This window comes from Triticum aestivum, chromosome 1D (genome assembly GCF_018294505.1).
Source record: "Triticum aestivum cultivar Chinese Spring chromosome 1D, IWGSC CS RefSeq v2.1, whole genome shotgun sequence".
In the NCBI taxonomy this organism is placed as follows: domain Eukaryota; kingdom Viridiplantae; phylum Streptophyta; class Magnoliopsida; order Poales; family Poaceae; genus Triticum; species Triticum aestivum.
This window is the reverse complement of record NC_057796.1, coordinates 231,901,945-231,974,033: the sequence shown is the minus strand read 5'-3', so window position 1 is coordinate 231,974,033 and position 72,089 is coordinate 231,901,945. Positions and strand designations below refer to the sequence as shown.

Sequence of the window (72,089 nt, the reverse complement as noted above, 5' to 3'; positions counted from 1 at the left end):
TCAAACATTTACTCATAGGATATACGTGAAGCACGTGAGTAAATGACAAGCTACTCCAAAAAGATATAAGTGAAGAACACTGAGTAGGCAAATAATTAACTAGCCATGGGAGGATTCTATTTAATTCAAGATTTCAGATCCAATAATTTTATTCAAACAGAAAGTAAAATTGAAAATACGCTCCAAGCAAAACACATATCATGTGACGAATAAAAATATAGCTCTGAGTAAGGTATACCGATAGTTTTGAAGACGAAAGAGGGGATGCATTCCGGGGCATCCCCAAGCTTAGGCGCTTGAGTCTTCTTTGAATATTACCTTGGGGTGCCTTGGGTATCTCCAAGCTTAGAGTCTTTTCACTCCTTATTCTCCTCATATCGATACCTCACTCAAAACTTGAAAACTTCAATCACACAAAACTTAACGGAACTTCGTGAGATAGGTTACTACGATAAAGAGTAAACCATTCACTTCGGTACTGTCAAAGACAAGGTTCATAATTGTTCTCACACAATGCCTACTGTACCATATCATTTCTACAATTTATATTGAGAAATATAAGCCATAGAAACTAGAAAACAAGCAAACTATGAAATGAAAATAGAATCTGTCAGAAACAGAATAGTCTGTAATGATCTGAACAACAACCATAATTCTGCTACTCCAAAAATTATGAAATAAATTGGTGGACGTGAGGAATTTGTCTATTAATCTTCTTCAAAAATAATCAACTCAAAAGCACTCTTATGCAAAAAATGGCAGCTAATCCCGTGAGCGCAAAGTTTCTGTTTTTTACAGCAAGATCACATTAACTTTCACCCAATTCTTTCCAAATGTCTTACTTGGCACTTTATTGAGACAAAAGCTATAAAACATGATTACTACAGTAGCTTAATCATGTAAACACACAAAAACAGTAAGGTTAAATATTGGGTTGTCTCCCAACAAGCGCTTTTTTTAGTGCCTTTTAGCTAGGCATGACGATTTCAATGATGCTCACATAAAATAAAAGAATTGAAACATAAAGAGAGCATCATGAAGAATATGACTAGCACATTTGAATCTAGACCACTTCCTATGCTTAGGGATTTTGTGAACACATAATTTATAGGAACAAGAATCAACTAGCATAGGAAGGCAAAACAAGTATAACTTTAAAACCTTAAGCACATAGAGAGGAAACTTGATATTTTTGCAACTTCTACAAGCATATATTCCTCCCTCATAATAATTTTCAGTAGCATCATGAATGAATTCAACAATATAACCATCACATAAAGCATTCTTTTCATGATCTATAAGCATATAAATTTTACTACTCTCCACATAAGCAAAGCTCTTCTCATTCGGAATAGTGGGAGCAAACTCGAAATAGTGGAATCATTACTAACTAAAGTTGACACTCTTCCAAATCCACTTTAGATGATATTATTATTAATAATCCAAAAGATATAAGTTAAGTTCATGGAGTATTCTAGGATTAATATCGACTAGCAAATATCCAAGCTCAAAATATATAAGTGAAGCACACGAAGCATTCTATAAAACCGTACTCAAAAGATTTAAGTGAAGCACAAGGATAATTCTATAAGATCATACTGAAAAGATATAAGTGAAGCACATGAAGTATTATATAAATAAAGGAAGGGCTGTCTCATACTAGCATGATTCTTAAAGAAAAAGAAAAACATAAAGGACACAAATCATGTGAACAAAACAAAAACCGAGGTATACTGATAATTGTTGAAGAAGAAAGATGGGATGCCAACCGGGGCATCCCCAAGCTTAGATGATTGAGTATCCTTGGAATATTTACTTGGGGTGCCTTGGGCATCCTCAAGCTTTAACTCTTTCCTCTCTTTATTCTTCTCATATTGATAGCTCCTCGATCTTCGAACACTTCATCCACACAAAACTTTAAAAAAAACTTTGTGAGATCCGTTAGCGTAATAAAGCAAACTACCACTTTAAGGTACTGTAATGAACTTATTCTTTATTTATATTGGTGTTAAACCTACTGTATTCCAACTTCTCTATGGTTCATACCCCCCGATACTAGCCATAGATCCATCAAAATAAGCAAACAACACGCGAAAAACAGAATCTGTCAAAAACAGGACAGTCTGTAGTAATCTGGAAGTTTAGTAAACTTATATAACTCCAAAAATTATGAAATAAATTTTAAAATTTGAAAACTTTGTACATAAGTAAAGTGCAAAAAGTTTCAGACCCATTTGAACTTCCAGTAAAAAATGTAAAATCACGCGCTACAGCCAAAGTTTCTGTTTTTGTTCTGCACATAGTAAACAAGCAATCTAATCATCCTAAAACCAAAGCTTGGCACATTATTTTTATAATAAAATGGATATATACAAGGGGATAATTATTTACAGAGAAACCTCCATGAAAAATTCTACATTGTTTCCGTGAGCATGAACACAAGTGCTCAAGGTCGACCCTCACTTCTTCAATGCATAACTTTCCAATCACTTCTCTTTTTGAAAAACCTTTTAGGCATGATAAGCAAGTAATTTTTTTTTGTATTTTCATTCTTTAAATTTTTTTTGTATGTTTCACCCACAACTAGACAGAACAAAAAGGAAAAACAAAATCTACTTAGTTAAGAAAGCAAACAAGCACACACGAGAATATCAACCCCACGCTATTGCTCCCCGGCAACGGCGCCAGAAAAGAGCTTGATAATCCCCAAGTGCAGGGAATCATCGTAGCAATTTTCAAAGGTGGAAGTGATAAGTATGGAATGTCGAACCCACAAGGAGCTAAAGGTAAGATCAATATTCTCTCAAGTCCTATCTGCCACTGATACGACTCTACGTACACCGAACATTTGCTTCCAACTAGAAACGAGAAATAAAACTACGTTGTGGGTGTGAAGATGATAATTTTGCATGGTATCAGAGAGCTAAAATATAAAAGTAGGTGCTGTTATCACAAAGTTAGAATATATTACTAAATATTATAAATAGCGAGTGTGGAATAATGATGGGTCGGTGTGCGGAATTATCCTAGGCAATTGTTAACAAGACCGGTAATCACTATTGCAATTTCGTATGAGGGAGAGGCATAAGCTAACATACTTTCTCATATTGGATCATATGCACTTATGATTGGAACTCTAGCAAGCATCCGCAACTACTAAAGATCATTAAGGTAAAACCCAACCATAGCATTAAAGCATCAAGTCCCCTTTATCCCATACGCCGTGACCCACTTATCCGTGTTTATGCTTCTGTCACTCAAGCAACACAGACAATAAGTAAACCATGGACATATTGCAACACCCTACAGCGGGAATCCCTCACGCTTGCGCGACACGGAGGGCACCATAGGACAGCACCAAAATATAACATACAACTCATTCCAATCTAGATCATCAATCAACCCAAAGACAAAGGATATCTACTCAAAACATCATAGGATGGCAACACATCATTGGATCATAATATGTGGCATAAAGCACCATGTACAAGTAGAGATTACAGCGGGGTGCGGGAGAGTGGACCGCGTAAAAGATATGAGGGTGGTGATCATGATGGTGATGTTGATGAAGACGATCACCGCGGCGATGATTCCCCTCCTGATGGCACTCCGGTGCCACCGAGAGAGAGGAGGAGAGGTTCTCCCCCTTGTGCTTCCTCCTCCATGGCCTGCCCCCTAGATGGGGTGAGCTTCTCCCTCTGGTCCTTGGCCTACAAGCATATATTCCTCCCTCATAATAATTTTCAGTAGAATCATGAATGAATTCAACAATATAACCATCACATAAAGCATTCTTTTCATGATCTACAAGCATAGAATTTTTATTACTCTCCACATAAGCAAATTTCTTCTCATGAATAGTAGTGGGAGCAAACTTAACAAAATAACTATCATGTGAGGCATAATCCAATTGAAAACTAAAATTATGATGATAAGTTTCATGGTTATCATTATTCTTAATAGCATACAAGTCATCACAATAATCATCATAGATAGCAACTTTGCTCTCATATCAATTGGAACCTCTTCCGAAATAGTGGATTCATCACTAAATAAAGTCATGACCTCTCCAAATCTACTTTCATAATTATCACAATAATATTCAACATCCTCCAAAATAGTGGGATCATTACTTCCTAAAGTTGACACTCTTCCAAACCCACTTTCATCAATATAATCATGATAAATAGGAGGCATGCTATCATCATAATAAACTCGCTCATCAAAACTTGGGAGGCTAAAGATATCATCTTCATTAAACATAGCATCCCCAAGCTTGGGACAAACATTAATTGCAGCAAATATATTCTCAAACATGTCATTCTCATCAAACATAGCATCCCCAAGCTTGTGGCTTTGCATATCATTAGCATCATGGATATTCAAGGAATTCATACTAACAACATTGCAATCATGCTCATCATTCACATATTTTATGCCAAGCATTCTATGTAATTCTTCTTCTAGTACTTGAGCACAATTTTCCTTCCCATCATTTTCACGAAAGATATTAAAAATATTAAGCATATGAGGCACCCTTAATTCCATTTTTTGCTAGTTTTCTTTTATAAACTAAACTAGTGATAAAACAAGAAACAAAAAGATTCGATTGCAAGATCTAAAGATATACCTTCAAGCACTCACCTCCCCGGCAACGGCGCCAGAAACTGCTTGATGTCTACTACACAACCTTCTTCTCGTAGACGTTGTTGGGCCTCCAAGTGCAGAGGTTTGTAAGACAGTAGCAAATTTCCCTCAAGTAGATGACCTAAGGTTTATCAATCCGTGGGAGGCGTAGGATGAAGATGGTCTCTCTCAAGCAATCCTGCAACCAAATAACAAAGAGTCTCTTGTATCCCCAACACACCCAATACAATGGTAAGTTGTATAGGTGCACTAGTTCCGTGAAGAGATGGTGATACAAGTGCAATATGGATGGTAGATATAGGTTTTTGTAATTTGAAAATATAAAAACAGCACAGTAACTAATGATAAAAGTGAGCACAAACGGTATTGCAATGCTAGGAAACAAGGCCTAGGGTTCATACTTTCACTAGTGCAAGTTCTCTCAACAATAATAACATAATTGGATCATATAACTATCTCTCAACATGCAACAAAGAGTCACTCCAAAGTCACTAATAGCGGAGAACAAACGAAGAGATTATGGTAGGGTATGAAACCACCTCAAAGTTATCCTTTCTGATCGATCTATTCAAGAGTCCGTAGTAAAATAACACGAATCTATTCTTTCCGTTCAATCTATCCTAGAGTTCGTACTAGAATAAAACCTTAAGACACAAATCAATCAAAACCCTAATGTCACCTAGATACTCCAATGTCACCTCAAGTATCCGTGGGTATGATTATACGATATGCATCACACAATCTCAGATTCATCTATTCAAACCAACACAAAGTACTTCAAAGAGTGCCCCAAAGTTTCTACCGGAGACTCAAGACGAAAACGTGTGCCAACCCCTATGCATAAGTTCACGAGGTCACCGAACCCGCAAGTTGATCACCAAAACATACATCAAGTAGATCACGTGATATCCCATTGTCACCACAGATAAGCACATGCAAGACATACATCAAGTGTTCTCAAATCCTTAAAGACTCAATCTGATAAGATAACTTCAAAGGAAAAACTCAATCCATTACAAGAGAGTAGAGGGGGAGAAACATCATAAGATCCAACTATAATAGCAAAGCTCGCGATACATCAAGATCGTACCACCTCAAGAACACGAGAGAGAGAGAGAGATCAACACATAGCTACTAGTACATACCCTCAGCCCCGAGGGTGAACTACCCCCTCCTCGTCATGGAGAGCGCCGGGATGATGAAGATGGCCACCGGTGAGGGATCCACCCTCCGGCAGGGTGCCGGAATAGGGTCCCGGTTGGTTTTTGGTGGCTACAGAGGCTTGCGGCAGCGGAACTCCCGATCTAGGTTTCTTTCTGGAAGTTTGGGGTTATATAAGAGGTGTTGGAGTCGGGAACAAGTCAGGAGGGCCCCCGAGGCGGCCACGAGATAGGGGGGCGCGCCCAGGGGGTAGGGCGCGCCCCCACCCTCGTGGTGGCCTCGGGACTCTTTTGGCCCATCTCCGGTACTCTGTGGGCTTCTTCTGGTCCAAAAACAACCTCCGTTGAATTTCAGGTCAATTGGACTCCGTTTGGTTTTCCTTTTCTGCGATACTCAAAAACAAGGAAAAAACAAAAACTGGCACTGGGCTCTAGGTTAATAGGTTAGTCCCAAAAATATATAAAATAGCATATAAAATAGCATATAAAACATCCTAGATGGATAATATAATAGCATGGAACAATCAAAAATTATAGATACATTGGAGACGTATAATTCTCCCTCTGGTCCTTGGCCTTCATGGCGATGATGGCCCCACCGGTGATGATGACCCCCTCCGGCAGGGTGCCAGAGAGGGCCTAGATTGATTTCTCATGGCTATAGAGGCTTGCGGTGGCGGAACTTCCGATCTAGTTTCTGGAGGTTTGGGTATTTATAGGAGAGGTTGGCGTCGAGAACAAGTCAGGGGGCCCCTGCTACCTCTTGAGCACTGCGTTGGTTTTCCCTTGAAGAGGAAAGGGTGATGCAGTAAAGTAGCGTAAGTATTTCCCTCGGTTTTTGAGAACCAAGGTATCAATCCAGTAGGAGGCCACGCTCAAGTCCCTCGCACCTACACAAACAAATAAAAACCTTGCAACCAACGGAATAAAGGGGTTGTCAATCCCTTCACGATCACTTACGAAAGTGAGATCTGATAGATATGATAAGATAATATTTTTGGTATTTTTATAATAAAGATGCAAAGTAAGATAAAAGGCAATAAAAATAGCTAAGTGTTGGAAGATTAATATGATAGAAAATAGACCCGGGGGCCATAGGTTTCACTAGTGGCTTCTCTCAAGAGCATAAGTATTACAGTGGGTGAACAAATTACTGTTGAACAATTGATAGAATTGAGCATAGTTATGAGAATATCTAGGTATGATCATGTATATAGGCATCACGTCCGTGACAAGTAGACCGACTCCTGCCTGCATCTACTACTATTACTCCACACATCGACCGCTATCCAGCATGCATCTAGAGTATTAAGTTCATAAGAACAGAGTAACACTTTAAGCAAGATGACATGATGTAGAGGGATAAACTCATGCAATATGATATAAACCCCATCTTGTTATCCTCGATGGCAACAATACAATACGTGCCTTGCTGCCCCTGCTGTCACTGGGAAAGGACACCGCAAGATTGAACCCAAACCTAAGCACTTCTCCCATTGCAAGAAAGATCAATATAGTAGGCCAAACCAAACTGATAATTCGAAGAGACTTGCAAAGATAACCAGTCATACATAAAAGAATTCAGAGAAGATTCAAATATTGTTCATAGATAAACTTGATCATAAACCCACAATTCATCGGTCTCAACAAACACACCGCAAAAGAAGATTACATCGAACAGATCTCCACGAGAATCGTGGAGAACTTTGTATTGAGATCCAAAGAGAGAGAAGAAGCCATCTAGCTAATAACTATGGACCCGAAGGTCTGAGGTAAACTACTCACACATCATCGGAGAGGTTATGGTGTTGATGTAGAAGCCCTCCATGATCAATGCCCCGTCCGGCAGGACGCCGGAAAAGGCCCCAAGATGGGATCTCACGGGTACAGAAGGTTGCGGCGGTGGAATTAGGTTTTCGTGGATGCTTCTGTTGGTTTGGGGGTACGTAGGTATATATAGGAGGAAGAAGTACGTCAGTGGAGCAACGTGGGCCCCACAAGGGTGGAGGGCGCGCCCAGGGGGGTAGGCGCGCCCCCCTGCCTTGTGCTCTCCTGGTTGATTTCTTGACGTAGACTCCAAGTCCTCCGGACCACGTTTGTTCCGAAAATCACGTTCCCGAAGGTTTCATTCCGTTTGGACTCCGTTTGATATTATTTTTCTGCGAAACTCTGAAATAGGCAAAAACAACAATTTGGGCTGGGCCTCCGGTTAATAGGTTAGTCCCAAAAATAATATAAAAGTGTATAACAAAGCCCATTAATCATCCAAAACAGAATATAATATAGCATGAAGCAATAAAAAATTATAGATACGTTGGAGACGTATCAAGCATCCCCAAGCTTAATTCCTGCTCGTCCTCGAGTAGGTAAATGATAAAAACAGAATTTTGATGCGGAATGCTACTTGGCATAATTTTTTAATGTAACCCTCTTAATTGTGGTATGAATATTCAGATCCGAAAGATTCAAGATAAAAGTTTAATGTTGACATAAAAGCAATAATACTGCAAGCATACTAACTAAGCAATTATGTCTTCTCAAAATAACATGGCCAAAGAAAGTTCATCCCTACAAAATCATATAGCTTAGTTATGCTCCATTTTCGTCACACAAGAATGCTCTCATCATGCACAACCCCGATGACAAGCCAAGCAATTGTTTCATACTTTAGTAATCTCAAACTTTTTCAACCTTCACGCAATACATGAGTGTGAGCCATGGATATAGCACTATGGGTGGAATAGAATATAATGATGGGGGTTATGTGGAGAATACAAAAAAGGAGAAAGTCTCACATCAACGCGGCTAAGCAACGGGCTATGGAGATGCCCATCGATTGATGTTAATGCAAGGAGTAGGGATTGCCATGCAACGGATGCACTAGAGCTATAAATGCATGAAAGCTCAACAAAAGAAACTAAGTGGGTGTGCATCCAACTTGCTTGCTCACGAAGACCTAGGGCATTTGAGGAAGCCCATTGTTGGAATATACAAGCCAAGTTCTATAATGAAAAATTCCCACTAGTATATGAAAGTGACAAAACAAGAGACTCTCTATCATGAAAATCATGGTGCTACTTTGAAGCACAAGTGTGGAAAAAAAAGGATAGTAGCATTGTCCCTTTTTTTGGGCCTCCTTTTTTATTTGGCCTTTCTCTTTTTTTATTGGGACAATGCTTTATGAATGATGATCATCACACTTCTATTTATTTACAACTCAATGATTACAACTCGATACTAGAACAAGGTATGAATCTATATGAATGCCTCCGGCGGTATACCGGGATAGGCAATGAATCAAGAGTGACATGTATGAAAAATTATGAACGGTGGCTTTGCCACAAATACGATGCCAACTACATGATCATGCAAAGCAATATGACAATGATGAACATGTCAAGATAAACGGAACAGTGGAAAGTTGCATGGCAATATATCTCGGAATGGCTATGGAAATGCCATAATAGGTAGGTATGGTGGCTGTTTTGAGGAAGATATAAGGAGGTTTATGTGTGATAGAGCGTATCATATCACGGGGTTTGGATGCACCAGCGAAGTTTGCACCAACTCTCAATGTGAGAAAGGGCAATGCACGGTACCGAAGAGGCTAGCAATGATGGAAGGGTAAGAGTGCGTATAATCCATGGATTAGTCATAAAGAACTCACATACTTATTGCAAAAATCTACAAGTCATCAAAAACCAAGCACTACGCGCATGCTCCTAGGGGGATAGATTGGTAGGAAAAGACCATCGCTCGTCCCCGACCGCCACTCATAAGGAAGACAATCAAAGAACACCTCATGTTTCAAATTTGTTACATAACGTTTACCATACGTGCATGCTACGGGACTTGCAAACTTCAACACAAGTATTTCTCAATTTCACAACTACTCAACTAGCACAACTTTAATATCACTACATCCATATCTCAAAACAATCATCAAGCATCAAACTTCTCTTAGTATTCAACACACTCATAAGAAAGTTTTTACTAGTCTTGAATACTTAGCATATTAGGATTAATTTTCCTATTTAAGCAAATTACCATGCTGTTTAAGACTCTCAAAATAATATAAGTGAAGCATGAGAGAATAATAGTTTCTATAAAACAAAACCACCGCCGTGCTCTAAAAGATATAAGTGAAGCACTAGAGCAAAAACTATATAGCTCAAAAGATATAAGCGAAGCGCATAGAGTATTCTAATAAATTCCGAATCATGCGTGTCTCTCACAAAAGGTGTGTACAGCAAAGATGATTGTGGTAAACTAAAAATCAAAGACTCAAATCATACAAGACGCTCCAAGCAAAACACATATCATGTGGTGAATAAAAATATAGCTCCAAGTAAAGTTACCGATGAAGTAGACGAAAGAGGGGATGCCTTCCGGGGCATCCCCAAGCTTTGGCTTTTTGGTGTCCTTAGATTATCTTGGGGTGCCATGGGCATCCCCAAACTTAGGCTCTTGCCACTCCTTGTTCCATAATCCATCAAATCTTTTACCCAAAACTTGAAAACATCACAACACAAAACTTAACAGAAAATCTCGTGAGCTCCGTTAGCGAAAGAAAACAAAACACCACTTCAAGGTACTGTAATGCACTCATTATTTATTTATATTGGTGTTAAACCTACTTTATTCCAACTTCTCTATGGTTTATAAACTATTTTACTAGCCATAGATTCCTCAAAATAAACAAACAACACACGAAAAACAGAATCTTTCAAAAACATAATAGTCTGTAGTAATCTGTAACTAACGCAAACTTCTGGAACTCCAAAAAATCTACCAAAATAGGAAGACCTAGACAATTTTTTTATTGATCTTCTGCAATTGGAATCAATATTTTATCACATTCTGGTGATTTTTAATAAAAAAATTCATGAACAAAAGTTTCTGGAATTTTCAGCAAGATCAAATAACTATCATCCAAGAAGATCCTATAGGTTTAACTTGGCACAAACACTAATTAAAACATAAAAACAAATCTAACCAGAGGCTAGATCAAAGATTTATTCCTAAACAGAAGCAAAAAGCAAAAAACTAAAAATAAAATTGGGTTGCCTCCCAACAAGCGCTATCGTTTAACGCCCCTAGCTAGGCATAAAAGCACGGATAGATCTAGGTATTGTCATCTTTGGCCTTCAATTTTTTAGCGGAATCATGCTCGAATCCAGGGGGTTCTTTACGTTTCCCTTCATATTCGGAAATTTTAGACCTAAAGAATCCAACTGCTTATTGCAAAGGGTAATCAACATATTCATGCGGTGAATATTTCCGCTAACACTCTTGAGGGGTTCAAGAGACTTTTGTAAGATCTTAGTTACTTCACAAATCTTTTCAAAAACTTGTGTCTCTTCCTGGGTATGTTGTGGCCTCTTTTATTGAGGTAGTGTTCCCACTACCCCCTCTATGATTTCATGCGCAACACTGGGATCAATTTCGATAAAATTTCCTTTGGCAACACAATCCAAGAGTTGTCTATGGGACATATTTAGTCCAACGTAAAAACTGCGAAGCAAAATTCTAAAACTCACCTCTAAGGTGCAACTACGATAAGATTCCATCATCCTATACCAAGCATCTTTTAAATTTTCTCCTTGTCTTTGTTTAAAGTGAAGAACTTCAAACTCAGGGGACAAAGGAGCAGATAAAGGACTAGCCATTACAACAAAGCAAGCGAAAAAGAGGCGAACGGAAAGGCGAGGGCGAATAAAACGGCAAGGGTGAAGTGCGGGAGGGGAAAACAAGAGGCAAATGGCAAATAATGTAATGCAAGGGATAAGAGTTTGTGATGGGTACTTGGTATGTCTTGACTTGACTTGACTTGGCGCGAATCTCCCCGGCAACGGCGCCAGAAACCCTTCTTGCTACCTCTTGAGCACTGCGTTGGTTTTCCCTTGAAGAGGAAAGGGTGATGCAGTAAAGTAGCGTAAGTATTTCCCTCAGTTTTTGAGAACCAAGGTATCAATCCAGTAGGAGGCCACGCTCAAGTCCCTCGCACCTACACAAACAAATAAAAACCTCGCAACCAACGCAATAAAGGGATTGTCAATCCCTTCACGGTCACTTACGAAAGTGAGATCTGATAGATATGATAAGATAATATTTTTGGTATTTTTATAATAAATATGCAAAGTAAAATAAAAGGCAACAAAAATAGCTAAGTATTGGAAGATTAATATGATAGAAAATAGACCCGGGGGCCATAGGTTTCACTAGTGGCTTCTCTCAAGAGCATAAGTATTACGGTGGGTGAACAAATTACAGTTGAGCAATTGATAGAATTGAGCATAGTTATGAGAATATCTAGGTATGATCATGTATATAGGCATCACGTCCGTGACAAGTAGACCGACTCCTGCCTGCATCTACTACTATTACTCCACACATCGACCGCTATCCAGCATGCATCTAGAGTACTAAGTTCATAAGAACAGAGTAACGCTTTAAGCAAGATGACATGATGTAGAGGGATAAACTCATGCAATATGATATAAACCCCATCTTTTTATCCTCGATGGCAACAATACAATACGTGCCTTGCTGCCCCTGCTGTCACTGGGAAAGGACACCGCAAGATTGAACCCAAAGCTAAGCACTTCTCCCATTGCAAGAAAGATCAATCTAGTACGCCAAACCAAACTGATAATTTGAAGAGACTTGCAAAGATAACCAATCATACATAAAAGAATTCAGAGAAGATTCAAATATTGTTCATAGATAAACTTGATCATAAACCCACAATTCATCGGTCTCAACAAACACACCGCCAAAGAAGATTACATCGAATAGATCTCCACGAGAATCATGGAGAACTTTGTATTGAGATCCAAAGAGAGAAGAAGCCATCTAGCTAATAACTATGGACCCAAAGGTCTGAGGTAAACTACTCACACATCATCGGATAGGCTATGGTGTTGATGTAGAAGCCCTCCGTGATCGATGCCCCCTCCGGCAGGATGCCGGAAAAGGCCCCAAGATGGGATCTCATGGGTACAGAAGGTTGCGGCGGTGAAATTAGGCTTTCGTGGATGCTTCTGTTGGTTTGGGGGTACGTAGGTATATATAGGAGGAAGAAGTACGTCAGTGGAGCAACGTGGGCCCCACGAGGGTGGAGGGCGCGCCCAGGGGGGTAGGCGCGCCCCATGCCTCGTGCTCTCCTGGTTGATTTCTTGATGTAGACTCCAAGTCCTCTGGATCACGTTTGTTCCGAAAATCATGTTCCCGAAGGTTTCATTCCGTTTGGACTCCGTTTGATATTCTTTTTCTGCGAAACTCTGAAATAGGCAAAAAAAACAGCAATTTGGGCTGGGCCTCCGGTTAATAGGTTAGTCCCAAAAATAATATAAAAGTGTATAACAAAGCCCATTAATCATCCAAAACAGAATATAATATAGCATGAAGCTATCAAAAATTATAGATACGTTGAAGACGTATCAGCCCCATGGGTAGTCCACGAGGCACAGGGGCGCGCCCAGGGGGTGGGCGCGCCCCCACCCTCGTGGGGCCCACGGGACTCCCCTCTGGTAGATTTTTGTTCCAGTATTTTTCATATTTTCCAGAAAAAATCTCCCTTGATTTTCAGCGCATTCCAAGAACTTTTATTTCTGCACAAAAACAACACCACGGTAGTTCTGCTGAAAACAGCGTCAGTCCGGGTTAGTTCTAATCAAATCATACCAAAATCATATAAAACTGTTGTAAACATGGCATGAATACTTCATAAATTATAGATACGTTGGAGACGTATCAGAAACCAAGCTCACCAGCGTTGGACTGTGTGAAGCGGACGATTGGGATTGGGGTGTTGAGAAGAAGAAGGAAGGGAAAGAAGACTAATTAGTCTCTTCTCTGATCCAAAACAGAAAAGACAGTTGGGGGGATTGGTGTGTTTGCAAGTTAGGCCCAGAATATATCTAGTAAGGGGTAGAAATGAGAGGGGTTTTTTGGAATGTCAGAGGTATAGGACAAGATCACAAAAAAAGATATATTAGAGAAATGATCATTGATCGGAGACTAGATTTCATAGGGATCTCTGAAACAATTAAACAAGATTTTACTAAGAATGAGCTGCACAATATGTGTGGAGGGAAAAACTACCAATGGTGTTGGAACCCTCCTAGGGGAATGTCTGGAGGGATTTTAGTGGGGATTAACAAAGATTTATTTGATGTGGAGTGTATTGAGAAGGGACATTATTTTCTGAGGGTTCTAGTGTTTGATAAAAATACCAAGCTACACTGGAATTTGGTTACTGTATATGGGGATGCCCAAAAGGAAGGAAAAGCCAGCTTCTTAGCTGAGCTAGCTAGATTATATCATGATAACCCTCTACCATGTTTGGTTGGGGGTGACTTCAATATTATTAGAAATGAAAAATAAAAGAATAAACCCATGCAGAAGGATCAGTGGTCCTTTATGTTTAATGCTATAATTGAACAAGCAAGGCTTAGGGAACTGCCTTTGAATGGGATATTATACACCTGGGCTAACAACCAGGAGAATCCCACCTATGAAAAATTAGATAGGGTCCTGATGTGTCCTGCTTGGGAGGAAAAATATTCTCTAACTATCTTGCAAGCTTTTGCTAGAGAAATATCTAACCACACTCCCCTGTTCCTAGATACACGGGAAACACAAACACATAAATACATTTTTAGATATGAGAATGCCTGGACATTAAGAGAGGGATTTAAAGAATTGGTATATAAAACATGGAATGAGAGGTATAGAGGGGATATTCTGGAAAGATGGCAACTTAGATTGAGAAACCTGAGGAGGAAAACTAAGGGATGGAATAAGAACATGGATGCATGGTATAAAAAAATTAAAATGGATATCATTAGGGTGTTGGATGAGATGGACAAAAAAGCTGAGAAAATGGGATTAACTGCTGCAGACAGATCTGAGCAGAAAGAACTAAGAGCACAACTCAAAAGAGTAATGTTACAAGAAGAGATGAAGTGGTTGCAGAGATATAAAGATAGGGAGATCACAGATGGTGATGGAAACACTAGGTACTATCATGCAAAAGTGAATGGTAGTAGAAGAAAAAACAGAATTATCTCTTTGGAACTAGATGAAGGGATTATAGAGGGGGAAGGGACATGGATGGAATACATAACCAATTTCTACAAAAATCTGTATTGGACACCCTGAAGAGACACAAATCTCTTTGAGAGGGGTGGAAATGAAAAAGATCAGTACCCAGGATAGGGAGGAACTCTTGGCTCCTTTCTCTCTGGATGAAATTCATCAAGTGGTTTTTGGGATGAAAAGGAATAAAAGTCCTGGACCTGATGGATTTCCTATTGATTTCTATCAAGATTTTTGGGATTTGGTTAAATGGGATATAAAAGCTTTGGTGGAAGGTTTTGCTAAGGGGGAAATCAACATTGCCAGACTTAATTATGGCATCATAACTCTTGTCCCAAAGACAAGTGATGCCAAACAAATACAAAAATTCAGGCCCATCTGTCTGTTGAATGTGAGTTTTAAGATCATTACTAAAGTACTAATGAATAGATTTGCTAGATGTGTGTCCCCTGTGATAACCAAAACACAAACTGCTTTTACCAAGGGAAGATACATTATGGAGGGGGTAGTCATCCTTCATGAGGCTTTGAATACTTTCCACAAAGAAAAGGAAGATGCTTTGATATTCAAAGTATACTTTGAAAAACATATGATAAAATTAAATGGCCTTTTGTAATACAAATGCTAAATCTAAAAGGTTTCCCAGATAAATGGTGTGACTGGGTGATGGAGACTATGAGAGGAGGACATGGAGGGGTTAGGGTGAATGATGACATTGGGCCATATTTCAAAACTTTCAAAGGTCTGAGACAAGGTGATGCTATGTCACCACTGCTTTTTGACCTGGCTGCTGATGCCTTGGCCATTTTAATGAATAATGCATTAGAACACGATGTGGTAAAGGGAGTTTTGAGAGGTAGGGAAAATAAAGGTATTAACATGCTACAATATGCTGATGACACTATCTTCCTGATTAAGGATGAGATAGAAAGTGTTAGAAACCTTAAATTCATATTAGGAGCCTTTGAGCAAATGTCAGGTCTCAAAATTAATTTCCATAAGAGTGAATTGATGCTCTTTGGAAAAGCTAAAGAGAAATAGTTGCTGTATCAGGAAATTTTGACATGTAAAATGGGTGAGTTACCCATCAAATATTTGGGAATGCCTGTAGATGAGATTAGAATTAGAAACAGGCACTAGAATTGTGTGACTAACAAAATTGAAAAAAGATGTAGTTGTTGGAAGGGAAACTACTAGGGTCCATTGCTGGTAGAATTACCTTGGTGCAAGCTTGTCTAACTAACATTCCTTTGTTTATGATGTCCTTTTATGCTATACCTAAAGGGATCATTAAAAAAGCAGATTTTTTCAGGGCCAGACTGGTATGGCAAGAGGATGAGAATATAAAAAAAATACCATTTAGTGAAATGGGAAACATGTTGCTTGCCAAAAGATGTAGGAGGTTTGGGGATCCTCAATTTGGAGGTAATGAATATTGCACTTCTTGCTAAATGGTTCTGGAAAATGGAAACAGAGGAGGGGCTGTGGCAAGATATCTTGGGGGAAAATATATAAAAGGGTAGTGCTTAGCCCTAGCAGTTAAAAAACCTGGAGATTCGCAATTCTGGTCTAGTCTTATGACAATCAAAGAGATTTTTTACAAATTTGTTAGGAAAAAATTGGGTGACAGAAAAAATACCAGGTTTTGGGAAGATGCTTGGGTAGATGATAAACCTCTGGAAGAAGCTTATCCTAGACTATATGATATCTGTTTTGATCATAATATAACAGTAGATGAAGCCATACAGAATGGATGGCATGGTTTCACATTTAGAAGAACTTTACATGGTGAAGTTTTGGAATTGTGGAATAGCTTAAGAAGTAGATGTGAAGAAATAACTATGCAGGGAGGGAGAGATGAAATTATCTGGACCCTGACTGCAGATCATAAATTCTCTATGGGGTCTCTATACAGGAAAATAGTTACACTTGGTCTAAAATTTCCACAAAAATACTTGTGGAAGACCAAAGTGCCTGTGAAAATTAAGGTTTTTTTGTGGCTGGTAAATAAAAAAGCATCTTACTAGGGATGTTTTGCTAAAAAAGGGATGGAAAGGGGGAAAACGATGTTTTCTGTGGTAAAGAGGAATCAATAGACCATTTGTTTTTTACTTGTTCGGTAGCTTCATTACTGTGGGGTTTGGTCAGATGCGTATGTGGGCTCAAAACCACTCCGCTGACTGTTAGGGATTGTTTTGGGGAATGGATAGGCAAATTTAACAGGGATGATAAGAAAATGATGATATTGGAGGTATCTGGCCTACTTTGGGCTATCTGGAAAAGTAGAAATGGAATAATTTTTGAACATAAAAGGATAAATGATCCTTTCTACATAATCAAACTGATGAGCCGATGGTTAATTGATTGGTCAATATTGCAGATAAAGGAGCCACCAAGAAAAATGTTGGAGCTGGGAGCAAGACTGCTAGAACGAGTAGCAAATAAGGTGTACATAACAAAACAAGGGTGGAGAATCAATGTAGCGAGGCTGGGCGGAACAGAAGACTCCACTTCCTGATGATGTTGTGGCCGTTTCTTAGTTGCTGTTCTAGTAGTTGTTTTGCTGTTATTACCTAGGTTATCTTTGAACTTTGTAATGCCCTGGTATGCCGGGCTTGGGAGACTGTTGGCCTCTGTTGGCTTTCGCGGTGCTGTTCGAGACTTATGGTAGCGTCAGGTTGGAACTGATGTGATGCTATCTTGGTTTTCTCTAATGAAAATCGGAAGGGGAAAGCCCTTCTTTCATCAAAAAAAAAATCTTGTGAAATGTCAAAATTTTGCCGTGGCACTTGTGGGCCGACCCAACCTGCTGCTTGAAATACAGCCCCAAAACCGAGCTGATCGACTGAAACCCACCCACACGCGTTCCTAAAAAAAGAAAGAAAAAACCCCACCCACTCGCCGAGCGAGCTCAGCTGAGCTCGACACGCCGCGCGAGGGGAAGCACACCCTCGCCGCTCCTCTCTCCTCCCGTCGTGCCGGCCGCTGCCGGGGCCGCCTTTCGACCCGCCGGATCACCGCAGCACCCCGCTCGAGCGCCGGCCGGCAGGCCGTGATGTCCACCGCCGCGCCCTTCCGCCTCCTCCTCCCGCTCCACCCACCACTAACTCCCAGACGCCATTCCGCTCCCGTTCTCCCCTCTGTCCCACGCCGCGGCACCGTCCCCAGCCCCCGCCTCCGCCTCCGTCTCCGTCTCGCAGCCGGGGGCGGCGATGCGCCTCCGCCCGCAGCCGACGAACTCGACTGCGTGGGCACGGGCAGCGACGTCGAGTGCGTCGTCGACGGCGACCCTGGGGCGGAGGAGGGGGTCGCCCCGGCGCTCGCGGGGAGGGAGTGGTGGGAGTGGGTGTCGCTGGTGTCGCCCTTCTTCTTCTGGGGCACGGCCATGGTGGCCATGAAGGGGGTCATACCCAAGACGGGGCCCTTCTTCGTCGCCGCGCTCCGCCTGCTCCCCGCGGGCGCGCTCGTCGTCGCCTTCGCGGCCGCGCGGGGCAGGAAGCAGCCCTCCGGGTGGGCCGCCTGGGGCGCCATCGCCGCCTTCGGTCTCATCGACGCCGCCTGCTTCCAGGTGGATATAGATAGGTGAAAGGCGTGATCCTTAGCGTGTGGTTGTGCGGTTCCTGAAGCCAGCATGGGTTTGGTTTCCTCCTTTTGCAGGGCTTTCTCACCGAGGGCTTGCAGAAGACATCGGCTGGCCTCGGAAGCGTAAGGCTAACTCTCCGTGCTGTTCTCTACCTCCGATGGCAAACAATTGGCTTGCCATTTTGGTCCATCGAGCTGACGATCACTTACGGAACTGTGATCCTCGTTGCAGGTCATAATTGACTCCCAACCATTGACGGTTGCTATCCTTGCAGCGCTATTCTTCGGAGAGTCTATCGGGGCGATAGGAGCTGGGGGGCTCGTACTGGGTGTTGTTGGGCTTTTGCTCCTCGAGGTTTGCCTTTTTGCAATGCATTTCTAATGTTTCCAAGCAATCTCGTATCTCGTCGTCCAGATATTGATTACGATTACAGTAGTTAATAACATGTTAGTAGGACATTTTATGATGATAAAATGTTACATTCATGTGTTATTTTGATGAGGATACACCCACCCACCCCTACATATCAATGGCATAATCACATCATGTGTTATTTTGATGAGGATACACACAAAACTCTGTTGCACAAGGGTGCGTGTGGCATAGTCGGATAGCAGTAAAGTACCAAAGATGCCTTTAAAACACACATGTAATAGACATTGGTATAGTACTACCCGTAAGGCCGTAACAGTTTCGATGACTCAAGTTACTTAAGTTTAAATGGTTAAGCTGAACCTCATGGTAGTAGTAAATGCAATAATTTCCTTCTGCCAATGTTCTGAAGTCGATATTTTTCCACTATTGCTATGTGGGACACTAGAACTAAAGAAATGGCATATCAATCTGTACAATGGTGACTCTTGGTTTATATGAATTATTATTATTATTATTGTGCACGTTATAAGATTTTGATTGTCTTTGGATGTACTTTAGGTTCCAGCACTGTCAGTTGAAGGAAGCAACACATCAGTCTGGGGGAGTGGAGAATGGTGGATGTTCCTCTCGGCCCAAAGCATGGCGGTCGGAACTATCATGGTTCGCTGGGTATCAAAGTATTCTGATCCAATCATGGCAACAGGATGGGTATGCTAGCTGCAGATGAATACACCATCGTTCTATTATAAGATGGTCTCTGTGGCATGCGTTAAAGCACCGTCCATATGCTTTTGTTTTTGTGTCTCAAAATCAGCCCCTATTCTTTTCATGGTTTGCTTTGGCCAGTTGATTCTGTATATTTCCTGGGAGTGCTGATTTGGTAGGCTATCTGAGTAACTCAAGTATTATCTACTGTTCTTATTATTGTGGGGCTTACTGCGTAGAGCAAATGCTTATGAGTTGCAATGCCAAATGAAACTTGAACCGCCTTTGCTGGAAGCATCAAGTCAACCTAGCTTTTCAACGTGTGTACTGTATAATAGTCCCCATTAGAATGTACCTTAGGGCCGGGGCTATCCCCTTTTCGGGAGAAAGAGAATGTATGTTATTTTTATTGCAGATTATGGTTATTTTTTCACAGTATTAGATATGTTCCTGCTTCTAATTATGCAAGCCTGACATCACACCACATAAAATGCTAATGTTATCTCTATTGCTCTGCAGCACATGGTATTAGGTGGGGTTCCTTTGTTGGTTATATCTGTTCTTAATCACGATCCTGCTCTTAATGGACACATTCAAGAGCTTACATGGAGTGACATAGTAGCTCTGGGTTATACATCTATATTCGGCAGTGCTGTCAGCTATGGTGTCTACTTCTACAATGCTACAAGAGGTAAGATCAATGTTCGCTTCCAACCAGTTCAATGCAGTTAGCTCTCCACAATTTATTCTCATCAGCATTTCATATCTTCTTCTCTCTTATTCCTGTAGGTAGTTTGACCACGCTTAGTTCTCTTACTTTCTTGACTCCTATGTTCGCCTCCATTTTTGGGTAAGACTCCTTGCAATATGTTGGACAATAAAATTTAGACAAACATAAAATGCGATGTTTGTTTTCAACTTTTGGTCTGGGCATTCCTTGCCTTTTCAGGTTCCTCTATCTGGGAGAGACCTTCGCACCTGAGCAGATCGGTGGTGCACTTCTGACATTGGTTGCCATCTATATGGTTAACTACAAGAGCATTATAGGCGAGAAGTAAGAGACTGTCAAAAAATTGATAGATTCTGTGCCAGACGGGTACTGCGCTTCACTGGAGCACATGTAACGGCGCTGTGCAGGGGTTTGAAGAGTAAGTACATGTTAGTAATAAACATCCCACCAATTTGCACAGCTTGAAGAGGCATGTCACATGTGCGTCCCCGTATTTCGACTAAAAAGATGGCATAAGCTGGTGCAAACAAGTTCTGTCATCTGTCAAACATAATCAGATGACTCACCCACAACTCCTGTGTTGCACACTGATGAAGTTGTCGAGGACAAAGTCAGCATTTCTCCATTTCAGCACAACTTTCTCACGTGGAGCTGAAAAGTGCAAAGAAAACCAATTGTATGGCTACATAGTCAGATGGTTTGCATAATAGCTGATGTGTTGTACAAATATGGGAGAAGTAGCCCCTATGTACAAGTAGTTGCAAGCATGGAAATATCTAATGAGCGAAAAGCAATTGTTTCTGGTGAGATCTAATCCTTAGGGCCTCTTTGATTCGCAGGATGGTAAAAACATGGGAATAGGAAAAACATAGGATTGAAATGTCATGCTCATCTCAATCCTATAGGAGTTTAGGTTGTTTGATTGCATCATAGGAAAAATGAAGGATTCTTTGAAAGAGGTTTGACTGGATACTAGAAATCCTATGGGAAGTAGTGCAAAAAATTCCTTAGGAAAAAATCCTATAGGATTCAATCCTATGAATCAAACAACCAATATAGGAAAAATTCCTAAGGATTCCAATCCTCCAAAATTCCTATGCAAATCCTTTGAATCAAAGGAACCCTTAGTCTGTATTCCGGAAGTCTTTGTTTTCCTCACAGATAGTTGTGTTCATCAAGAGAACAAAATGCACATAAATTGGTGTCACTTTTGGGATAGTTGTGTTCATCAAGAGAACAAAATGCACATAGACTGGTGTCACTTTTGGGCGACAGCTGCTGCTACAGGGGCCTACGGCGGTGGGCCTAGTCCATAGGGCTGACTGGGTGGCAGCCTGGCATGCGGAGACACTGCCACGATGCAGTTAGGTGAAGACGCGGGTGAGTCACCACCCTTTTTTACCGCGCACTCAACACCTCGCGGTCAAAGCAAATACACCACAAGCGGTGTGACAAGACAGGCATCTTGCTCCCCGGCAAGAGCTCCAGGCATAAAAGGAGGCCCATGGCTACATAGTAGGGGGTTAAGAAGGCCCATGGCTACATAGTAGGGGGTTAAGACATGCACCTTGCTTCCCGGCAAGAGCTCCGGGCAACACATACCACCGCATTTAATGACCTTTTATAATAGCCACATGTGGTGGCCCCTTAGGTATATAAAAAGAGGCCCATGGCTACATAGTAGGGGTTTCAACCCTTGGCATTTGAAGACACTACATAGCTAGGCTAGATCCTGGCAAGGAGTGCTCAACGCTTTATAACACCAAGCTTCACCACCCAGTGAATTCAACCAGCAGGACGTAGGGTTTTACGCTTCCGAGCATCCTAAATTTGGGTAAAAATCACCGTGTCAATTCATCTTCATCATCATGGAGTAGAAGTCGATCTTGAGCGTGTTAGCCCCTCGCCGAACCACAAAGGGGACGATCGTCGTACCACAAAGAGGACACCCCTAGTCCCTAAACACGACAATCCTCCTTCTTAGAGTTGACATCACAATCAGCTGTCATCACCACATCCTCTCTTCCTATATACACATAGGAAAGAATAGGAATTTTTAGTGATAAAATGACCAAGGGATTAATCGACACTGCTTCTGCCATGCATTCGACAGAAAACAACACAAAGGAACGACAAGGCAATGATGACTAGGGTTTCGTCAACCTTAAGGTTATGCTTTTCCATAAAGTTTTTCCGTCCACCACTGAGTCCATCCCTAGTGACAAGATACTTCACAGGGATGGACTCAGTGGTGGGTGGAAAGACTTTGCAGTGGGTGGAAAGACTTTGCAGAACAACATAGCCTTAAGGTCGATGACGCCCTAGTCATCAATTGCCTTGTGATTTCTTTGCGTTGTTTTTCTGTCAAATGCATGCAAGGCAATTGATGACTAGGGTGCCGTCGACCTTAAGGTTATGCTCTTCCACAAAGTTTTTCCGGCCATCACTGAGTCCATCCATGCTGACAAAATACTCTGTGAAGTATCTTGTCACCCGAGATGGACTCAGTGGTGGGTGGAAAGACTTTGCAGAACAACATAGCCTTAAGGTCGAGGACGCCCTAGTCATCAGCCTTGTGATTTATTTTGCGTAATTCTTCTATCAAATGCATGCAAGGAGCAATGCCCATTTATTCCTTTAGTCATTTTGATATTTGTTACTAAAAAAATCTTTTTTTTCTATGTGTACGAGGTGACGACAACTGATTGTGATGTCAATTCTAAGGAGGATCCAAAAGTTACCATTAGAGTTAGCAACAAAACAACGAATAATGATGGCAACAACAACCTAGCAACCAAGGATGATGTTCACTTAACGCTAGTGGAGAAGACGAGAGCCCTCCGTTCAAGGATGACGACTCTCAAGATACTATCCGTGCAATGAATGAGGAGTTGGAGTTGAGCACAACAACATGTATAGTCTTCTTTCGCTCGACTCGAGTTCCTCCACCATCTCATTCATCGCCTTGAGAGCATCCTCCTCCTTATAGTTGACATCACAATCAGTTGTCATCACCTCATCCTCTCTTCCTATATACACATAGGAACGAATAGGAATTTTCAGTGATAAATTGACCAAGGGATTAATCGACACTGCTTCTGCCATGCATTCGATAGAAAATAGCACAAAGGAATGACAAGGCAATGATGACCAGGGTTTCGTCGACCTTAAGGTTATGCTTTTCCACAAAGTTTTTCCACCCACCACTGAGTCCATCCCTGATGAGAATATACTTCACAGGGATGGACTCGGTGGTGGGTGGAAAGACAACAACATAGCCTTAAGGTCGATGACGCCCTAGTCATCAATTGCCTTGTGATTTCTTTGCGTTATTTTTCTATCAAATGCATGCAAGGCAATTGATGACTAGGGTGCCGCCGACCTTAAGGTTATGCTCTTCCACAAAGTTTTTCCGGCCATCACTGAGTCCATCCATGCTGACAAAATACTCTATGAAGTATCTTGTCACCCGGGATGGACTCAGTGGTGGGTGAAAAGACTTTGCAGAACAACATAGCCTTAAGGTCGAGGACGCCCTAGTCATCAGCCTTGTGATTTTCTTGCGTAATTTTTCTGTCAAATGCATGCAAGGAGCAGTGCCCATTTATTCCTTTAGTCATTTTGTTATTTGTTACTAAAAAATCTTATTTTTCTATGTGTACGAGGTGACGACACTGACTGTGATGTCAATTCTAAGGAGGATCCAAAAGTTACCATTAGAGTTAGCAACAAAACAATGAATAATGATGGCAACAACAACCTAGCAACCGAGGATGATGTTCACTTAACGCTAGTGGAGAAGACGAGAGTCCTCCGTTCAAGGATGACGACTCTCAAGATACTATCCGTGCAATGAATGAGGAGCTGGAGTTGAGCACAACATGTATAGTCTTCTTTCACTCGACTCGAGTTCCTCCACCATCTCATTCACCGTCTTGAGAGCATCCTTAAGAATCACCATCCTCGGCTTGAGGGCTCTCACCATATCCACTAATGGTGGCCGACCATTATCATTGGCTGCTAGGTCGTTGTTGCTATCATCGTTAGTTGATGTGATGCTAACTCTGGTGATAATCTTTGGACCCTCCTCCTTAGACTAGACATCCTCGTCGGTTGTCATAAACTCTTCCTCTATTACTGTATAGACCTAGAAAAAATATGGAAATTTTCAATAATAAAATCAATGAAGGGGTCGATGGGCACTAATTCCGCTGAGCATTTGACAAAACAATAACACGAAAGAATGACATGTCAATTGATTAAACAACTCACATGAATTTTCCGGTTTCAGAGACAAAAGACCATGGCGTCGTCGACCTTAATAGCTATGTTTTGTTGCTCCTCTCCAAGGGTCTCCCGAGTAATTTAAGAGAGAACAACTTCCAGCGAAAGATACTATAATGAGACAAAAAGACGAGGAAGGGCGGAGCGACCATGCGAAGTATCTTGTCACCAGGGATGGACTTAGCGGTGGGTGGAAAAACTTTCTGTAAAAGCATAGCAATAGTCATTCATGCCTTGCGAAGTATCTTGTCGATGATGCCCTAGTCATCAGTTCTCTTTCATGCCTTCGTGTTATTTTTTTGACAAATGCATGGCAATAGTATTGCCCATTAAACCCTTTAGTCATTTTATTATTGAAAATTCCTAACCATGCCTTGTTTGTCTATGTTTTTGTTGTCTCGCAAATACATTTAAAGTACCCACCTAGCTTTTTATGTGCCAGATTCTTCCATTACATCTTCACCTTGAAGGCAAGATGCTACATTCAAGGGCTAGTTGGTAACCAAGTCAGTACCTTGTGGGAACGGTATCACTACGTTTTTGTACTGTTGTCGCCGGTTAGATCTTGTTTCAGATGCCGTGAGGCCGGAATCACTACGTTTTTGTACTGTCTTTTGATGTTGCTTCAGTTGTTGCCGGTTAGATCTGGTTTCAGATGTCGTGAGGCGTGTATAAGGAGCTAGCATGGTTCACGTAATAGTTCTAGCACATGTGGTCCTATAAACTGTTGGTACTCTTTATGCTTGCTCTTGATAACATTCTTGTAACACACACTAGTGTCTGATCCTAGCATTGATGTGGGCTTCTATTACGGTCCTCTGGATCGGGGTGCCACATGTATGACTTGTGTACAGTATACATAATACACAGATATAATAGTACAACTACCCATCGTCATAAGTTACAAGGTCACACATTAATAACACCTTAATCGTGTTGGTTGGGTAGACTAAGTGGAATATAAAAGAATAACCAAATACTGAGACTGCCTAGATAGGAAGTTGATGTGAGTGAGGACGAGGACGCTGATATCAACCCTCCTCTTGGGCTACTCGAACCTTTCCACAAGTGCCGCAACAACAACGCTCCACACACTAGTAAGGGCCAGTTCTTTTGGCAGCTTAAAAAATAAGCCGCCTCCTTCCCAGCTTATCCAATAAGCCGCCTCTTTTATTTACTGAGGCTTCTAAGTTAGTTATGGGATAACTGATTTAGAAGTCTCAACAAATTTCTGGACCGGCTTATTTTTAAGCTGGGGAGAGACAACTTATTTTTTAAGCCGCCCAAAAGAACTTGCCCTAAGTTAGCTCCAAGACATGCTTTACCATTGGGATGGCTGATTAAATAGAACATGCCTAGTGCTCTTTCTCTTCGAAATGAGCACCCTTAAGCAAGCAGAGATGTCAATCCTTGACGGGGATACATATCTAGTGCCGCTAACATATGTGGACAAAAGACTGAAGGATCCCACCAAATATGGTTTCGTCACTGGGGATGTTCAAGTTTTTTTTCCAGAACGGGGATGTTCAGGTTAGGAACATGGTGCATCACATTCTAGACCTAACAACAAGACTATTTGGGGTATATAGGCCTAACGAGGGTTGGAAGTGATAGCTACCTAGAAGTTGGACCTCGATAATAGGCCCACTGACGTAGGTGGGCTCCTTAGAGGTGAAACCCTATTTGGCTCTTATAGTGTTGGTTATATCCATAACAATATATAGAAAGTGCTCACACTTGCTCTAAGGATGGGCCCATCTAGTATCGCTCCTACACATGAGCACCAAACTAGTTTTGTTAAGCTTCTAGAAGCTTTCGACATTGAGATTGGTTTTTCTTCTCTCTTTGTTTTGCTGGTTTTCTGTTCATGTTTTTTCTTTTTTCTTTTTATTATTATCAGCAAATAAAAACTTCATGTTTTTTATAAAATTCATCAACATTATTGGAAACCAAGAACAATTTTCAAATTCAATAACATTCTAAAAATTCATGAAATTTTTTCAAATCCCCAATTTTTTTTTCCAAATTCGTGATCCTTTTTTCAACAATGTGAACATTTTTTCCAAATTCATGAACTTTTCCAATTCGTCAATATTTTTCAAATCCACAAACTTATTTCAAGTTCAAGAACATTTATTTGAAAATCATGGACATTTTTATTTAACCATTTTTTCAGATTTTAGAAAATGATTTTTTATAGTAATGTTTTTTGTAAACAAGGAGAGCAACAACATCTAGTGTGTGAGCATGCCCTTTTTTTTTGAAGAAAGCGTGCAAGCCTTCCTAAGCGATCCTGACGAAGCGAGGCAAGCGAGCTATTTTTGGGTTGTGGCCCGCTACATCCGTGTGTGAGTCCCAGAACTCTAGCAAACTCCTGTCCTGATAGCCCCGTCCTACAGACCAAGCTGCTCCACATGACCTTGGATCTGCCCCACAACACAAATGGGCTTTGAAAAGGCCCTCTCGGGTGGGTGAGAGATTCATAGATGCAACAAAAAATTGCACCAAACTATGGACACTCAGAGTCAACCCACTCTAAGGCCAGAATTCATGAGTGGGTCACTCCAAAAAGGATACATGCACAAATTGGCTGGGAGGACGATATGGCATAGGAAGTAGGCAGTGGCTGACAGACAAGGCCCCAACAACGTACGTAGGAGATGACACAAGTGGTACTGGTGGACCCATCGGCTGAGAGAGCGAGTTGAGTAGGAGGCCATCATTGGGAAACTTCGGAAGCACCTCCATCGTCTCTACTGGAGTGAGGTAGACCAAGACAGGTAGCGAAACGGGTCTCTGGCGACTACCTGTAGGCGTGCAACTATCATGCTGGCCACGAACCCTTGACCGAATCATGGTAGGAACTACGACGACCAGAGAATCATGGCAGGAACTACGACGGCAAAACGAATCATCACACACATTAAGGTGGTGGTCGAACGAGGGGCCGTCACGCCATCAATCCAGATCAGATAGATTGACCCTCTTTGTGAGGCACACCTGGCCACCAAATAAAGGAATAGACTGGCGGGTATGGCGGCTCGTCCTCAAAGCTAGGCGAGGGAATCCACTTTGGCGTGAACTGGGGAAACGCATGGCAAACACCCATTAGTCCTCGACACGATCAAGCTGGATGGGATCATCAAAGAGCAGACCATTAGACGTTGAGGCAACCTCCTGAAGGGTGGCAAGAAAATCTACATCTCCATAACATGGCATGCACACCAAGAAGAAGGTGGAAGCTTAGCTACATGGAATCTTGTTTAGAATTAAATACGACACCCAACAACTAAAGACAATAGTGTCTTCCTTGTCATGTGCAAGTGTCAAAAGGATCGACAACCAGCTCGACACCTTTGATGGGCCTGAGGTGAAGCGATATTTAGTCCATGTAGACCCGTACATGGACATACCACCTTTGGTTCATCGTCTGCTTTTCATCTCACATCATCACTAAGTGTAAACCTCAACCACATAGTCAAACGATCGAGTCACGGTAGCATGAATGTAAAAGTTGATGAAAGAATCATCCGGATCATGGCACGTGACACTCAACGAGTGCAACGAGAGATAAAGAGGTGCATCTAATGCCTTCCTGCCAGCATGGGCTAGGTATCATGGCTAGGATCAGTGGTCTTCAGCAGCATGACATGGTTCCACAATGTGAAAACCGATTGCTCAATGAAAAGGTGGAAATGGTCACTATGACTGTACACGAGAGCGACAAGCCAGGGATGAAGAAACGCTACCACTCAATGACGAAGATGACACGAGAAAGCAAAGACGCTGAGGCATCAATGAAATTCTGAATGGATCATGTGCCCATTAAGGTGACATACACAATTGTCCCTATGTGCACACAGAGTTGCATTGTGTGTGGCGCGCGTATGCTTCTAATGTTGGTAATGGTGTGCAGTGACACCTGGGGCTCATCAAATTTGCTGGTGTCGCCTAACATTGTCCGATGTGATGTCATCGAGCTCCAGTAGAATAGCCACACACAATGTGGCAAATGATATATATTGCTTTTCGGAATGGTAGCACAAGCCTTATTGTCGTCCTTCGAACATCTCCACATGGGTGAGGCGTTAAAGTGATGGTGGTGGGGTACTCATCAGATGTGTTAATGGAGTCATTGTTGGCCGAGATGTCCGATAGGGGATTCCACCCGTACCCAAGGTGTGTCATCGGGTCCACATCACTCGAGTCAAAGATGAAGGTTGCAGATGCGTATATTCATGTGCCTTTTGCAATGGTGATGGTGGTGTGTAAGTCAAGGGGGTCGTTGGAGCTCGAGGTCGGTGTGCAACCCCTAGAGCAACCCCTCCATGTACAAGATATGTTGTTGAGTTGGGGTCACCTAGTTCATTGTTATGAGAGATAAGGGCAAAGAGTTCTACTCCATGTCTCAAGGTGGTGAATTGTAAGCCAGCTAGCCGAGGGGGTTGGCGGATGGATGGACCAAACCAGAAATGGCACACCTCCTTAATTGCTCCTAGGATGGCCTACCCTAGTCATGACTCATCATTTAGGTGATAGGATGTCATCCACAATATTTTGACTTCCTCCATGCGTTTGCCACAGAAGAACTACTCGCAACGGTTCAGCCACATGTGCAGGTCGATCAAGCTGTGATAAGTTGGCAATCAAGCTTGTGGAAGCATGAGGTTGCTGAAGCTCGAGCCGGAGGCATACTGGTTGTGGGTTGGTAGGGTTGGGACGGTGGTCGATGGGGTGTGTAGCCATAATTGACAAGGTGTGTGCTTGCCAGCAACCAAGATGGCGACTGTGGTTAAGAAAGAGAGTAGCAGATGGCAAGTGGTGGTAGGATGTTGCTGGAAGATTAATTTTCGACGTATGTTGGTGCGCGGAAGGACGAAGCATGATAGGCAGAGGATGGAAGGGTGGTTGTGGTGGTGGGATGTGGGGGTCAGGAGAATATTAGTGGTTATGGGAGGGAGGCGAACGTTGATGGTAAGCCTAAGATTGGTGGTTGATCTAGAAAGGCTGGCGGTAGACGGTCACAATGTTGAGGCTCCAACATCGCCGTTGTTGGGCTAGAGAGGTGTTGTGAGGCATTGCAACACCTCCGCTAAGAATGCATGCTCCTCCCCTCGCTCGCATGTGAAGTTCTCAAGCTAGAGGGCGATCATTTTGATGGTCTCGGCGATGTGTTGCTCCTCTATGTTATCGCCCGCCATCGTACATGGTTGTGATCCCAAATTGGTAAACTCTAAGCTTCTAGGAACGATAAAGAAGATACGAGGTAATTATGTGAATGCTTTATATCCCCGAGAAGGTGCAATGCATTAATATAGCTTGCAGACAAGTTGGGGGCCTAGTCCGTGAAACAACTAACTTGACGGCTAAAAACTAACTTGATAACCAAGGAAATATCGAACAAAACATCTCGCTTGACCTGCTACGGCCGTTGGCCTGTTGACCCAACAAAAAAAAAGCATGGAGTAAGATTAGTTTTATTCACCTACAAAAATAATGTGTAACCGGGACTGATAATACATCAACATCATGTAGGAACAAGGTTCTAGGTATCTTTGCATGGAAGGTAACTCTGGAGGGACACGTTGTAACTAGGTAATACTCCCTCCGTTCTAAAATATAAGTCTTTGTAGAGATTTCAAATGGACTATCACATATGGATGTATATAGACATATTTTAGAGTGTAGATTCACTCATTTTGCTCTGTATATAGTCATTTGTTGAAATCTCTAGAAAGACCTATATTTAGGAACGGAGGAAGTAGAAGTGTAGTCTAGAAATAGCCAAACTAAATCTCTGCACTTTAGAAACTCCGAAGTTTCATTGTTCTATTTTTCACTAGACATGCTTTTCTCTCAGTAGATATGCGTATTTCTAGAGCGGATAATTTTTTTTCTATGTTTGTCGATTCCAAGTAGGGTCAGACGGGAAATAAAACTTTCACGCATCGAGGTTAAACACTGAAAGACGAACGGGAGGTAAAGCTGACAGTGAGATAAGCGGCAGCAAATTAATCAGAAATAAACACAGAAATGACCCAATTAGAGTCACAGCTTATGCGTTGGTATATATTTGAAAATAAAAGACTCACAGCATAGTCACACCCAAAGTAAATATAATAATAGTGTAATAATAGGAATGTTACCTACTGGTGGGATTGGGATTGTTGGGCAAGGAGGACCATAGAGAGGTTTAATGGGTACACCGTCCAGCTTGAATTCCATAAAGTGTACATGTGTATCAGCAACAGCCTTCCATTCGGCCACTTCGTTCTTTTGAACCAGTTTATCATATAGTTTCTTGAAAATGGCATGCTGCAGTGGTCTGGTGAGCAAATTCATCCACCTATGAAATGCAACGTTTAAGAAGACCAAAGAAAATAAGATACTATCACCAAAAAAAATGCTTGAACATACTCGTTGCAAGACCTAACCAAAGTTTTTTTTTTTCGAAACGGAGACCTAACCAAAGTGGCATCGGTGATAGGTACCTGTAGAATGTATGACCCGATCTTGTGCAATCTGCGGATAAAGATACAATTTAGGAAGCAGTAACTTCTGGATACAAACAGTAAGAATAATTATTCGCGAAGGTATTTACTTTACTAAGCTTATTATCCAAAGTCTTTGCCTGCATGGCATCCTCCCTCCACGGTCTTGCACGGATGTTACTCGGCTACAACCTGTCATTTTCATAAGCGAAAATAGAGACAGCAAAATCAGAACTTTGTGTTTTATTGGCTGCGCTCCACGCCTCTCCTATATATTCGGACGACCTTCTGTTGTGTTCACATACAACTGATATTCGATTTTGTCTAGGACACATTTAGATGTGCCTTAGTTATTGCACATCTAAGTGACACAAGCATGCACAGACAGGAAAAGGAAAAAAAAAATCCACATGAATCTTCGTGTAAGATCAATGATATAGGACTTAGATATGCAATACTTATGGTACATCTAGATGTGCTTTAGCAAAACTGATATTCATATTCAAACACACAAACTGACGGACCCATATATATTCGATCGAACAAGCGTTTTGTTGCCACACATTCAAACGCACAAACTGACGGGAATTTAGAGGATGATACGAACCTCCAACAATTTGCTGGTGCTGTGGAGTTCGGGTCGGCCTGCCGAGCGAACGAGGGTTCGTCACACCGGAAATCTTCGGGCAGCGGCGCGCGTCATAGAGTCTCTTGGAAAATGGCAAACTTATCGTCAAAATCTCAGCAAAACCTAAATCCCGTTCAAACATGTGTATGTATCACATATCAAGCACGGACCCCCAAATCCCGCAATTACAAAGTCGGATCAAGAGCAGGTAATGAGATAGTCACCAGATTCAAGAGCGAAGATTTGCCTGCGCCGCCCCCGATCAGCCGCCAAAGGTGAGAGGGACAACTAGCTAGGCAACAGAAACGACTTGGGGACTCGGGAGCAGATCAATTTTATCCCGAATGATCGTTGGCTTCCTTATCCGGTTGCATGGATCAATTGATATTTTCCTAGGCTCCTCGCATGGACCGAACCGCCGAAGCAATCCACTTAAACCCTAAAACATCATCATGTCATTCTCAAAAAAGAAAAAAGAAAACATCATCATCATGTCAGGTTTGGAGCGCTAGCCGGAATGTTTTAACGATGGCACGTACTTACAAATCACGTGCAGGGGCTAATCCTTGTGAGTAACGTGCACGGCAATAGATGATCATTGCAAAGTGGCTGCATACATACGTGAATATCTCACCCATGCAGTGAAAATAATTTGTGCATGCACCTTGCCTACCATGACACTGCTTAGTATATGTACATATTGTTAAATATATTGTGTCTTGGACTCACCTCCTTGTTCATCTGTACAATTGAGGTTGTGGCCCCCCTCTATTCATCATATATAGTTGTATACGTGCCTGATGCACCGATTAATGCAATTGAGTTGCACAACCTATTCCAGTCTTCTATATGGTATCTATAGCAGGTCGTTCCTAGACCTAGCCGCCGCTTCCTCCCTTCGCCCCCCCCCCCCCCCCCGCTGCCGCCGCCACCGCTGCCGGTCGCCGCCGCCCTCCCACCCGACGCCGCGCCTCCGTGGCTTCCTCCTCAGCCGTCGCCGCCGCCGGTCGCTGCTGTGCCCCAAGCTTCCACACCTCCCCCCTCACCCCGCACCGCACCACTCTCCCCACCCGCCGCCACCGCCGGTCGCCGGCGCTCCCTCCTCTCCCGCTTCCGTACCGCCTCTCCACCACCCGTCCCCTACCTTCCACTGCTCTAGCCGCCGCCGCTCGTCCCCTCTAGCCGCCGCCGTCGCACCAGGCCGTCGCCGTCGCATCCAGCCGCCGCCCATCCCCATCGCGCCGCAGCCGCTCCTGACAGCCGCCACGCCCTCTCCCCCAGCCGCCGCCGTTGCGATGTCTTCTGCTACGCAGGTTTTTCCGGCGGGCCATCCGGCCTACTTCGCCGTGCCGCAGCAGCCGGCCGGTGCCGGCTCCGCGGCTCTGCTCACCACGCCGATGGCCGGTGGCTATGCTCCGCCCGCCCCGGTTTAGCCCTACGGCGGTTTCGCCTTGCTGCCGGTCTTACCGTCATGGGACACTACCTCCTTGGCTACACTGCACTCGTCCCCATCACCGGCAGCGCTTGGTACATGGACTCGGGCGCCACCGCCCACATGACATCTCATCCCGGTACTCTAACCTCCTCCACTCCGGTTCATACTCCTACTTGCATCACCGTTGGTAACGGTTCCTCTTTACCCATCACACATGTTGGTTGTACTTCGTTTCCTTCCACATCTATGCCTATCACTATGTCTAATGTTCTTGTTTCTCCTGATTTAGTTACGAACCTTGTATCTGTTCGTCGTCTTGCTCGTGAGAATCCCATTACCGTTGAATTTGATGATGTCGGTTTTTCTGTGAAGGACGCCTGTACTCGGATGGCCCTTCACCGTTGCGATAGTCCTGACGAGCTCTATCCGGTGCACTCCTCCGCCACCGCATCCACCACCCCAGTCGCCCTCGCCGCAGGTGTCGACCTTTGGCATGCTCGTTTGGGACACCCGAACCCCACCACTTTGCGTCAAATTCTTAAGAGCTTTTCATTCTCATGCAATAAGATCGACGACCATTCTTGTGATGCTTGTCGTCTTGGCAAGCACGTTCGTCTTCCCTTTAGCACATCTACCACTATTTCCACTTTTCCGTTTCAGTTATTGCATAGTGATATTTGGACAACCCCGACTGCAAGCAACACGGGCTACCTATACTATTTGGTGATCTTAGATGAATTTCTCTCATTATGTGTGGACATTTCCTCTTCGTCGCAAGTCCGACTCCCTTGCCACACTCACCGTTTTTTATTCCTATGTCACCACACAGTTCGGTCGTCCTATCTTGCATTACAAACTAACAGCGGAAAAGAGTTTGACAACGTCGCTGTTCGTAACCTTCTACCTTCCCCCGGCACTATCTTCCGCCTCACTTGTCCCTACACGTCCCAACAAAATGGCCGTGTCGAGCGTATCCTTCGCACTCTTAATGACTGCGTCCACATGTTGCTCTTTCACTCTAACGTGCCTCCCCGGTTTTGGCCGGACGCTCTCGCCACCGCCACCCTCCTCATCAACATCCGTCCGTGTCGCCCACGCTGGAACTATGCCCCTCACCATCTCCTCTTTGGTGCGCCCCCATCTTATGATGGCCTTCGCATCTTTGGCTGTCTCTGCTATCCTAGCATCGCCGCCACTGCTCCTCATAAGCTTGCACCTCGCTCTGTCGCTTGCATCTTCCTCAGCTACCCACCTAACACCAAAGGATACCGCTGCTATGATCCCGTCTCACATCGTGTATTCACCTCCTGGCACGTTTACTTTGATGAGAAGGTGTTTCTATTTCAGCAGGTACCTCCCGTCGCCCCGTCGCCGCCGGCCACCGGCGGCCCTCCAGCGACCCCGTCAGGTGGACGGCCCCGCTCGGTTCTTGGACCGCCTCCGGGCTTTGGCGGTCCTCGCGCCGTAGGACGAGCTGCGCCTCGCGCCCCCACCACGCCCTCGCCGACTCTGTCAGGGGCCTCGGCATCGCCCGCCTCGCCGGCATCTTCGTCGGCCGCCACTACGTCGCCGGCCTCTTCGCCGGCCGCCCCGTCGCCGGTATCTTCACCGGTCACCTCGGGTGCCGCCCCGTCGCCGGCCTCCCCACTAGCTGCCTCCGGCGCGGCCCCCTCGGGCCCCCCTCGGGCGCGGCCTCCCCCTCCCCATCGGGCGCCTTGGGCGTCGCGCCCTCCTCGGCTGCCTTGGGTGCCGCACCCTCGCCGGCTGCCTCGTCGGCCGTCTCACCGGCTGCTTCACGGGCCGCCTCCTCGGGCCTCATCTCGGAGTTGCCATCTCGCCCCCTCACTCGGGCTCGAGCCAGTGTTCACCGCCCGAGTCTGCGGTACTCCAGCGACGAGTATCTCCTCGCCGCCTCCACCATCGAGCCGTCACCGATTCCTATGTCCGCCATCGCAGCCCTTCGTGATCCTCACTGGCTTGCTGCGATGCAGGAAGAGTTCGACGCTCTTCAGCGGAACTGTACCTGGACACTTGTTCCCCGGCCTTCTCGCACCAATGTCATCAGCGGCAAGTGGGTCTTTCGCCATAAGACCCGCTCGGATGGTACACTTGAGCACTACAAGGCTCGCTGGGTGGTCCGTGGTTTTCGGCAGCATGCTGGCGTCGACTTCACTGAGACGTTTGCGCCGGTTGTCAAACCGGGCACGACCCGCACCGTTCTCCAGCTGGCAGTGTCCCGAGGCTGGCCGGTTCATCAGATGGATGTATCCAACGCCTTCCTTCATGGCCATCTTGAGGAGCAGGTTTATTGTGAGCAGCCCACCGGTTTCGTCGATGCATATCTTCCTGGGCATGTGTGTTTGCTGTCCCGGTCTCACTACGGGCTCAAGCAAGCACCTCGCGCCTGGTACCAGCGTATCGCCGGGTTCCTTCAGACACTGGGCTTCAGCGTTAATTGATGCGGCTTGAAGCTACGTCGGTATTTCCCCAAAGAGGAAGGGATGATGCAGCATAGCGACGTTAGGTATTTTCCTCAGTGATGAAACCAAGGTTATCGAACCAATAGGAGAACCAAGCAACAAAACGTAAACAACACCTGCACACAAATAACAAATACTCGCAACCCGGCGTGTAAAAGGGGTTGTCAATCCCTTTCGGGTAGCGGCGCCTAGAGATAGGCAAACAGACGTGAATAAATTATAGTAGATTGATAGATCAAACGCCAAATAAAATAAATAAGAATAAATTGCAGCAAGGTATTTTGTATTTTTAGTTTAATAGATCTGAAAATAAAAGTAAAGGAAAATAGACCGCAAAGGCAAATAATATGAGAAAGAGACCCGGGGGCCGTAGATTTCACTAGTGGCTTCTCTCGAGAAAAATAGCAAACGGTGGGTGAACAAATTACTGTTGGGCAATTGATAGAACTTCAAATAATCATGATGATATCTAGGCAATGATCATTACATAGGCATCACGTCCAAGATTAGTAGACCGACTCCTGCCTGCATCGACTACTATTACTCCACACATCGACCACTATCCAGCATGCATCTAGTGTATTAAGTTCATGGAGAAACAGAGTAATGCAATAAGAATGATGACATGATGTAGACAAGATCTATTTATGTAGAAATAGACCCCATCGTTTTATCCTTAGTAGCAACGATACATACGTGTCGATTCCCCTTCTGTCACTGGATCAAGCACCGTAAGATCGAACCCACTACAAAGCACCTCTACCCATTGCAAGATAAATAGATCAAGTTGGCCAAAGAAAACCCAAATATCAGAGAAGAAATACGAGGCTATAGTCAATCACGCATATAAGATATCAAAGAAACTCAAATAACTTTCATGGATATAAAAAGATATAAGCAATCACGCATATAAGAGATCAAAGAAACTCAAATAACTTCATGGATATAAAAAGATAGATCTGATCATAAACTCAAAGTTCATCCGATCCCAACAAACACACCCCAAAAAGAGTTACATCATATGGATCTCCAAGGGACCATTGTATTGAGAATCAAACGAGAGAGAGGAAGCCATCTAGCTACTAACTACGGACCCGAAGGTCTACAAAGAACTACTCACGCATCATCGAAGAGGAACCAATGGAAGTGGTGAACCCCTCCGTGATGGTGTCCAGATTGGATCTGGTGGTTCTGGACTCCGCGGTGGCTGGAATTGATTTTCGTCGACTCCCCTAGGGTTTCTGGAATATTGGGGTATTTGTAGAGTAAAGAGGCGGTCCGGGGGGCACCCGAGGTGGGCACAACCCACCTGGGTGCGCCTGGGCCCCCAGGCGCGCCCTAGTGGGTTGTGCTCCCCTCGGAGCACCCCCCAGGTGCTTCTTCGGCCCACTGGATGTCTTCTGGTCCAAAAAAAATCTCCAAAAAGTTTCGCTGCGTTTGGACTCCGTTTGGTATTGATTTCCTGCGATGTAAAAAACATGCAAATCAGCAACTGGCACTTGGCACTATGTCAATAGGTTAGTACCCAAAATGATATAAAATGACTATAAAATGATTATAAAACATCTAAGATTGATAATATAACAACATGGAACAATAAAAAATTATAGATACGTTGGAGACGTATCAGCATCCCCAAGCTTAATTCCTGCTCGTCCTTGAGTAGGTAAATGATAAAAACAGACTTTTTGATGTGGAATGCTGCCTAACATGTGTAAGTGCATCTAGTGCCCCTTAGTGATTTTGGTGTACTGAAGAGTTATAGGTTAAGGAACTAATGTGTTTGTGAGTGTACACAGGTCTATAAGTCTATGAGGAGTTTGATATTTACAAAGAAAGTCAACCCTTAAAAATGAATGTCTTCGACTGAAGACTTCGGATTTCTGAAGACTTTTTGAAGACTTCGAAAGTGAAGAAATTGGTGCGACCATGAAGACTTGGTATTCATACGAGGAACATGAAGCGTGAAGACTTTTGTTTTCGTAGTTTCATTTTCTCTTTCTTGAGTCATAGGAAACACCGTACTGTTAAAGGGGGTCGAGGAAATACTAAGGAAAAGTTTCCAAGTGATGCTCATATCAAAATCCTACACCTACCAATCCCTTCGAGTAAAGCCATTGGAAATCTCATATAGTTCAGTCAATTTCTTCAGTGACAGAGATGAAGTTCTTCTGGTCTCTGAGGAATTTGTTCTGACTGAGGAGTTAGGAATTCGCCAGTGCGGATTGCCTACAAGTGAGGAACATGATAGCCGTGAGGAATTTGAGCCTCAAATTTCCGACCGTTGCTGTGCTACGCGCCAGCTGTCCCAAAATATCTACCCACCTAATGGTCATATCACTGAAGGGCATTTATGTCTTATCATGTCGGCTGCTCCCTAGGCTATAAATAGCCACCCCCTACAACCACTAGCTGGTTGGCTGCTCCGAGAGAAACTGACACTTGTCATTTGAGAGCATCCCATCCTCCGAGGACTTTGAGCGAAAATCATCAAGTGAAGAAAACCCAAACCCAAACACCTACAAACCCAAAGTGATTGAGCATCACTGAAGAAATTGATCCTGCTGGATCCGACACTTGTTACCTTTGAAGACTGTGCATCTTCCAGACGGTTAGGCATCATGGTCTAGAGCATCCAAGAGGAAATTGTGGATCGCCGAGTGACCGAGTTTGTGAAGGTTTGGAAGTCACCTGAAGACTTACCATGAGTGATTGGGCGAGGCCTGTGTGACCTTAGCTCAAGGGGAATACGGTGAGGACTAAGTGTCCTAGACTGTGTGTTCAGGACTGGGTGTCCGGGACTGTGTGTCCTCAGGTTTGAATACCTAGCCGCCCTAACCAGACGTACAACTGTCACAACAGTTGGAACTGGTCTACCAAATCATTGTCTTCACCAAGCCTACTGGTTCTATTTCCTCAACCCTTCCATTTCCTCATTACTGAGTTGTGTGCTTGTTCATATCTGTTTGAAGACTTTGACTGAAGACTTTCTCAACTTCGTCAGTTCAATTTCTTTGCCACCGTTCTCTTATGGAGCTCGCAGAATGATGAACTCTTTGCCACCCCTTCAGATGTGGGTGGTGAAGAAAAAGAACTAATCTCTTATGCAGGGTCAGGTCTCCAGACGAACTTAACCATCTGAAGTATTTGCTGGAGACTTGAATATGCTCGAAAGGACGCAAGCTAATCATGAAGAAACGAATTCTCATTTCTCACGTCCTCACACTGCTTTATCTGTTATATTGCTTGATGAAATTGATCTGATGAATTTGATGTCATATTCTTCACTGATGAAGTATATGAGTTCGTAAGCTACCCTAATTCATCTGCAGGACGATCAACCCAAAGCCACTGAATGGGTCCTCGATAGTGGATGTACAAATCACATGACTGGTGACAAGAATCTATTGATGGACGCTCCCTTATCTCCATCGTATCTGAAGCATATCACCTACGCTGACAAAGGCAAAAGCAAGGTATTGGGTCTAGGTAAGGTTGCGATCTCAAAGGATCGACACATGGACAAAGTCATGCTTGTCGAGTCCTTAGGATTCAACCTCATGTCAGTCTCAATGTTTTGTGATCTTCATATGGTTGTTATCTTTGGCAAGTATCGGTGTGTTGTGATCATGGAAGCTGACAATTCCAAAGTCTTCGAAGGCTTTAGGAGAGGAGATTTGTATATTGTTGATTTCTCTACAGGACCACAACCAGCTATATGTCTACTTGCAAAAGCTTCAGAAGGCTGGCTATGGCATCGACGACTTGGTCATGCTGGCATGAGGAACTTGCACACGCTTGCGAAGAAGAAGCATGTCATTGGCATTGAGAATGTCAAATTCCTCAAGGATCACTTGTGCGGAGCCTGTGAAGCTGGAAAGATGACCAAGGCCAAGCATCCAGCGAAGACTATCATGACTACCACTCGACCATTTGAATTGCTTCACATGGATCTGTTTGGTCCTAACCATTATTCTGCATTCACTAATGAAGCATCTCTATATGGCTTTGCTATTGTTGATGATTACTCTCGTTACACATGGGTGCATATCATCACTTACAAACATGAAGTGCAGGAAGTCTTCAAACGATTTTCCTCGAGGGCTTCAACCAACTTTGGTGTGAAGATAAAGCACATCAGAAGTGACAATGGAACTAAGTTCAAGAATACTGGTCTTGATGATTATCTTGATGAACTTGGTATTACTCATGAGTTATCTGCTCCTTATACTCCTCAGCAAAATGGTGCCGTGGAGCGCAAGAACAGGACTCTTGTTGAGATGGCTTGCACTATGCTTGATGAATACAAGACGCCTCGTCATTTCTGGATTGAGGCAATTGATACTGCGTGCCACATCATCAACAGGGTATATCTTCACAAATTCTTCAAGAAGACTGCATACGAACTCCTCAATGACAAGAAACCCAATGTGAGTTATTTCAAAGTCTTCGGTGCTAAATGTTGGATTAGAGATCCTCATCACAATTCTAAATTTGCAGCGAAAGCACATGAAGTTTATATGCTTGGTTACGGAAAGGACTCACACACCTACAGAGTCTTCAACAATGTTCACCACAAAGTTGTTGAAACTGTAGATGTGCGGTTCGATGAGACTAATGGCTCGCAAAGAGAGCACCTACCTCCTGTGCTAGATGAAAAGTCACCTGAGAAGACCATCAAATTTAAAGCTACTGAGGATGTCATTCCTACTGAAGAATCTGCTGAAGAAGTCTCCAGAACGTGAAGAACATCATGCTGATGCACCTGAGGAAAATGGTGCTGAAGAAAATGCTGATCCAATTCCTCGACGACAACCCGCTCATCCTCGCGTTGCAAATGAAGTGCAGATTGAGAAAATCATCAGCGACATCAACGCACCAGGTCCTCTCACACGCTCAAAAGCTTCACATTTGTCTAACATTTGTGGGCACTTTGCTTTTGTCTCTATCGTAGAGCCCACTAAGGTAGATGAAGCATTTTTGGAGCCTGAGTGGATCCAAGCTATGCAAGAGGAATTACATCAATTCGAGCTCAACAACGTCTAGGAACTGGTCAAACGACCAGATCCTCGCAAGCACAATGTCATTGGCACAAAGTGGATCTACCGCAATAAGCAAGATGAAAATTGCCTTGTGGTGAGGAATGAGGCACGACTTGTAGCTCAAGGCTACACACAGGTTGAAGGAATTGATTTCGATGAAACTTTTGCACCTGTTGCTAGACTTGAGGCTATTCGCATATTACTTGCTTATGCTAACCATCATAATATTATCTTATATCAAATGGATGTGAAATGTGCATTCCTCAATGGTAAGCTTGAGGAAGAAGTATATGTTGCTCAACCTCTAGGTTTTGAAGATCCAAAGCATCCTGACAAAGTCTTCAAACTCAATAAGGCCCTCTATGGCCTCAAGCAGGCCCCTCGGGCGTGGTATGATACTTTGAAGGAATTCCTCATGAAGAATGGCTTCAAACCCGGTTCACTTGACCCAACTCTTTTCACCAAAACCTATGATGATGAATTATTCGTGTGCCAAATATATGTTGATGATATTATCTTTGGCTGCACTGACCAACGTTACAGTGATGAATTTGCCTATATGATGAGTGAAGAATATCAAATGTCTATGATGGGAGAATTGAAATTCTTCTTAGGTCTTCAAATTCGTCAACAGCGCAATGGCATATTCGTATCTCAGGAGAAATACCTCAAGGATGTATGGAGGAAATTCGGCATGCAAGATTGCAAAGGCGTCAAAATCCCTATGCCCACAAATGGCCATCTATGCACTGATGAAAATGGTATTGACTTCGATCAAAAGGTATACCGCTCCATGATTGGCTCTTTATTGTATTTATGTGCATCTAGGCCAGATATTATGCTTAGTGTTTGCATGTGTGCCCGATTTCAAGCTACACCGAAGGAATCACACCATAAGGCTATGAAGCATATTCTTTGATATCTAGCTCACACACCAACACTTATATTATGGTATCCCAAGGGCTTGGCTTTTGATCTCATTGGATATTCAGACTCTGACTATGCTAGTGATCGTGTGAACCGCAAGTCAACATCAGGCACATGTCATTTCCTCGAACGATCCTTGGTCTGTTGGTCCTCGAAGAAACAGAACTGCGTATCACTGTCTACTGCTGAAGCTGAGTACATTGCTGCTGGTTCTTGCTGTGCTCAATTGCTATGGATGAAGCAAACCCTCAAGGACTACGGCGTTAACATGAAGAATGTGCCACTCTATTGCGACAATGAGAGTGCCATCAAGATTGCTCATAACCCAGTTCAGCACTCGAAGACAAAGCACATTCAGATTCGTCATCATTTTCTTCATGATCATGTGTTGAAGGGCGACTTCTCTATTGAGCACGTGAAGACTGAAGAACAGCTAGCCGATATCTTCACAAAGCCCTTGGATGAGAAGAGATTTAGCAAGTTGCGGTGTGAGCTAAATATCCTAGAATCTTCAAATGTCCTTTGAAAAGGACACACATCCTAACTCTAATGCAAAATTGACGACTTAGATGTGCAACACACGAAGAAACGTTTTTATTCAATCAATGAAGACTAACACTCTAAGTGTGAAGAAATTAACGGAGAATTTGATTCTCAGAACCCTACGACAATTGTACGCGGTGTCTGAAATCATCATTCTTATACGGTGGGTCACGCCACCAACAAAAGTTGAAAATCTTCAATTTGAGTTTTTTTTAAATTCCTCAGTTGTTCAATTTCTTCAACTTTGCATTATCTTCACTGATTCCGTCATTTTTCTTCATTGGCTATATATATATGAGTTTATGTCCTCTACAAGATTCACTTATTGCTATTTCTTCATGTTGCCTTTTTGTTAAGTGAATGTGATCGAACCCTTCCCCCTCTATGCTAAACTCAACCCAGTCTATTCACAAATTCTTCTTATGCGTTCTATTTGAAACTCGTTCAAAATCTTCATTGTGTCCTTGTCAGCTGAAGAATTTGCGAACGAAACATTAAAATTATCTTATCTGAATTTTCGGCTTTTGCCGCTCAAACCTTTCCACATTTCATGATGGATTTATCTATTCACCCACGATCTCGCACGATTGCCACCTCTCTGTTGGGGAACGTAGTAATTTCAAAAAATTTCCTACGCACACGCAAGATCATGGTGATGCATAGCAACGAGAGGGGAGAGTGTTGTCCACGTACCCTCGTAGACCGACAGCGGAAGCGTTATCACAACGCGGTTGATGTAGTCGTACGTCTTCACGATCCGACCGATCAAGTACCGAACGCACGGCACCTCCGAGTTCTACACATGTTCAGCTCGATGACGTCCCTCGAACTCCGATCTAGCCGAGTGTTGAGGGAGAGTTTCTTCAGCACGACGGCGTGGTGACGATGATGATGTTCTACCGACGCAGGGCTTCGCCTAAGCTCCGCAATGATATTATCGAGGTGTAATTTGGTGGAGGGGGGCACCGCACACGGCTAAAAGATCTCAAGGATCAATTGTTGTGTCTCTGGGGTGCCCCCCTGCCCCCGTATATAAAGGAGCAAGGGAGGAGGAGGCCGGCCCTAGGAGGGGGCGCACCAAGTGTGGAGTCCTACTAGGACTCCCTAGTCCTAGTAGGATTCCACCTCCCATATGGAATAGGAAAAGAGGAAGGGAAAAAGAGAAGGAAGGAAGGGGGTGCCCCCCTTCCCTAGTCCAATTCGGACCCGACCAAGGGGAGGGGTGCGGCCACCCTTGATGCCCTTTTTCTTCTTTCCCGTATGGCCCAATAAGGCCCAATACGTATTTCCGTAACTCTCCGGTACTCCGAAAAATACCCGAATCACTCGGAACCTTTCCGAAGTCCGAATATAGTCGTCCAATATATCGATCTTTACGTCTCGACCATTTCGAGACTCCTCGTCATGTCCCCGATCTCATCCGGGACTCCGAACTCCTTCGGTACATCAACATACATAAACTCATAATAAAACTGTCATCGTAACTTTAAGCGTGCGGACCCTACGGGTTCGAGAACTATATAGACATGACCGAGACACGTCTCCGGTCAATAACCAATAGCGGGACCTGGATGCCCATATTGGCTCCCACATATTCTACGAAGATCTTTATCGGTCAGACCGCATAACAACATACGTTGTTCCCTTTGTCATCAGTATGTTACTTGCCCGAGATTCGATCGTCGGTATCTCGATACCTAGTTCAATCTCGTTACCGGCAAGTCTCTTTACTCGTTCCGTAACACATCATCCCGCAACTAACTTATTAGTCACAATGCTTGCAAGGCTTATAGTGATGTGCATTACCGAGTGGGCCCAGAGATACCTCTCCGACAATCGGAGTGACAAATCCTAATCTCGAAATACGCCAACCCAACAAGTACCTTTGGAGACACCTGTAGAGCACCTTTATAATCACCCATTTACGTTGTGACGTTTGGTAGCACACAAAGTGTTCCTCCGGTAAACGGGAGTTGCATAATCTCATAGTCAGAGGAACATGTATAAGTCATGAAGAAAGCAATAGCAACATACTAAACGATCGGGTGCTAAGCTAACGGAATGGGTCAAGTCAATCACGTCATTCTCCTAATGAGGTGATCTCGTTAATCAAATGACAACTTATGTCTATGGCTAGGAAACATAACCATCTTTGATTAACGAGCTAGTCAAGTAGAGGCATACTAGTGACACTCTGTTTGTCTATGTATTCACACATGTATTATGTTTCCGGTTAATACAATTCTAGCATGAATAATAAACATTTATCATAATATAAGGAAATAAATAATAACTTTATTATTGCCTCTAGGGCATATTTCCTTCACTCTCTGTATGTGGGTGACACATGTCACGCGAATGAGAAGGGTCAGGGGCACGTTCGTCCAATTTCCTCGGGTGAGCAGTTTTTCACCTCGACTATAAATACCCCTCCCTTCCTCACTTCGTTTTTACTCCGCTTGACCTCACTCCCTCGCTCGAGCTCTCAAAACCTAGCGCCGCCGCTACTTCCATCGTCGCCGGTGAGGAAGAGCTTCACTGCCTCGACCTCGTCGCCGTCGTACTCGCGCCGGCCGCGGATTTCTTCACTCCGCCGCCGCCGTAGCTGTCTTCCTCTGCCAAGTTAGGGCGTGGAAGATCTGGACTGGCGAACTTGTAAATCTACACTTCTCTGTTCGTCGTGTTCTTCGTCAAGGGTAATTAAAAGTTTCTTTTACTACCCTTGTTGATTCTGATGTTTTCTACAAAATCTTCAAAAGGTGTTTATTCTTCAAATCTTCATACTCTAAACACCTCACACATTATCTGTTCTTGATCTGTTTCCCTAAGCAACATTTTTCTTCAAGATTCCTCAATTGTGTGGATTTTCAATCCGTACAACTCTGGAACCTAAGTCAAAGAACGCTTAGTGAAATTCCTCAAGACTCATCTGGTCAAATTCCTCAAACTTGTTCTTTTTGCAAAAACTTCTGAGAACACATATGACCTCTCCAAATTCTTTGCAACTATATTATGTTCACAGGTACACATGTCCATTGCTGAATCTCTAGGTTCTCATCAACTTAACTCATTTGCAGCGTTCTCCAAAGATAAGTTGCATACCTCTTCAGAGAATTCTATTGTTCAGATTCCTCAGCTGAAGAAAATGGCTGAAGGCAAGAAATCTTAGAAGGGAGGAAAGAGACCAGAAGCAAACACTGCTTTCGAGATTCCTGATGACATCTATGATGAATATTGCACTCCTGGTGAGGCCAAGTATGGCAAGGAGAACAAAAATCAGCACAAGGTGCGCATCCAAAGGATAGAGAGGAGATGGGCACGGGAATGGAGGTAGTACAGATATGTGACTCCAAAGTACATGAAGAAATTTGCAGTACACCCTCCATGCCCAAGACCTCCATTAGCACCAGGCCAAGAAGCTGATCCCTCTAGCATCAGAAGAGGTGAAGAATTTCCAAAGGAATGAGCCAATCGTCAAGCCAAGCTGGCCAAAATGGCAAAAGAAGCAGTGAAGAAATTCAATGAAGGTTCTGCTGCTGCTGCTGTTGAGGCCTCTGCAAGCAAGCCTAAGAAGGCTATGCCCAAGAAGCCCGCATACAAGCCCAAGGCTTCTGCACCAATGTCCTCACAGCCAAGCTCATCTGCAATGCCCTCACGGCCCAGCTCCGCAAAGCCCTCACGGCAAATTCCTCAAGCTGCACCAGCTCCTCCAAAGTCCTCAGCTCCTCCTTCCAAATCCTCAACACTTGTGCATCTCGCCTCGTGCCAAAGGACAACATGCATCTCTATTGCCTCTGGTGCCTCTGCAAGTTCTTCGGCTCCTCCGCATTTCTCAACTGGCCTCACTCTGCTGAAGACTAAGGCCACTGTTGGACGAGGTTCTTGACCAAGTCCTCACAAGAAGCAGGTCGCCTTCCAAGTGCTGTCTGATGAAGACAAATCTGATGATGAGGAACTCGCTGAAATCATCAGAGACAGGCAGCACGGGGCTGCTAGAGCCAAAGGCTCAAATGTACCTCTGCTTTTGGATCCAAAGCTGATCCTTGAGTACATTGATCTCTGGCACAAGGACCCCAACATTCCTATGCCTGACTTCAATCTTACTCCTGGTCAAAGTCACGTGCTTTCCGCCTTCATAGGCGAAGAAAAATGGAAATTCGAGAAGGCCAGGCATTTGAAGAAAGCATAGTACAAGAAGGAGCGCCTTCTGAAGAAGAACATTGTGAAAATGACCACTGATGAACTTATTGCTGCTCAAACTGAGATCAAAAACCTCAGTGATGAATTTGACACCTACCGTGCAGACTGGCTTGGAGCCAAAGTCAGATTTGTCAAATTGGTGAAAGGATTTTATTCAAATGTTGCTCCAACGCACATTGAAATTCCTCAAGCTGAAGCATCTGCCCAACTGACTGAAGAACATGCCAGCACTGCTGATGAAAATTAGGCTGCTGATGAAACTGCTAGTACCAGGGCTGATGAATGCATTCCAGCCGCTGATGAAACTGCCAGGGCAACCTCTAGTGTTGCGCCTGAAGAAGTGATCAGGCCAGCTGAAGCTTCAACCGTTGTGCCTGAAGAAACTGATCATGCCAGGGCAACTGCATCAGTTGTGCCTGAAGAAAATGAACCAATTTCCTCTGCTCCTCCTGCACCTCCACGAAGTCCAATTCTTCCTTCTGCATCAGAAGCTAAGAAGACCAAGGCTGCGGAGGATGCAGCAGTGAAGAAAAGGAAAGCATCAACTTCATCAGAATTTTCAGCTCCAAAGAAGATGAAGAAATTGACAAGCTCTTTTGAGAATCTTGTTGATGCTGTTCCAGTATTATGCATGCCATCAAAGGAACTCGTTCCTTTTGGTGAAGACTATGAGATCCCAAGCGGATCCGATGAAGATGTTCCTTCTGCTGCTTCTTCAGAGCAGTTGGACGAAGAAATTGAAGTGGATACAATCCCTTCAACCCCAGTTGTCTCATCGCCCGTGCCTCAGTTCACAGCTGAAGAGGCAGGCGTTGAAGAATTAAGTGAAGAATATGAGGATGTGGACATTGGGAGCACAATACCAGTGATGAATGATGACTTTTGGGAAAGTCAGCACCCCAATTCTCCTTTGTTCACTCCTTTGCAACAAATTCCTCAGTCCCCAGTGCATACTGAAGTTCAAATGGGCTCTGAAGAACCTCACACCACTCCGTCCATTCATGAAGAAATTCCAGCCACTAGTGCTAATGAACAAGCTGCTGAAGAATTGAAGAACCAAGCTGCAACTGAAATTCCTTGGCCTGTGGTTCCTGAGATTGCGATTCCTGAGGTTGTGATGCAATTGACTGACACTCCTCAGCCCAAGCCAAAGGATCCTTTCTCCAAGAAGCAAAAACTTCAAGGCTGATGACTTCTTTCATGAGCATGTCTTTTTCACGGATTTCAACCCATATGACTCTGCTCGTCTTAGAAGGAAGCGTTTCTGGACTGCCAGCCAAGCCAACTTCTATTCTTCACTGCTTTTCAACAAAGACAAAGTCTTCGACCATGAGCATATTCCTCACATGGACATGGAATCACTGCCTTGCTTCACGTCAGTCTTCAGTGTTCTTCATGATGCTGGACTACTCAACTTCTGCACTGATATTGTTGATTGGAATGAAGAGCTAATTCTTCAGTTCTATGCAACGCTGCACATCACAGGAAATGCTGAAGATGTGAACTCTTGGGTGTTGGATTGGATGACAGAGAATACACATTTCAAAGCACTAGCCTCTAAATTGCTTCATGCCCTGCCTATCAGTCCTTCCCTTGAAGGTGCTCGTTGTATATACTATGAACTTGAGCTTACAGATCACTACATGCAAGTGTTGATGAAGTCGCTGAAACCCGGTCAAGCCCCAAGGACCAAATTCCTCGTGAAGGAATTGCAGTATGTGCCTCGGACTGTCTATTGCATTCTGACGAAGACATTGAGTCCAATCAAAGGCTACGATTCTAATGAAGAAGAGGTCGTTGGCATCATGAAGAATCTGCTTTTCAACATTATTCATGGAGTCCCTGTCAACTACCATGATTTCTTCATGAGGACTCTGGCCAATGTTGCATTATCTCCATTTGAGTTGAAGCCTTACGCTCCCTGGATTATGAGATTCCTCAGAACCAGGTCTTCAATCAATTACAAGGCTGACTTTCAGAATCACCTCAGCTACTTGCCCCCAATAGAAGTCCTCAAGCGGACATATTCCTCAACTGATGAAAAGGGCAAGGCTACTACTGTTATTGATGAAGGCATTCGTCCATTGGATGGTCAGTTTCGCAAAGCTGCATCTTACTCCACCAATGATGACTTTGCCACTCATGACTCTGCCGCGAATGCTTCAAAGCAAAATCCTCAAGGCACAGCTCAAAGGGTGATGACTGATCATGAGCTTCTCCTTAGTCTTCACCAGAAGGTCGATCGCAACCACAAATGGGTTAAGCGTCAGTTTGGTTCAATTCTTCACAACATGACCGCTACACACAATGCAGTGAAGAAAAACCATTACTACCTCCATGAAGTCTTCGGTCGCACCTCGGTTGTTCTGTCACATCTTTATGGTGAAGAAGATCTGAAGCAAATGGGTCTCAAGCAGGACTTTGACTGGTCTCAACCACCAGCAAAGAAATTCAAGAAGGTCAAAGTTCCCTCCTTGGTGTCCAGCTCATATTCTTCATCGCGCGACACGGATGAGTATGAATATTTGGACGACACTGCGACAGGCCCTACTTCATATTCTGTAAATGCTTGAAGACTTATAGACTTATAGACTTATCAAACTCAGAATGCGATAGACAGTCCGAGGCACATACTGCAATTCCTTCACGAGGAATTTGGTCCTTGGGGCTTGACCGGGTTTGGGTTTTCCTCACTTGATGATTCTCGCTCAAAGTCCTCGGAGGATGGGATGCTCTCAAATGACAAGTGTCAGTTTCTCTTGGAGCAGCCAACCAGCTAGTGATTGTAGGGGGTGGCTATTTATAGCCTAGGGAGTAGCCCGACATGATAAGACATAAATGCCCTTCAATGATATGACCGTTAGGTGGGTAGATATTTTGGGACAGCTGGCGCGTAGCACAGCAGTGGTCGGAAATTTGAGGCTCAAATTCCTCAGGGCTATTATGTTCCTCACTTGTAGGCAATCCGCACTGGCGAATTCCTAACTCCTCAGTCAGAACAAATTCCTTAGAGACTAGAAGAACTTCGTCTCTGTCACTGAAGAAATTGACTGAACTGTATGAGATTTCCAATGGCTTCAGTCGAAGGGATTGGTAGGTGTAGGATTTTGAGATGAGCATCACTTGGAAACTTTTCCTTAGTATTTCCTTGACCCCCTTTAACAGTACAGTGTTTCCTATGACTCAAGAAAGAGAAAATGAAACTACGAAAACAAGAGTCTTCACGCTTCATGTTCCTCGTATGAATACCAAGTCTTCATGGTCACACCAATTTCTTCACTTTCAAAGTCTTCAGTCGAAGACATTCATTTTTAGGGGTCGACTTTCTCTGTAAATATCAAACTCCTCGGACTTAGAGACATGATATTCTTCAGGGGCGGTAGTCCTCATTTTTTGATCCTTTTGGTCATTCGATGACAAAGGGGGAGAAATTTGAGTTAGTCTTCAAGCGGGTCTATATATGGACATTTTTTGCTAAGTTACAACTCTAGTCCTTTTGAAGACTTTGCTGGATCGAGTTGTAAACTTAAACCCGATGGTGGTCTGATACTTTTGCTGTGTTCTTCTGCATGCTTATTCCTCATATATGTTAATGCACGCATGCTGAATTACATCAGTCACCATATTTCATCATGCATTTCAAATTCTTCATATTATATGTTAAATGCGTGTATGAATTACAAGATATAGGGGGAGATCTCCATGATTCTAATCTTCAGTGTGCATTGCTTCAAAAGCAATTCCTCACTATGCACATCTTCAGGGGGAGTTCTTCTATATCTTGCAATCAAATTCCTCAATATTAGTATTTACACTTCATATGTTCTATCCCCGTTGAAAACTTAACCTATATTGTCATCAATCACCAAAAAGCGGGAGATTTTAAGTGCATCTAGTGCCCCTTAGTGATTTTGGTGTATTGAAGACTTATAGGTTGAGGAACTAATGTGTTTGTGAGTGTACACAGGTCTATAAGTCTATGAGGAGTTTGATATTTACAGAGAAAGTCGACCCCTAAAAATGAATGTCTTCGACTGAAGAATTTGGATTTCTGAAGACTTTCTGAAGACTTTGAAAGTGAAGAAATTGGTGTGACCATGAAGACTTGGTATTCATACGTGGAACATGAAGCGTGAAGACTTTTGTTTTCGTAGTTTCATTTTCTCTTTCTTGAGTCGTAGGAAACACCATACTGTTAAAGGGGTCGAGGAAATACTAAGGAAAAGTTTCCAAGTGATGCTCATCTCAAAATCCTACACCTACCAATCCCTTTGAGTGAAGCCATTGGAAATCTCATACAGTTCAGTAAATTTCTTCAGTGACAGAGACGAAGTTCTTCTGGTCTCTGAGGAATTTGTTCTGACTGAGGAGTTAGGAAATCGCCAGTGCGGATTGCCTACAAGCGAGGAACATGATAGCCCTGAGGAATTTCAGCCTCAAATTTCTGACCGTTGCTGTGCTACGCGCCAGCTGTCCCAAAATATCTACCCACCTAACGGTCATATCATTGAAGGGAATTTATGTCTTATCATGTCGGGCTGCTCCCTAGTCTATAAATAGCCACCCCCTACAACCACTAGCTGGTTGGCTGCTCCGAGAGAAACTGACACTTGTCATTTGAGAGCATCCCATCCTCCGAGGACTTTGAGCGAAAATCATCAAGTGAGGAAAACCCAAACCCAAACACCTACAAACCCAAAGTGATTGAGCATCACTGAAGAGATTGATCATGTGTGGATCCGATGCTTGTTACCTTTGAAGACTGTGCATCTTCCAGACGATTAGGCGTCATGGTCTAGAGCATCCAAGAGGAAATTGTGGATCACCGAGTGACCAAGTTTGTGAAGGTTTGGAAGTCACCTGAAGACTTACCACGAGTGATTGGGCGGGGTCTGTGTGACCTTAGCTCAAGGGGAATACGGTGAGGACTAAGTGTCCTGGACTGTGTGTGCAGGACTGGGTGTCCGGGACTGTGTGTCCTCAGGTTTGAATACCTAGCCGCCCTAACCAGACGTACAACTGTCACAACAGTTGGAACTCATCTACCAAATCACACTGTCCTCACCAAGCCTACTGGTTCTATTTCCTCAACCCTTCCATTTCCTCATTACTGAGTTGTGTGCTTATTCATATCTGTTTGAAGACTTTGACTAAAGACTTTCTCAACTTCTTCAGTTCAATTTCTTCAGTCTGTTTATCCTCATCCTGTTTATCCTGTGTTTACGCTTTCTATACTCTGTGTGTGTTTTCATTTCATCATGATGATCATGCTTATGTTCTGTAATGTATGCATCTGAGTACTTATTCCGCTGCAAGTAGTTCTTCTCTTAGGAATTTCCTCACCCTGAAATTCCTCGGTGAAGGATTCATAAAAATCGCCTATTCACTCCCCCTTTAGTCGACTTAATGCACTTTCAACATGTCATATCATATTATTTTCTTTATAGCATGGGCATTTGGACTTTTATATTGTTGAAAGCAATAGTCTAGTTTTGACATGATAACTTAAATACTCAAGCATATCAACAAGAAACCATGTCTTTCAAAATATCAATGCTAAAATAAGTTATCCCTAGCCCATCATGCTCAATCATTGATCCATTATGAAACACACTCGCATATTAACTACACCCAATGCTCAAGTACGATCATAGTGCTCCTAGTTGGTGCTTTTATAAGAGAAGATGGAGACTCAAATTCAAAAATAAAAATTGCATAAAGTAAAAGAAAGGCCCTTCGAAGAGGGAAGTAGGGATTTGTAGAGGTGCCACAGCTCAAAGCAAAAAACTTAGAGATAAAAACATTTTGGGAGGTGTGCCTTTCCCACCAACGAAAATGACTTAGAGTTCCCAACACTTTCCATGCTAGATATATCATAGGCGGTTCCCTGACAGAATTAAAATTCATTCCTTTTTCCACCATACTTTCACTTTCCATGGCTAACCGTATCCACGGTTGCCTTCCATACCAACACTTTCCAAGGAATTTATTATTTGATAACATAAAGTAAATTCATTTTTCATTTCGGAACTGGGCATCCCTAATACCTTTGCCTTACTCTCATGCAGTGAAAAGTGAACAAACACTCATCGTGAGAATAACACATCTAGCATGGAAAATATTAGCCACAAATCACCGCTCCACGAGCGGTACGAACACACAAAAGAGAAGTTTATTTTGAAAATTAGCAATGGCACATACAGATTTGCTTAGAACGGCAAAAGAATACCGCATATAGGTAGATATAGTGGACTCATGTGGCAAAACTGCTTTAAAGGATTTTGGATGCATAAGTAGTGATCATACTTAGTGCAAAATGAAGGCTAGCAAAAGATTGAGAAGCGACCAACCAAGAAACGAATAATCTCATAAGCGAGCATTAAGCATAATTAACACCGAATAATGCACCACAAGTAGGATGTAATTTCATTGCATGACTATTGACTTTCGTGCTTGCATAGGGAATCACAAACCTTAACACCAATATTCTTACTAAAGCACAATTACTCATTAACATGACTCACATATCACATCATCATATCTCAAAACTATTACTAAGAATAAAGTTTATTTTGTCCAATGATCTTCACGAAAGTTTTTATTATATCCTTCTTGGATATCTATAACTTTGGAACTAATTTTCATGTGTTGCTTTTGATAAGCTCAAACAAATATAAGTGAAGATCATGAGCATAATATTTCTTTCTCTCAGGTAAATTTAAGTGAAGCAAGAGAGAATTTCTTAAAATTTTTACTAACTCTCAAATAAATCTAAGTGAAGCAAGAGAGCATTTCTTGAAAAATACTAAAGCACACCGTGCTAAAAAAGGTTTAAGTGGAGCACTAGAGCAAATCCATAGCTCATAAAAATTTAAGTGAAGCATAGAGAGCAATTCTAACAAGTCATGGCATAATTTTGGCTCTCTCAAATAGGTGTGTCCAGCAAGGGAACAAGACTTAAAACACAAAACAAATCAAGTAAAGACTCATATCATACAAGACGCTCCAAGCAAAACACATAGTATGTGACAAATAAAAATATAGCTTCGAGTAAAATACCGATGGTCGTTAGAAGAAAGAGGGGATGCCACTCGGGGCATCCCCAAGCTTAGGCTCTTCTTCCTCCTTATTCTTCATCCATCGTAAGATAACCCAAAACTTGAAAACTTCAATCAGACAAAACTCAACAAAGCCTTCGTGAGATCCGTTAGTATAAGAAAGCAAATCACTACTATAAATGTTGTAGCAAACCAATTCATATTTTGTTCTTGCATTATATATACTATATTCCAACTTTTATATGGCAAAAACTCATCAAATTAAACCATAGAGTCATCAAAACAAGCACACAACGCAAAGAAAACAGAATCTGTCAAAAACAGAACAATCTGTAGCAATCTGAATATTTCGAATACTTCTGTAACTCCAAAAACTCTAAAACATTAGGAAGACCTGAGAAATTTTTATATTAATCTTCCACAAAAAGAATTGGTATTTTATAGCTCTTTGGTTAAAAATGAAAATTATTTTTGTGAGCGCAAAATTTTCTGTTTTTCAGCAAGATCAAACAACTATCACCCAAGAAGATCCTAAAGGCTTTACTTGGCACAAACACTAATTAAAACACAAAAAACACAATCATAACAGCAACATAATTGTGCAAACACTCAAGAACAGAAAGCAAAAAGCAAAAATAAATTTTATTCACTGGGTTGCCTCCCAACAAGCGCCCTTAGCTAGGCATAAAGCAAAGGATCTAAGTTTTGTCATCTTTGTTTCGAGATCCATAAGATGCCCTCATGATTGATTCATATGGTGGCCTAATTCTTGTTCTAGGGAAGTGTTCCATACCCTTCCTTAGTGGAAATTGGAACTTAATATTGCCTTCTTTCATATCAATCACGGCATCGATAGTGCGTAAAAATGGTCTACCAAGAATAATTGGACAAGACGGATTGCAATCAATATCATGAACAATAAAATCTATGGGCACATAATTCCTATTTGCAAGAATAACAACATCATTAAATCTTCCGATAGGCTTTTTAATAGTAAAGTCCCCCAAGTGCAAATTTAAAGAGCATTCTTCAAGATTGGTAAGACCAAGCACATCACATAAAGATTTCGGAATTGTAGAAACACTAGCACCCAAGTCACATAAAGCAAAACACTCATAATTTTTAATCTTGACTTTGATAGTAGGTTCCCATTCATCATGCAATTTTCTAGGAATTGAAACTTCTAATTCCAACTTTTCTTCTAAAGCTTTCATCATAGCATCAACAATATGTTTAGTAAAAGCTTTATTTTGTTCATAAGCATGGGGTGAATTTATCATGGATTGCAACAAAGAAATACAATCAATCAAAGAGCAACTATCATAATTAAAGTCTTTGTAATCTAAAAGAGTGGGCACATCACTAGTTAAAGTTTTGACCTCTTCACACCCACTTTTATCAATTTTCTCAACACCCTCCGAAATATCGGGACGCCTTCTAGCAAAAGTTGACTCTTCTCCAGTCCCTTTTTCATCAATCTTAATTTTACTAAACAAGGAATCTATATAAGAAACACCAATCATTTTGAGATCTTCATCACTTTTATGAAAGCAATCACTAGAAAACGCTTTTTCTAAAAATTCTCTTCTAGCTCTAGGCATAGCAGTTCTTTTCTTACTTTCATCCATAGAAACATAAAGAGCTTTAATTGATTCCTCAACTTTAGGCACAAAATTTTCATCTTGAGATTTCCACATCATGAGAAATTCTACAACACTTCTAGACAAATCATCGATCTTATTCAATTTTTCTTCTATGGTGGTGTTGAAAACTTTTTGTGTGTTGATAAATTCTTTAATATTATTCTCAAGATCAGAGGTGTTCCTATTATTATTATTATTATTATTATTATTATTATTATTATTATTATTATTATTATTATTATTATTATAAGATTGATTCCATAGGAATTACCATAATTATTAGAGGAATTACTAGGAAAAGGCCTAGGATTAAAATTACCTCTATAAGCATTGTTATTGAAATTATTTTGTGAGATAAAATTCACATATACGACATCACTATTTTGCTCAATCAAAGTAGACAAAGGCATATCATTAAAATCAATAGGAGCATTTTTAATAGCAACCAATTTCATAAGAGCATCAACTTTTTCACTCAAAGAAGAAATTTCTTCAACCGAATTAACTTTTTTACTAGTAGGAGCTCTTTCGGTATGCCATTGTGAATAACTTGCCATCATATTATCAAGAAATTTGGTGGCTTCATCCAAAGTAATTTCCATAAAAGTACCACCCGCATCGGAATCTAACAGATTACGAGAAACAAAATTCAATCCCGCATAAAATTTTGTTTGATCATCCAAAGATTTAACCCATGAGTTGGGCAATTCCTTAGCATCATTTTCATCCTTTCCCAAGATTGTGCAACATGCTCATGTTCAAGTTGCTTGAAATTCATTATCTGGGTTCTAAGGGAAATAATTTTTGCGGGCAAAAAATACTTAGTGATAAAAGCATCTTTGCACTTATTCCAAGAATCGATACTATTGCGAGGCAAAGAAGAGAACCAAATTTTTGCAGAATCACGCAAAGAAAACGGAAATAATTTCATCTTCACAACACCATTGTCCACATCATTTTTCTTTTGCATATCGCATAATTCCACGAAGGTATTAAGATGGGACGCGACATCCTCATTAGGAGTACCGGAAAATTGATCTTTCATAACAAGATTCAGCAAAGCGGTATTAATATCACAAGACTCCGCATTAGTGGCGGGAGGAGCAATCGGAGTGCCAATATAATCATTGTTGTTGGTATTTGAGAAATCACACAACTTGGTGTTCTCTTGAGTCATGATGACCACGCAACAAGATTGCACTCAAAAATAGATCCGGCAAGAAAACGGCAAACGGAAAAAAAGGGCGAATAAAACGGCAAATTTTTATGAAGTGGGGGAGAGAAAAACGAGAAGCAAATGAAAAATAATGTAAATTGTGAGGAGATGAGATTTGTGAATAGGAACCTGGTATATGTTGAAGATCCTCCCCGGCAACGGTGCCAGAAATTCCTTTTGATGTGGCTTGAAGCTACGTCGGTATTTCCCCAAAGAGGAAGGGATGATGCAGCACAGCGACGGTAGGTATTTCCCTCAGTGATGAAACCAAGGTTATCGAACTAGTAGGAGAACCAAGCAACACAACGTAAACAACACCTGCACACAAATAACAAATACTCGCAACCCGACGTGTAAAAGGGGTTGTCAATCCCTTTCGGGTAGCGGCGCCTAGAGATAGGCAAACAGACGTGAATAAATTGTAGTAGATTGATAGATCGAACGTCAAATAAAATAAATAAGAATAAATTGCAGCTAGGAATTTTTGTATTTTTAGTTTAATAGATCTGAAAATAAAAGCAAAGTAAAATAGATCGCAAAGGCAAATAATATGAGAAAGAGACCCGGGGGCCGTAGATTTCACTAGTGGCTTCTCTCGAGAAAAATAGCAAACGGTGGGTGAACAAATTACTGTTGGGCAATTGATAGAACTTCAAATAATCATGACGATATCTAGGCAATGATAATTACATAGGCATCACGTCCAAGATTAGTAGACCGACTCCTGCCTGCATCTACTACTATTACTCCACACATCGACCACTATCCAGCATGCATCTAGTGTATTAAGTTCATGGAGAAATGGAGTAATGCAATTAGAACGATGACATGATGTGGACAAGATCTATTTATGTAGAAATAGACCCCATCGTGTTATCCTTAGTAGCAACGATACATACGTGTCGGTTCCCCTTCTGTCGCGGGGATCAAGCACTGTAAGATCGAACCCACTACAAAGCTCCTCTTCCCATTGCAAGATAAATGGATCAAGTTGGCCAAAGAAAACCCAAATATCGGAGAAGAAATATGAGGCTATAAGCAATCATGCATATAAGAGATCAAAGAAACTCATATAACTTTCATGGATATAAAAAGATAGATCTGATCATAAACTCAAAGTTCATCCGATCCCAACAAACACACCGCAAAAAGAGTTACATCATATGGATCTCCAAGAGACCATTGTATTGAGAATCAAACGAGAGAGAGGAAGCCATCTAGCTACTAACTACGGACCAGAAGGTCTACAAAGAACTACTCACGCATCATCGGAGAGGAATCAATGGAGGTGGTGAACCCCATCCGAGATTGGATATGGTGCTTGTGGACTCTGCGGGCGGCTGGAATTGATTTTCGTTGACTCCCCTAGGGTTTCTGGAATATTGGGGTATTTATAGAGTAAATAGGCGGTCCGGGGGGCACCCGAGGTGGGTACAACCCACCTGGGCACACTTGGGCCCCCAGGCGTGCCTTGGTGGGTTGTGCTCCCCTCGGAGCACCCCTGATGTCTACTATGCAACTTTATTCTTGTAGACACGTGTTGGGCCTCCAAGAGCAGAGTTTTGTAGGACAGTAGCAATTTTCCCTCAAGTGGATGACCTAAGGTTTATCAATCCGTGGGAGGCATAGGATGAAGATGGTCTCTCTCAAACAACCCTGCAACCAAATACAAGAAATCTCTTGTGTCCCCAACACACCTAATACAATGGAAAATTGTATAGGTGCACTAGTTCGGCGAAGAGATGGTGATAGAAGTGTAATATTGATGGTACAAATATATTTTTATAATCCAAATAAGTAAAAACAACAAGGTAGCAAATAGTAAATGGGCACAAAAACGATATTGCATTCCTTGAAAACAAGGCCTAGGGTTTGTACTTTCGCTAGTGCAACCTCTCAACAATGCTAATATAATTGGATCATATAACCACCCCTCAAAGTGCGACGAAGAATCACTCCAAAGTTCCTATCTAGCGGAGAACATAAGAATAAATTGTTTGTAGGGTACGAAACCACCTCAAAGCTATTCTTTCTGTTCGATCTATTTAAGAGTTCGTACTAAAATAACAAAAAGCTATTCTTTCCGTTCGATCTATCCTAGAGTTCGTACTAAAATAACACCAAAGCAAATGCATATTCATAATACTCAATCCAACACAAAGAACTTCAAAGAGTGCCCTAAGATTTCTATCGGAGAAACAAAGAAAAAGCATGCATCAACCCCTATGCATAGATTACCCCAATGTCACCTCGGGAATCCGCGAGTTGAGTGCCAAAACATATATCAAGTGAATCAATACGATACCCCATTGTCATCACGAGTATTCAATTGCAAGACATATATCAAGTGTTCTCAAATCCATAAAACTATTCAATCCGATAACAACGAAATTGTTACATCCCAAATTTTCAATTTGGAATGTTATACTTAGGTCATCATATGCATATCATATTTTTTTTGCATTTTGGTTTTGATCCTAGAAATTCTAAGCAACTCAAGTACCCACGGAGAGAGTTGGGGATTTCGTTTATTTTCATATTTGAATTTTCCTCAAATAGTGAAAAGAGGATCATTTTGGTTCTAATTATTTTTCCCTCCGAAAAATATTTCCGATATTAAAAATAAAAGAGAGGAGATAAAATGACTTCTCCAAAATAAAAGAAATATTGAAGGAAATATGTTAAAATCAAATAATTATTTTACTTGGATTTTATTGCTATTTTATTTGAATTAGAAAAATATGCATTTTTAGGCCAAGAAAATGTTCACTTTGTTCTAAATATTTTATTTAGACGGTGAAAATTGTTTTTGCCATTTTTAGAAAAAAATTATATTTATTTAGGATTGTTCCTTCCTGTGGAATTGTTTTTTTAATCTTCCTGGACCGCACTGGGCCGAAGACCCAGCCGGCCCAGCTTCGCCGCCGCCTTCCCCTGCTCGCCCGCGTGCCGCCGCCGGACTCGGAGGGAGTCCGAGCCCCGCCCGACGCCGCCAACCCCCTCCCCAAGTCGGACCCCGCCGCCGCCTCTCCCCCCTTTAAATACCACCCGGGGCCCCGAGCCGCCCCGCCGCCTGCGCCGCACTTCGCCGCCGCCTGCCTCGCCGCCCCGCGCCGCGCGCCGCCTGCCCCGCCGCCCCGCGCAGCCCGCCGCCGCGCCGCACCACCCGCACACCCCGCCGCCACCCGCTCAGCCGCCCCGCCTCGCCGGAAAGCCGCCGGAGCCGCACCGGATCTTGCGGATTCGTCGCCCGGTTTTTTTCGGTTTTAGGTAAAAACCGCCGGTTTTTTTTAGAAACATTAGATTCAGTTTTTTTGATCGGTTCGGTTCTTCTCGGTTTAGTTCCGTTTGCGAACGTTCATTCGTTCGTTTGTTTTAACGAACGAATTCGCCCTTTCGTCTCTGTTAGCGGACATTCGTCCAATAGATTTTTCTTTTTCCATTTATTTTTGGCCAGGGACCTATCCGCAATTATTTTTTATCGCAGATTAGCCCCTGATCTTCAAACCCTCGCAACTTTTTAACCGTTCGTCCAAATCCAGTGAAACCAACGCCAAAATCTTCGTCTCGAGCCCCTCTTCTATTTAGTCAACTTGAACAAGGTTTTGCCAATTTAAAATTTGGTTTCAAGCAGATTTGAATTCGAACTTCTTTTGACCGTAGTTTCAGTCCCGTAGCTCCGTTTTGACCGATTCTTTTTGCAAATCGAAGCTCTTCAGTTGAACTTTCAGATTGGATCCTCTTATTTGAGTTTTACCCTTGCATCTTTGCTTGAGTGCTTATGTATGCTATTGTTTGTTTGCAATAGAATTCCCGGAGTGCAAGAGTGCTACTACGAGTCTCTAGGGTTTGCGGATCGTTAGCAAGGCAAGTAACACATTGATCATACCCCTTTATTACCCAATTTTATGCATTAGTTACAATCCTCAAACACTGCATGATTAGGTTGTGTATAACATGTGGGTATTGGGAAGTAGTTGATGAGGTAGAACCTATCGCCCTTTTATTATTAAACCCTTGGGAGTTACTTCTATGTTATGCTTATACTGCTATGCTATGCTTGTAGACGTGGATTGGGTTTGAGTGTATCCATGACAGATGTGAGATTATTAATGGTTAACTTAAGGTGGCTACTTAAATACACATCTGGGTGGATTGGTTGCGGGCACCTGGAGAATCCAGTGTTGTCCTAGGATATCCCGGAGTACCCGTGTGATCATCCTATGGTTCGCCACCCAGGCTCAAAGGGATCATAAGATTATTCATGCTAGAAACTTCCATGTGTAGCCACAAGCTATTATGGGCTCTAGCATAGTTGAGTAAGTTGCATGACCTCTTTTAGTGGTGGGCTAGCAGATGTAGGGGAAAGTAGGTGTAACTGTCCACCCAGAGTAAAGAGTTAATGTTTCTGAAAGACTGTGTCTCGGTCATCCGTTTCTCAAACACCATGTAGTGCGAGAAAACCAACAGAGGAGATCGAGTCTTGTGGGGAAAAGTGCGCAAACCTCTGCAGAGTGTACAAACTAATCATGGTTAGCCGTGTCCCCGGTTATGGACATCTTGAGTATCTGGTTCTTGGATTATCATGTTGATCTCATCACTCTAATTAATTTGTTGGGTTATTAATACTGCTTAATTGGGATTGAGTTGGAAGAACCTTCTCAATGTTTAACAACTACCATGATAGTTAAAAAAAATCCTTTGTTGTAGGGGAAAATTGGCTTTTGGCAAAACATTATAACCATAGAGCCTCGACCAGCCATATATGCATGTAGTGATAGCATTTATTCTGTTCATTGCTCTACTGTGTTACATTGCCAGCATATTCCATGTGCTGACCCATTTCGGGCTGCAACATATCATGTTGCAGACTTTTCAGACGAAGAGTAAGGTGCGCTAGGTCGTTGTCGTGCACTCGGCTATGCCGTTGGAGTTGATGGACTCACTTTATCTTCCAAGCCTTCGGATGTTATCTTATTTAGATGGCCTTAAGCCATATTTATTGTAATAAGTTCTCTTTTGAGACATTCGATGTAATAAGTGCGTGATTGAACTCTGTTATAAATCCTTCAAGTACTGTGTGTGTCAGCATTACTGATCCAGGGATGACACTTATGCACAGAGATTTGACCGTCTGAGGTCGGATCGCTACAAGATGGTATCACAGTACACGCTGATTGTAGGACATGACCACTAAGTTGAGCCATAGGTCACTCTTCTCTACTCATTTCTGACTGCTCTCCATTTTCTACTCTATAGGATGGCGGACTCAAGGAACAAGTTTGCACAACCATATGAAGACACACCTTTTGGGAGACACTTGAAGGAAGTCACTAGGTACCTGAACATTGGAATACCAAGCTTCACCGGGACCTACACCGCCACTCCACCAAAAGAGGAGCATTGGATGATTCGAGTTCAAGTTCCAGGAAGGACATTCACACCAGTCACTGAGCCCATAGAGTTTTCCTTTGATGCACCAACCTGGAGTTTAGGAAAGAGCATGGCAGCCCACATCGCCATGGGACGCATCGGTGAAGTTTATCACAAGGATCTCAAGGACACCATCTACCAGATATGTGGGCGCCGAGATGAGCAATGGGAGATGATCAGCACCAGGAGGGAAAGGTCCATTGTAGCCTTCATCCAGGAGTTAAACCAGCACATTCGTCGGCAGGAGAACCAGATGTGCGCAAGCATGATAGATTTGAAGAAGGTGATGACCAGGAACACGGAGCTAGAAGAGGAACTCAAGTCTACACGCGACGGATATGAGGAGGAAATCGCAATACTAGTGGAGAAGAATGACGACCTGACAAGGAAGCTAGAGTATTCATGGGAGACCCCGTGCCAGGAGGAGATGACGACCACCCTGTTGACATTCGTCCGGAAGAATACATCATCATTGACGACACTGACTCCGACCCTGACAGTAGTGATGATGATTATGAAGACGAAGCTGGAGCAGATATCATGGAGTCTTCCACCGATCAAAATTTCTAGTAGACCACCATATTATTAGTAGTATTCCCCCATGTATATAGTACTAGTCCGAGCACTGTAACGATAGTTAGATTGATTGCACGCCCTTGCTTGAATTGATTTGGTGTGTTATGAATGTGTTTGTCTCATGTTCATATGGGTAGTGCTTTCTCATTAGACCTCATTCTATTCTAATCTCTCCCCTCTAAACCCATCAGATGCCTCCGAGACGTGACCCCGGATTTGTTTTCCCACCGAAGATCACTCAGTTGATCCAGCAGCAGAATACCTTGATACAACAGCTAGTCCAGAACCAAGGCAACAACAACAACAACAACCCACCGCCACCACCTCCAGTTGACAACTTAGCTCGTTTTCTGAGGTTGCAGCCGCCGGTGTTTTCTAGTAGCACCGAGCCGATAGTTGCTGATGACTGCCTATGCAGGATTGGAAGGGAGTTGACCACCACAGGTTGCACAGATGCCGAGAAGGTGCGTTTTGCCGCACATCAATTGGATGGACCCGCAGCCTCATGGTGGGAGAATTACACAGCCACTTTCCCTATAGCCAATGTCACTTGGGAGCAGTTTCAGCAAGCATTCCGCACTGCTCATGTCTCAACTGGGGCGATGAGCATGAAGAAGCGTGAGTTTCGCAACTTACGCCAGGGAAACCGTACTGTGGGGCAGTACGTGGATGAGTTTAGCAAGTTAGCTTGCTATGCCCCAGATGATGTGGCCACAGATGCCGTGAAGCAGGAGAAGTTTATGGAGGGACTGAATGATGAGATGAGTATGCAGTTGATGGTTTCAACATTTAATCACTACCAGGAGTTGGTGACAAGGCTCTTATGATTGAAGGGAAGCAGCAGCAGATTGAGAGCCGCAAGAGGAAGTATGGACAAGGGAAGTACAATTTAGGAGCTCAGCAGAAGCCCCGTTTTACCCCGAACTCGGGAGGATATACTCATAACCATGGAGGCCATACCCACAATGGAGGAAGTTCGCATAACCACAGTGGCCCCAAGATTGGAAACGGGAATGGAGCAGGCAGCAATCAGAACCGCTCTAACCCAGCCACACCCGCCAAGAAGGATCTAAGTCACATTACTTGTTTTAAGTGTGGGAAGACTGGACACTACACCACCGAGTGTTCAGAAGCAAAGAATGGTAACGGCAATGGAAGCTCTAGGAAGAAGCCCAACCCTTTCAACATGGGACAAGTGAACCACGTTAATGTGGAGAAGGTTGAAGAGCAGCCATATGCAGTTATAGGTAAGTTTTTGGTTAAGTCATTTACTGCAATCGTTCTTTTTTTGATACTGGTGCATCGCATTCATACATTTCAAGGGGATTTGTGGATAAGTATAAGTTGCCCACTAAATTTCTTAGGACACCTATGTTAGTAAGCTCGCCAAGAGCCGAGTATATGGCAAGCCAAGGATGTTTTAAGATGCCACTGGCCATAGGTAGGCATGTTTTCCCCTCAGACTTAATAATTTTGGAGTCACAAGGATTGGATCTGATACTAGGAATGAATTGGCTATCGATGTATGGAGGAAACATCGATTGCGCCAGTAAGTCGATTTTTCTCACTACCCCGGAGGGAAAAAGGATCAAGTATGTATCCAGGCATGCGCCGAGGAGGACCCAAGTAAATTCTCTCACGGGCGTAGTTCAGGAAGAGGTGCCTGTAGTGAAGGATTATCCAGATGTATTTCCGAAGGAGTTACCAGGCATGCTACCTGATCGAGACATTGAGTTTTTGATAGAGCTGTTGCTAGGCACCGGACGATATCGAAGAGACCATACCGGATGCCCACAAATGATCTGGAGGAGATTAAGAAGCAGATCAAGGATTTATTGGAGAAGGGTTACATTCGACGAAGTTCGTCACCATGGGGAGCCCCAATGCTCTTGGTTGAGAAAAAGGATGGATCATTGAGAATGGTTGTTGATTATCGTGCGCTGAATGAAGTGACGATCAAGAACAAGTACCCACTGCCGATGATCAATGATTTTTTTGACCAGTTGAAAGGAGCTAAAGTATTTTCCAAGATCGATCTGCGATCAGGATACCACTAGTTGAAGATCCGAGAACAGGATACCTAAGACAACCTTCACCACAAGGTACGGGCTATATGAGTATACGGTTATGTCATTCGGATTGACTAACGCCCCATCTTCTTTCATGAGTATGATGAATAAGGTGTTCATGGAGTTCTTGGATAAGTTTGTTGTGGTGTTCATTGATGATATTTTGGTATACTCGAAGAATGAAGAGGAACACAAGGAGCATTTGCGTTTAGTTCTCGAGAAGCTCATGGAACACCAGTTGTATGCCAAGTTCAGCGAATGTGAGTTTTGGTTGAAGGAAGTAGGATTTCTTGGACATGTTATATCAGGAGAAGGTATAGCCGTGGATCCTACCAAGGTTAAGTCTGTCACTAATTGGCTATCACCCACCTCAGTTGGAGAGATCCGCAGTTTTCTAGGACTCGCGGGATATTATCGGAGGTTCATTGAGAATTTCTCCAAGATTGCGAAGCCAATGACGGAGTTGTTGAAGAAGGATGCCAAGTTCAAATGGACAGATGAATGTGAGGCAAGTTTCCAGGAGTTGAAGAAACGTTTGGTTACAGCCCCAGTGCTGATTCTGCCGGATATACGCAAAGATTTCCAAGTGTATCACGACGCTTCTCGCTTGGGACTTGGAGGTGTACTTATGTAGGACGGAAGAGTTGTTTCATATGCCTCACGACAGCTTCGACTGCATGAGTTGAATTATGCCACGCATGATTTGGAGTTAGCAATTGTAGTTCATGCACTCAAGACCTGGAGACATTTTCTTATTGGAAATCGTTGTGATGTGTACACGGATCATAAGAGTTTGAAGTACATTTTCACACAGAAGGAGCTGAATCTCAGGCAGAGGAGATGGTTGGATCTTATAAAGGATTATGATATGAAGTTGCACTATCATCGAGGCAAGGCCAATGTCGTAGCAGACGCTTCAAGCCAGAAGAGTTATGCCAATACCCTCGTAAGCGGAGGATTGCCAAAGGAGTTGGCCGAAGATCTCAGGGAGCTTCGATTGGAGATAGTCCCTAGAGGTTTTGTTGCAGCATTGGAAGTTCAGTCGACATATTGGGAAATATTTGAGAAGCTCAGAAGGATGATAAGGAAATTGCTGAGATAAAGGAGAGGATGAGTAAAGGAAAAGCCAAAGGTTTTCGTGAGGATGAGCACGACACCTTGTGGTTTGAGGACCGGGTTTATGTGCCCAATAATGTGGAGATCAGGAAGTTGATACTTCAGGAAGCTCATGACTCGCCATACTCGATACACCCCGGAAACACCAAGATGTATTTGGATTTGAAGGAGCGTTTCTGGTGGACTGGTATGAAGATGGATATTGCCGAGTATGTAGCCGTCTGTGATGTATGTCAGAGAGTGAAGGCAGAACATCAGAAGCCAGCAGGATTACTGCAGCCTATGCCGATACCCGAATGGAAGTGGGATAAACTTGGCATGGATTTCATCACCGGATTGCCCAGGACCCGATCGGGATATGATTCTATCTGGGATAGTAGTGGATCGTTTGACCAAAGTGGCTCACTTTATCCCAGTGAAAACCACCTATACGAGTGCGAAGTTGGCCAAGATATATATGACCAGGATCGTATGTATGCATGGAGTTCCGAGGACCATCGTATCAGATAGAGGGACCCTGTTTACTTCAAAGTTTTGGCACCAGCTGCACTAGATTTGGGTACCAGACTAGAGTTTAGTACAGCTTTTCATCCGCAGACAGATGGACAGACCGAGAGAGTCAATCAGATTCTGGAGGACATGTTGAGAGCTTGTGCGCTAGATTATGGATCTAGCTGGGATGATAATTTGCCCTACGTAGAGTTCTCATACAACAACAGTTATCAAGCCAGTTTGAAGATGGCACCTTTCGATGCTTTGTATGGAAGGAGGTGCAGGACACCGTTGATGTGGGATGAAGTTGGAGACCGTTAGTTGTTTGGACCATAATTGATCAAAGAGTCCGAAGAGAAGGTTAAGTTGATTCGCGATAGACTGAAGGTAGCTCAGTCCAGGCAGAAGAGTTATGCAGACTCAAAACGCAAGGAGGTAGTCTATGAAATCGGAGACAAAGCATATCTTCGTGTGTCACCTCTGCAAGGAGTTAAGGGAAAGTTAGCCCCGAGATTTGTAGGACCATACCGAGTTTTGGAACGTATGGGAGAAGTGGCCTACAAGTTGGAGTTACCCGAAGGACTGTGAGGAGTTCATGATGTGTTTCACGTTTCCCAGTTTAAGAAGTGCCATGCTGAGATGGCCGATATTCCTATGAGAGATACAATGCCCCTGGAAGCGATTCAGTTGGATAGTGATCTAACCTATGAGGAGAAGCCTGTCAAGATTCTCAAGTTTGCCAACCGAGTCACACGCAGCAAGGTTATCAAGTTTTGCAAAGTTCAGTAGAGCCACCATACCGAGGATGAAGCCACCTGGGAACGAGAGGAAGATGTACGGAAAGACCACCCACACCTATTTTCTAGCCAACCCGAATCTCGATGACCAGATTCACCTTAAGGGGGGGTAGGTTTGTAACATCCCAAATTTTCAATTTGGAATGTTATACTTAGGTCATCATATGCATATCATATTTTATTTGCATTTTGGTTTTGATCCTACAAATTCTAAGCAACTCAAGGACCCACGAAGAGAGTTGGAGATTTCGTTTATTTTCATATTTGAATTTTCCTCAAATATTGAAAAGAGGATCATTTTGGTTTTAATTATTTTTCCCTCCGAAAAATATTTCTGATATTAAAAATAAAAGAAAGGAGATAAAATGACTTCTCCAAAATAAAAGAAATATTGGAGGAAAAATTTTAAAATCAAATAATTATTTTATTTGGATTTTATTGCTATTTTATTCGAATTAGAAAAATATGCATTTTTAGGCCAAGAAAATGTTCACTTTGTTCTAAATATTTTATTTAGACGGTGAAAATTGTTTTTGGCATTTTTAGAAAAAAAATTATATTTATTTAGGATTGTTTCTTCCGGCGGAATTGTTTAAAAAAATCTTCCTGGACCGCACAGGGCCGAAGGCCTAGCCGGCCCAGCTTCGCTGTCGCCTTCCCCCGCTCGCCCGTGTGCCGCCGCCGGACTCGGAGGGAGTCCGAGCCCCGCCTGACGCCGCCGACCCCCTCCCCAAGTCGGACCCCGCCGCCGCCTCTCCCCCCTTTTAAATACCACCCGGGGCCCCCCTTGGACCCCGAGCCGCCCCGCCGCCTGCGCCACACTTCGCCGCCGCAGCCGCCGCCTGCCTCGCCGCCCCGCGCAGCCTGCCGCCGCGCCGCACCACCCGCACCACCCCGCCGCCACCCGCGCAGCCGCCCCGCCTCGCCGGAAAGCCGCCGGAGCCGCGCCGGACCTCGCGGATTCGCCGCCCGGTTTTTATCAATTTTAGGTAAAAATCGCCGGTTTTTTAGAAACCCTAGATTCGGTTTTTTTGATCGGTTCGGTTTTTCTCGGTTTAGTTCTGTTTGCGAATGTTCATTCGTTCGTTCATTTTAATGAACGAATTCGCCCGTTCGTCTCTGTTAGCGGACGTTCGTCCGATAGATTTTTCTTTTTCCGTTTATTTTTGGCCAGGGACCTATCCGCGATTATTTTTATCGCAGATTAGCCAGGATCTTCAAACCCCCGCGACTTTTTGACCGTTCGTCCAAATCCAGTGAAACCAATGCCAAAATCTTCGTCTCGAGCCCCTCTTTCTGTTTAATCAACTTGAACAAGGTTTTGACAATTTAAAATTTGGTTTCAAGCAGATTTGAATTCGAAGTTCTTTTGACCGTAGTTTCAGTCCCGTAGCTCCATTTTGACCGATTCTTTTTGCAAATCGAAGCTCTTCAGTTGAACTTTCAGATTGGGTCCTCTTATTTGAGTTTTACCCTTGAATCTATGCTTGAGTGCTTATGTATGCTATTGTTTGTTTGCGATAAAATTCCCGGAGTGCGAAGGGTGCTACTACGAGTCTCTAGGGTCTGCGGATCGTCAGCAAGGCAAGTAACGCACTGATCATACCCCTTTATTACCTAGTTTTATGCATTAGTTAAAATCCTCAAACACTGCATGATTAGGTTGTGTTTAACATGTGGGTATTGGGAAGTAGTTGATGAGGTAGAACCTACCGCCCTTTTATTATCAAACCCTTGGGAGTTACTTCTACGTTATGCTTATACTACTATGCTATGCTCGTAGACGTGGATTGGGTTTGAGTGTATCCATGACAGATGTGAGATTATTAATGGTTAACTTAAGGTGGCTACTTAAAATACACATCTGGGTGGATTGGTTGCGGGCACCTGGAGAATCCAGTGTTGTCCTAGGATATCCCGGAGTACCCGTGTGATCATCCTATGGTTCGCCACCCAGGCTCAAAGGGATCATAAGATTATTCATGCTAGAAACTTCCATGTGTAGCCACAAGCTATTATGGGCTCTAGCATAGTTGAGTAAGTTGCATGACCTCTTTTAGTGGTGGGCTAGCAGATGTAGGGGAAAGTAGGTGTAACTGTCCACCCAGAGTAAAGAGTTAATGTTTCTGAAAGACTGTGTCTCGGTCATCCGTTTCTCAAACACCATGTAGTGCGAGAAAACCAACAGAGGAGATCGAGTCTTGTGGGGAAAAGTGCGCAAACCTCTGCAGAGTGTACAAACTAATCATGGTTAGCCGTGTCCCCGGTTATGGACATCTTGAGTATCTGGTTCTTGGATTATCATGTTGATCTCATCACTCTAATTAATTTGTTGGGTTATTAATACTGCTTAATTGGGATTGAGTTGGAAGAACCTTCTCAATGTTTAACAACTATCATGATAGTTAAAAAAAATCCTTTGTTGTAGGGGAAAATTGGCTTTTGGCAAAACATTATAACCATAGAGCCTCCACCAGCATATATGCATGTAGTGATAGCATTTATTCTGTTCATTGCTCTACTGTGTTACATTGCCAGCATATTCCATGTGCTGACCCGTTTCGGGCTGCAACATATCATGTTGCAGACTTTTCAGACGAAGAGTAAGGTGCGCTAGGTCGTTGTCGTGCACTCGGCTATGCCGTTGGAGTTGATGGACTCACTTTATCTTCCAAGCCTTCCGCTGTTATCTTATTTAGATGGCCTTAAGCCATATTTATTGTAATAAGTTCTCTTTTGAGACATTCGATGTAATAAGTGTGTGATTGAACTCTGTTATAAATCCTTCAAGTACTGTGTGTGTCACCATTATCGATCCAGTGATGACACTTATGCATAGAGATTTGACCATCTAAGGTCGGATCGCTACAGAAATCTCAAAGGGAAAAACTCAATTCATCACAACAAGATAGAGATGGGAAAACACCATATGATCCGACTATATTAACAAAGCCCGCGATACATCAAGATCGTGACATCACAAGAACACAAGAGAGAGAGAGAGATTAAACACATAGCTACTAGTATAAAGCCTCAGCCCCGAGGGTGGACTACTCCCTCCTCATCGTGGTGGCCGTCGGGATGATGAAGATGGACACCGGTGATGATTCCCCCCTCCGGCAGGGTGCCGGAAAGGGTCTAGATTGGTTTCGATGGCTACAAAGGCCTGCGGCGGCGGAACATCTGATCTAGGTTATACCCCAGGGTTTTCGGAATATTTGGGAATTTATATGGTAAAGAGGGGGTGCGGGAGGTCACCGAGGTGGGCACAACCCACCTCGGCGCGCCTGGGCTCCCAGGTGCACCCTGGTGGGTTGTGCCCCCCTCGGGGCACCCCCCAGGTGCTTCTCTGGCCCATTGGTTGTCTTCTGGTCCATAAAAAATCCACAAAAAGTTTCGCGGTGTTGACTGTGTGTGATATTGATTTCCTGGGATGTAAAAAACATGCAAAAAACAGCAACTGGCACTTGGGACTATGTCAATAGGTTAGTCCCAAAAAATGATATAAAATGATTATTAAACATCCAAGAATGATAATATAACAGCATGGAACAGTAAAAAAATTATAGATACGTTGGAGACGTATCAACATCCCCAAACTTAATTCCTGCTCGTCCTCGAGTAGGTAAATGGTAAAAATAGAATTTTTGATGTGGAATGCTTCCTCACATGTCATCTCATATTCTTTTCTTTATAGCATGGACATTTGGACTTTTATATGGTTCAAAGCAATAGTCTAGTTTTGACATGAGACTTAAATACTCAAGCATATCAACAAGCAACCATGTCTTTCAAAATATCAACGCTAAAATAAGTTATCCCTAGCCCATCATGCTCAATCATTGATCCATTCATGAAACACACTCGCATATTAGCTACATCCAATGCTCAAGTACGATCATAGTGCCTCCTAGTTGGTGCTTTATAATAGAAGATGGAGACTCAACTTAAAAATAAAAATTGCATAAAGTAAAAGAAAGGCCCTTCGCAGAGGGAAGTAGGGATTCGTAGAGGTGCCAGAGCTCAAAGCAAAAATTGAGAGATAAAAAACATTTTGAGAGGCATACTTTTCCCACCAACGGAAACGACTTAGAGCTCCCAACACTTTCCATGCTAGATATATCATAGGCGGTTCCCAAGAGAAATAAAGTTTATTCCTTTTTCCACCATACTTTCACTTTCCATGGCTAACCGTATCCATGGGTGCCCTCCATACCAACACTTCACAAGGAATTTATTATTTGAAAACATAAAGTAAATTCATTTTTCATTTCGGGAATGGGCATCCCTAATACCTTTGCCTTACTCTCATGCAATGACAAGTGAATAAACACTCATCGTGAGAATAACACATCTAGCATGGAAAATATTGGCCACCCCTCACCGCCTCGCGAGTAGTACGAGCACACAAAAGAGAAATTTATTTCGAAAATTAGAGATGGCACATACAAATTTGCTTAGAACGGCAAAAGAATACCGCATATAGGTAGGTATGGTGGACTCATGTGGCAAAATTGGTTTAAAGGATTTTGGATGCACAAGTAGTGATCATACTTAGTGCAAAATGAAGGCTAGCAAAAGATTGAGAAGCGACCAACCAAGAAACGAATAATCTCATAAGCGAGCATTGAGCATAATTAAGACCGAATAATGCACCACAAGTAGGATGTAATTTCATTGCATAACTATTGAGTTACCTGCTTGGATAGGGAATCACAAACCTTAACACCGATATTCTTACTAAAGCATAATTTCTCATCAACATGACTCACATATCACATCATCATATCTCAAAACTATTAGGAGGAATCAAGTTTATTTTGTCCAATGATCTTCATGAAAGTTTTTATTATATCCTTCTTGGATATCTATCACTTTGGAACTAATTTTCATGTGTTGCTTTTGATAAGCTCAAACAAATATAAGTGAAGATCATGAGCATAATATTTCTTTCTCTCAAATTAATTTAAGTGAAGCAAGAGAGAATTTCTTCAAAAATACTAAAGCACACTGTGCTCAAAAAGAGCTTCGTTGACTGGATGTGCGTGCTGCTTACCTAGCCTCCCTGACAACTATTTGAGGACTCTACTTTATTTAAAAACTTTCAGATCTAAGTACTTTATTAAAACAGCAAGCAAAACAAAATAAAATGACATTCCAAGGATAGCACACATCATGTGAAGAAGCAAAAACTTAGGCTCAACCGATACTAACCGATAATTGTTGAAGAAGAAAGGTGGGATGCCTACCGGGGCATCCCCAAGCTTAGACACTTGAGACTTCTTGAAATATTATCTTGGGGTGCCTTGGGCATCTCCAAGTGTAGGATCGAAAGTATGTCTAGAGGGGGGTGATTA

At 42.9% G+C, this 72,089-nt stretch overlaps 2 protein-coding genes across 2 annotated transcripts; one reads left to right on the top strand and one right to left on the bottom strand.

The window, feature by feature from the left end:
• The first annotated feature begins 17,752 nt into the window (after positions 1-17,752).
• Positions 17,753-21,109, top strand: LOC123181167 (WAT1-related protein At3g02690, chloroplastic). Its single transcript, XM_044593414.1, has 7 exons — positions 17,753-18,477; positions 18,567-18,614; positions 18,724-18,846; positions 19,426-19,575; positions 20,092-20,263; positions 20,362-20,422; positions 20,522-21,109. The coding sequence occupies exons 1-7, from the start codon at positions 17,965-17,967 to the stop codon at positions 20,628-20,630; spliced, it is 1,176 nt and encodes a 391-aa protein (XP_044449349.1). The 5' UTR covers positions 17,753-17,964; the 3' UTR covers positions 20,631-21,109.
• Positions 21,110-30,652: 9,543 nt separating this feature from the next.
• On the bottom strand, positions 30,653-31,850 carry LOC123167800 (uncharacterized). The gene is made up of 4 exons (XM_044585665.1): positions 31,685-31,850; positions 31,188-31,269; positions 31,078-31,108; positions 30,653-30,932 (listed from the first exon to the last, which is right to left on the bottom strand). The coding sequence occupies exons 1-4, from the start codon at positions 31,845-31,847 to the stop codon at positions 30,876-30,878; spliced, it is 333 nt and encodes a 110-aa protein (XP_044441600.1). The 5' UTR covers positions 31,848-31,850; the 3' UTR covers positions 30,653-30,875.
• Between the last annotated feature and the right edge of the window lie 40,239 nt (positions 31,851-72,089).

Bases quoted from the DNA above. Each gene is read 5' to 3' on its own strand.
- LOC123181167 (XM_044593414.1), top strand. From the start codon at position 17,965: ATGTCCACCGCCGCGCCCTTCCGCCTCCTCCTCCCGCTCCACCCACCA. The intron at 18,615-18,723 runs GTAAGGCTAACT...TCCTCGTTGCAG, and splicing joins CATCGGCTGGCCTCGGAAGC to GTCATAATTGACTCCCAACC. The intron at 19,576-20,091 runs GTATGCTAGCTG...ATTGCTCTGCAG, and splicing joins CAATCATGGCAACAGGATGG to CACATGGTATTAGGTGGGGT.
- LOC123167800 (XM_044585665.1), bottom strand. From the start codon at position 31,847: ATGTTTGAACGGGATTTAGGTTTTGCTGAGATTTTGACGATAAGTTTG. The intron at 31,109-31,187 runs GTAAATACCTTC...CTTTATCCGCAG, and splicing joins TGGATAATAAGCTTAGTAAA to ATTGCACAAGATCGGGTCAT. The intron at 30,933-31,077 runs GTACCTATCACC...TGCATTTCATAG, and splicing joins TCGGGTCATACATTCTACAG to GTGGATGAATTTGCTCACCA.